The 72,089-nt window shown below is 33.3% G+C and overlaps 1 protein-coding gene across 1 annotated transcript; it reads left to right on the top strand.

The window, feature by feature from the left end:
• Positions 1-20,838: 20,838 nt before the first annotated feature.
• LOC129216413 (ovochymase-1-like) lies at positions 20,839-61,359 on the top strand. The gene is made up of 17 exons (XM_054850628.1): positions 20,839-20,949; positions 27,513-27,670; positions 30,518-30,749; positions 31,907-32,020; positions 32,959-33,172; positions 36,650-36,785; positions 37,973-38,138; positions 42,809-42,951; positions 44,714-44,888; positions 50,336-50,490; positions 50,824-51,055; positions 53,428-53,541; positions 54,784-54,997; positions 56,049-56,184; positions 58,301-58,445; positions 60,541-60,683; positions 61,158-61,359. Exons 1-17 carry the CDS (start codon positions 20,883-20,885, stop codon positions 61,350-61,352), a joined length of 2,739 nt encoding a protein of 912 aa, XP_054706603.1. The 5' UTR covers positions 20,839-20,882; the 3' UTR covers positions 61,353-61,359.
• The last annotated feature ends 10,730 nt before the right edge of the window (positions 61,360-72,089 follow it).

Raw genomic sequence — 72,089 nt, 5'->3', positions numbered from 1 at the left:
CAGGGGGGGGGGGGGGGTTAAATCATATACAGTAAATGCATATTGCATCGAAAGACAAAAAATTGCGCAAAATTTATAGAAATACAGCAATTTTCCGAAAGCGGGGGAGGGGGGCAATGTCTTTCCAGACCCTCTCAAATGGCGGAGCTGTTCCCCTCCATCCAAAGAAAAAGAAATAACAATAAGAAGAGTGTATAACTCTAGAAAACACACTTGTATTCCACATAAGTCTATGTTTTGCCGAATTTTAACCCGATTCACATGTAAAAACTATCGATATTCGTCAAATGATGTCTACAGGTGGCTTATATGTAACTTGAAACCACTAAAAAAATTATTTAAGCATTTAATTGGCAAGAAACCATCAATTAAACATCGCTCTAAACCTATTCGTACGAAGATCCTATAGCGCTTTCTTCCTTAGCAACGCGCATAGCAACGGCATGATTGGAAACTTCCCCGAGTTTCTGGACACCCCTGACGTCACCACTAAACGTGTCTATTTCTTTACTGTGGGATTTTCTTTAAATGTCTTCAATTGTTCACATATGTCTCTGTAGGGGGGGACGTGTGAGCAAGCCTGGGGCACATACGAATACAATTGAAAAATGCAGGACAAGCATCATATTTTAACCAAAAATTCATTAATATGAAACATATACGTATATACCAATTGCACTGAAGGGTTTGTAACCAGTATTGTGTCAGATTATTGTACACAAAAAGTGCCATTATGAAAATGTTTTTTCCAAACTATATAACTCTGCTCACTGTCAAATTTTAAAGTTTCGCAGCATCTTATGATAACTAGACAGACAAGAAAAAGACAACATATTACAAAAAAATTCTATTGCGTGTACATAATAATTATTGTAATATATTGCATTTTTGTTCATACAGAATATGATAATGATTTTTAAAATTATTTTAAACTCTTTGTCCTTTTGTTAAAGGAAGTATTATATAGCACTAAACTCTTAACCAACTATAAAGTCATAAATCAGTTTAAAAAAAAATATATAAATAAATACTTAATAATAATAACAATTATAAAGAAATTTACAAATTGCCTGCAGAAAAATGATAATAAATATTTACGCATTTTTTAACACTTAAATTCATATTACAGAGAGGATATAGGAACTGGTCACATGTGCCACTAGACACTGTGTTTGTTCACAAGTGCCTCATCTACTTTTGAATTCTTTTAAAGAATTCTTAATTATTTTTTTAAAAAATTAAGACATTCATAAATTAAGTAGAATGTTCATATAATGGTTTGCAATGATTAAATTTAGCTTATTAGTTAGCTTGAAATATGTTTTTACCCGAAGGAGACAGAGAAAAGTTATATCAGCATCTGCTAAAACAAAGAAGCTCAGCACAGGAACATAAACTGGCTCCTAGCTGTAAAAATTTCGCAAAGTAGGACCAATACTGCCATTGCTTGAGAAATTTAAAGATTTTTTTGCTTGACGTTATCCTAGTAAAACATACCATGTTCACATGAGCCCATCTTCCCCCAACCTACATCCAATGAGAAGATATACTATGGGAATGGGGGAAAAATATAATTTTGTCCTAGTATCTTCCGATATCCTGAATTACCAGACAAAATGTGCTGAATAAGAAATATTTTGAGAGGTTGCAGTAACCTCTCATTGGAGTGCCTCTGGTTGATACGATGTTTTCCTACTATAACACTGTTAAAACTCTATATTTACTATTAAAAAAAATCAAAAATATTTTATACTCTCAGGCCTGAGAGATACTGTCGCTCTTTTTCACTTATTTCATCATCAGACAAGTTGTACTATTTTTGCAGTTAGTGGTAGTCTGTAACAACTATGTATGTCGTGTAATTTAAAGCACTGTAATAGCATTGAAATCTTTATAACATCTAATATGTAGTACTTTCTCATATTTTGTGCAATATATTGAGTTATACGAGCATAAAAATGACTAAAGGGTATTATTTCATGTCAAACAAGGCTGAAATGAAGTTAAAAACATATTTTAAGTGGCATTAATAATGCTTTACCTCCAATTTGGGAAACTTTTGATTTATAAATCAAGAATTCTACTCTGCAGATATTCACTTATTGCGATAGAGTCTGGAATAAAGTAACCACGAGAAACGAATGTTGACTGAAGTAGATGTAGTTCAGATTAAAGAGGTTCTATTTTAATCAAAAAATGATTGTTAATGATTATTCCTGAAAGATAACATGTCATGCAGCCAACAATATTCCACTTCAAGAATTAGCATATAGGCATTAAGATCACCCAGAGCCTGTTCCACAAAATCATACATGTTAATCCCTTTAAGTAAGTTCTTAGAATTTTATCAGCTACATTATCATATGAAATTTATCATAAATAACAATTTTATAGCAAGAGCACGTAATAAATATTTCAAAATTTTAACAATTTGAAGCAATGAAAACATGTTTAAAAGCAATCAAATTCTTACATTCTGATGGAGACTTGTCATATTTCACAAAACTGGCTGATTTAACTTGGTTATAGAATAAATTAAACTTCTGATGAGAGTTCAAAAATGAACTACGACGGTTGAGAGCTGAGTCATCACCAATTTCATCTTTAGGGCAATCAACTGGAAGCATCAATGGAACTATTTTTTCATCTGTATTGAAATCAGGTAGCTCCTTAGCAAGCAAACCACTCTGTGGTCTCTGAAAAGATTTTTTTTTATTTTAAAATGAAATGAAGCTTTAAAATGCAAACAGTACTTCAAAACCATATTTAAAAACATTTAAACGGCAAAAAAAGTATGCACAATTCTGTCCTGGGAGAATATTGGGCAGGATTTATTTATTTTTTTTCCTTGTCATCTGTCGCTCTTTAGTCTTATTGTACAAGCTTGCTTATTTGGTTTCTGCTGAAAATGGAACTTTGAAAAAAAAATGCATATTCATCATTTAAAATTTTAACAATTTTTTTTTAATTTTTATTTTTTTAAATTACGCCCACCACATCGTTCTTTCAAACATAAGGTGTCTTGCTGTCCAGTATAACAATGAAGTGGCTTCAAAGGGTGTCAGGGCCTGGAAGTCATCACAATTATGAATATCATGAAGAGAGGAGCATAGATTCAGAACAACAACATAATTGATAAAAAACTTAAAAAAAGTATAGAGGACCTAAAAAATAGTTTTATTATAGCCACAGTTGATAAAGCGGCAAATAATTTTGCCATCATGTGCAAATTTTTTTTATAAACTTATGCTTCAGAAGGAATATACAAATATTAATACATACAAAAAAGTCACAGAAGCTGAGTCCAGTTTAAAGAAAAGAATCCTAGCCTTCGACAAAATTCTAAACACACGGCATCTCAATTTCAATTTTCCTTTCCTTTTTATAACGGTTAAGTTTTATAAAAATCCAATAAAGTTCAGATTCTTTACTACTGGAACATACTCCTACAATAATCAAGCAGGTTACATTTTTTCGAAAAATTTAAAAATATCTTGGCCAAAATTGCGGAAGAAAAAAGTGTTATAATTCTGAATAACCAGAAAGTTCTGGATTTCATTAACAGTGGTAAATACCATATTCATAGTATTAATACTTTTGACTTTGAAAATCTTTTCACTAACATTCCCCACAAACTCATAATCGATGTTTCAAATAGACTTTTCGACAGATATGAAAAACACATCAATTTAGAAAAACACTCTTGGATTAACCTTGTTAAATTTTGTATTTTTGAGAATTACTTATACAATGATTCCAATTTCTACAGACAGATCAATGGAATATCGATGGGCACTTCTTTTTCTAGTGCATTTGCAAACCTATTTTTGCATTTCATGAATCTATTTTTTTAATAAACAACAATACAGAAGCATTTAGATATATTGATGACATTATTTTTAATAACAATGATTTTCACAATTTACACAAAGAAATTTACCCAAATGAACCACTGCTGAAACAAACAAATAAGGATGAGTCAGTTAACTTCCTTGATCTCAATATTCAACTCAGTGGTTGGAAAAACTACATTTTATTTGTAGCGAACTACAACTACAACTACTTTATTACAAATGTAGTTAACTACAACTACTTTTTCCAAAATGTAGCAACTACAAACTACTTTTGAAAAGTAGTCGCTACTTCGCTACTTTTTAACTACTTTAAAAAAATTAATAGATAAAAAGCATACACCGTTTGAGGATTGAACAAAGATTCAAAAAATGATTTAGAATAATAAACTGAATCATTTGAACATGGAATATTAACAAGAATTATTTATTCTTTCCGTCCTTTGCTGAGCCAATTTGTCATTCCAAATATTTTTAACGATTTTTACGAATATTAGTCGCAAGAAAGGATTTAAAAGTTGAAGGAAATCAACCTTAAAAATTTTAATTATTTCCTGACATTGAATATTTCATTCAAGACAAGAAGTGCAACTCGGCTACTTGAAAGTGTAAATAGATGCAGTCAGGGGTGTGCACGGAGGGAGGAGAAGGGACGCCTGTTGTGTATGGCCCTTGCCCGAGTCTGAAACGGGCCCAATATTTTTAAAACCAGGGGTTTAAATAAATATAGGGATAAATATAGGGGTAAACAATATGGAGGGGGCCCTGGAAAAGTCATTTGTGACGGGCCCCAAAATTTCTGTGCAGGCCCCTGGATGCAGTCCATAATTTGTTTTAAATTTTATATAGTCATACATATATATATATATATAGTCATACATATATATATATATATATATATATATATATATATATATATATATATATATATATATATGTATATATATATATATATATATATATATATATATATATATATATATATATATATATATGTATATATATATATATATATATATATATATATATATATATATATATATATATATATATATATATATATAAATGATTTAGATCATGAAAAACATATTTTAAACAAAAGAGAAAAACTTTAGTTTTCATTATATCAGTTAATTTTATAGGAACTTTTTTTTTTTGAAGAAACTAATTAATTGATTTTGAGCTTCAAGCTAGAGGTCCGGAATAAAACAACATCTCCTTTTTTACGCCACTCATAAAATGAAATAAGAGCATTTTTTCAATTTCATTGAATAACCTCAAAAACTTAAATATTTAATAATCGACGTTTATCATGTTAATATATCAACATCCAATCCGTGAAAAAGAAAAAATAAACAAATGGGAAAGTACCCCAAACTGTACTAGTATTTATAATCAAATATTAATAAATATCTGAAATATGAAAGATAACTAAGAATGCTTACTTCAATGTGCAATTTTAAATTACAGTGGGTGCAATTTTAAATTACAGTGGACTCGCGCAACAGCGTGATTCGATTTACACGAAATGTCTATATAGCGAGCTTTACTCGAGTAATGAATTTTAGAGCTAACGCGAATTCTTCACCCTGTAGCACGAAAGTTTTTGTGGGAATCGCGGGGCTTAAGTATCACCTACTCTACTGGCTACTAAATATTAGTTTCGTGAATGGACTTTCCCTTTAGCATCACTGAAAGCGGAAGTTCTCCAACCGTACTAGTCGGAACATCGCTTTATTAATTTACAAATCGCCACTCCGCATCTTTTTCATTCTAAATATGAGTTTGATGAAACATAAGTTCACATAAGCAGCTGTTTATCTAAAGTTTGAAAATGGAAGAAAAAATACTAATCTTTCACAACTAAAGATTTTCAATATGCTTGAACAACTAAAAAGTGCGTCGAATATAATTACTGTATCTACTATACACTACTATTGTAGTGTGGCTTTTTTTTTTATAGCTACATACTATATGTACCGTTTCATTTTATGCCATTATCTCCCACTGATTTTGTGCATCCTAACAGTATTTTTATTCAATAACACAGCTTTTTTAAAAATACAGTGAAATTTCACTTCTCTATTCTCTATGTTTAAATTCGGTAATAGGAAGTTAAGAAATGGGTTAAAACAGTTTGAGGGACTTTTCAAATGTCTCAAAATGATTGGTATACTCATAAAAAATCGTATAGATACCCTTTTCCACGACGCGAAATTTCAACCTATGCTAGGACTCTTGGAACGCATCCCTCGCATTGAAATTTGACAGTAATATGCAGGTGACATTGATACCGTAAGCTTTTTGAAAAAGGAGCAAATTTGCAAGAAACGAAAAATTCTCGTGACCATATATTTCTATATTACTGTAACATTTGTTAGCCGGCCAAAAAAAAGGCAGTTCAATATCATCGTCTTCCATAACATTTACGTAGCTTCCATATTAGGGTGATATTGGCACAATAGTCTCATTGAAATCTAAAATGTTCATCCACAGGACACATTCTCAGCTGCCAGAAAACACAAACGCAGCATGGGCGCCCATATACAACGTTTTAGGGGGGAGGGGGGAGGGTTAGATATTTTTCTCATGGTTTAGTAGGATATTTTCACATGGAAACCGATTTCATTACAGATTAGAATTATCAAAAAAATTGATATTTTTAATAACTTATTCATTAATGGCAAGAGAAGAAATGTTTTTACATATTTGCAAAGAAAAAAGTATTAAAAGAAAGAGGTAAATTCTAAAGCAGAGGGGATGGGGCTTGAGCCAAAACGTGCCTTCCATATGGGCGCCCATGAAACGCGGGTACTACATTGGCAGTTATCTCTTATTCTTTTCTTTCTAAGCCATAAGGTGAATATTGAGGAAATGTGAAAATTTCGATGTTAATCAAACCAATGGCGTCAAACAGATAGAACGTATGGCGTCAATCTGAGGTCAGCTCGTAATTTTCATAGTCTTCCGAATCTGATTGGTGCAAAATTTACTCGTGTAAATTTGCACAAGTCAGATTCGTTTGAAACCTCCGTTTCTTTCTTCTTCTCTCTCTTTTTTTTTGAAACTTTATTTAAAAGTAGTTTTTAGAAATCGCTACAAACTACTTTTTTTGTATCGAACTACTCGCTACACTACTTTTTTTGAAAAGTAGTGCGCTACACTACAAACTACTAAAAAATGTAGCTACTACAGTAGCGTCGCTACTTCCAACCACTGATTCAACTGAATAATAAAGTTCCCAGTATAGCTTTGTATGATAAACATCAGGATTTTGATTTTAAAGTGTATTCTTTAATTCATTTTCACAGTTGTGTCAGTAGAAAAGTGTTCAAATGTAATCATTTCACAAATTATTAGATATAAAAAAATATGAGATAATAAAACAAATCTGAAAACAGCGATTCGAATTTTAACTGCTACCCTAACTGAAAACCAATATCCGGAGCATCTTACGAAGAATTTCATTTGCAAGCTTGTGGAGGACTAGCGATAGTCAATTGTCAGTTCCTTGAATTTTCTGTTCCATGAATTTGATGGTTGTACGTTCCTTCTTTTGATTTTGAGTTCAGGTATGAATTTTGTTTCTCTTGTGGTTTTAAATATTGTTCTATTTTCTTTATATAAATCTTGTAGCTTAAATATTGTTCTATTTTCTTTATATAAAAATTTGTATTTTTTGTTTGTAAAAGGTTCAATGTTTGTATTTCATGTCATGCTGATATGATTCATGGGACTTTCAGTGCCCCAATTGCTTGTTTTGTGAGATGTCGGGGACTAGTGCTGCTTTTTTAGACAATTTCGCCAGCAGCACTCACGAAACATCTCAGTGGTTTTTCCCTACCCTTGGGGATTACCGCCTGATGAGGCCCCAGGGTATTTTGTGATTTTTTCCTTCTTTTAAAAGAAATTTTCTTTCTTGTTCAATCCTTATATTGCTATCAAATGTGTTGTCTACCAGTATCATAGAGCAGCCTGTGGTGCCTATTGCACTGAGTAGTGTAGTTCATTTTTAGTGAAGTTCATTTTGGTTGACTTGTCCAGATATAAATACAATATATGATAGTGTTTCTTTATATATATATATATATATACACTGGTGTGCAAAAATTAAAGATGAGATGGTTTTTTCAATATAACTTTGTACAAAAGCTTTCCAAATCAACACATTTAATACCGTAAGATCCCCAATACGTAAGGACATGTGTAATGTAAGCAACACTTACTAAAAGAGAAATCAGAGGGATAAAAAGAAGCTTTATTGAAAAAGTAGCATGGAGCGCAATGCGACTGAAGGCCGAAACATCCCTGTGATGGGTGTCCAGCAAGAAACATCCGATCTTTAGTAGGGGATATGATCTCCCCTGACTGCTAGTTAGGTATCACAGCGTCTGCCCATGCTGAGAATGAGGGTGTCAATGAGTTGTTGAGGTATTGCTGCCCATTCGTCTTGCAGCACCAATCGAAGGACCCGAATCGTTACTAGTGGTAAGGTACGAGTTGCCAAGCGTCTGCCTAGAAAATCCCATACATGCTCGATGGGATTGAGATCCGGAGATCGTGTCGGTCAATCCATACGTTCAATATCCTCACTCTCTAAGAGCTGTTCGGCAGCTACTGTGCAATGACATGGTGCATTGTCGTCCATGAAAAGGAACTGCGGCCCCATAGCGCCTCTAAAAAGACGTACATATGGAAGAAGAATCTCATTACAATAACGGGTCCCGTTGACTGAACCTGCGTCGAAGATGTGAAGGTCTGTACGACTACCAAGCATGATGCCTCCCCAAATGAGAACACCCCGACCTCCATACCTGTCCCTTTCAATGATGTTCGAGGGATGATTGCCGCTTCCCCACTCTCTCCAGATGAGTATGCGATGAGAATCGCTATTCGGACTGAATCTGCTCTCATCTGTAAAGAGTACTCGTCCCCATTCATTGTCTCTCCAATTCTGGTGTTCCCGGCACCACAGAGAACGCCTTCTAAGATGGGCAGGCGTTAGAAGTACACACCGTATAGGGCGTCGTGCAAACAGAGCACCAGCGTGCAGTCTTCTGGCCACGGTAAAACGCGATATTGGTCGTCCAGTCGCCTGTGTCGTGTGTCTAGCGATTTCTCCCGCCTGTTTCTTCTGGCCTGTAAGACAATATACCGGTAATCTGCGGGTGTGGTTCCTCGTGGACGACCACTACTGAACCCCCGGATAGCTGTTCCTGTAGTTTGAAATTGTCTCCAAAGTCATGAAACAATGCAGTGAGCAATTCCAAACTCTGCAGCCACACTTGTCACACTGCGTCCTTCCTCCAACTTCCAATGATTCGACCTCGGGTAAAAGCATCCAGATGTCGTCTAACAGATTGATTATTCCCCATCTCTCGCTGAGGCAGCAACTCGGTGTGATTTTAACTGCTATACGGCGTTCAATCTCTTTGCCAGAAATACTGATCTTACACCGACAACATGCTTTATACTACTCAGACACTCTCCCATTATGTCTGCCTGCATATCTGCGCATGTGCTACCATACATCACCTTACTTAAACTCCTGATTGGTCTTTCTGTCCACTCTGCCTCTTCGTTCAGCTGATATGCTAATTTTTCGACTTCGTCCTTAATTTTTGCACACCATTGTATATATATATATAATAATAATAATAAAAGTGAAAAATATTGAAAAGATCCCACCAAGAGCCCATAGATGCGCAACGCAGCAAAACTAAAAAGCGAAGTAAATATAAAATTAAGCAAACAGAATTACAAATATTAAACAAATTATAAATAACAAAAGATGATAAAAAGGAAAAATGCAAACAGCTATTAAGTAGGAATAGATAAAGAGTGAATCCTGAGCTCATCAGCCGTGGAGGATTCATTAACGGCTGATGAGCTCTGGATTCACTCTTTATCTATTCCTACTTAATAGCTGTTTGCATTTTTCCTTTTTATCATCTTTTGTTATTTATAATTTGTTTAATATTTGTAATTCTGTTTGCTTAATTTTATATATACATATATATATATATATATATATATATATATATATATATATATATATATATATATATATTCATTAAAAAAGTAAGAAAAATTTTAAATGTACAATTTCAACAGTGTATACAGAGGTGTGAAATTTATTACACTTCAGGAGCGGAAAACAGGAAAAGTCAAGTGTTCCGGTTTAAAAATAGCCTCTAGATCCTTTCTAAAAGCATAATTATGTTTTACCAGAATGGTCAAAGTACTATACATTATCTTCCTGCAAAATTTCTCATTTTACTTCAATTTCTCCTCCCTGGCAACACTGTGTCTTATCTGATAACATTCACCATTATGTGTTGTTATTCTATCTAAAACTGTTTATGCAGAGCAATGAGTGGTGTGAAGTATTTTTTCGTGTGTTTTTGCACTAGGACAATAAAAATAACAATTTTGTAAGTGATTTTGTGTCGCACACTGGTTTCAGGGAACAGTTTCACATGGGCGGATTTATGGGGGGTCAGAGGGGGGCAATGCCCCTCCAGTTTTGGGAGGACTTTATGTAGTAACAACACATCTTCCAAAAATTAAAAAAAAAAAAAATCATTATTTTTTCGTTTTTGAATAGTTCAGAAGAGCATGGGTGGATTTATAGGGGGGGGGGGGGCAAAGGGGACAATGCTCCCCAGTTTTGGGAGGAGTTTATATAGTAACAACTTATCTTCCAAAATCTTTTAACAAAAGAAAATCATGATTTTTTCTTTTTTGAATAGGAAATTAAAGTTTATTTTTTCTTTTAAACTTAAAATAGCCGTTTCTTACAAAGTTTGAACAATACTGTACAAGTGTATAATCTACTACTCAATTTCAGAGGCTGAAAAGTGAAATTATTGATAGGTTCTAAAATCCCTGAAAAGAATTGGCGCAGTATAGCCTACAAGGGCTCTTGAACCAAAAACCCAATCTAACCAACCAAACCTTGAAAATAATTAGACAAGTCTTTGAAACTCCTAAGCAAAGTGTGCTTCAATTTTATTTCTTATCAAGTGTATAAATTAAGAATTGTTCAAATGGGTAGTATGTTACTCTCTTGATACCTATTCTCTAAATCTGTGCACCATTTCTTTTAAAGTATTAACTTGCATCACAAAGCACTTTTAAAGCGTAAAACTTAAAAAAAAAATTATTTGCCAATTATTTCCAATTAACCCTTATAAGATTTCAAAATGCAGAATTTTATATCCATTTCAGATAATTTCCTCCGGGGGAGTAGCCCCCGGGTCCCCTAAAACTGGAGATATTCTATATCCCACTTAAAAGGGAGCACTGCGTTATTCTCTTAATACCAGCCCCCTCTCTTTTAAGGTCAATTTAAAAAGGACAGCATGATTACACACATTAATGAAAACGACACATAGAAAAGTAAAGAATGGCCTTACGCATCACAGAAAACAGACAAAAACATGGGAGGGGGGAGGGCAATTAAAAATGTTTCTCCAAAAAAAAAAAAAAATCCTGCCCCCCCAGGAACTCAGTCCTAAATCCGCCTATGCAGTTTCATTGTTCGTTTTCACGTTTTTCCCTTCAAACATCAATTTTGGTGAATTTTGTGAAACGAGTCAGCTGCATGACCTCTCTTCATGAAAGAAATATCTGGTTATATGTATGTTTGACCAAAATATATTTTTACAAAGAGAAATTGAATAAAAACTTAATATTTCTCAAATAATCGTCAACAGAATCAATGTTTCTGTCAAGGAAAACATACCAGTTATCTCAAAGAAGCTGGGAAAATGTGGCAGAAAACAGAAAACGCGTCTCCTAGGATGGAAAAAAAACTTATTCGGATGGTCAAGGACAACAGAAGAGCAACTAGCAAGTACTTAGCAAACAGTTTAAAGCTTTATGGTGTGAAGGTGGATCCGTCATTGGAATGGCGACGATTCATCGCCAATGGGATACCTGCTTAAAGCCCAAGCAGGAAGGCGAAAATCACCCCAGCTTTGGAAAAGAATAAGATTTAGTGGGCCAAAGATGTTCAAGAGAACACTGAATCCTTTTGTTTGTCATAACTGGGGTGATTTTGGCCTTCATGCGTGGGTTTCGAACAGTCATCTCATTGGCAATGAATCGGTGCCAGAGCAATGATGGGTTATCCTCCACACCATAGCACTTCAGACTGTTACCAAGGTCCTTATAAGTTGCTCTTCCGCTATAAGTTTTCTTTAAATCCTTGGAGACCTGTTTTTTTCCATATTTTCCCAGCCTCTTTGAGACAACTGGTATGTTATTATGTATTTACAGAAGAATTGATTCTGCTGACATTGCTCTGAGAAATATTAGAGATATAAATATATAAATGTTTTTTCGCAATTTCTCTTTGTAAAAAGGTATTTTGGTCTAACATACACCTAACCAGTGCTTTCTTGTGTGGTAAGAGGTCACGCAGCTGACCCATTTCAAAACATTCACCAAAATTGATGTTCAAAGGGGAAAATGGAAAACAAACACTAAAACTGTTCCCTGAAACCAGTGTGCGACACAAATTGGTTATTTTGGTGGTCCTAGTACAAAAACACACAAAAAAGCTACACCACTCACAGCTCTGCAGAAACAGCTTTAGGAAGAACAGCAAAACATAATGGCAGGTGTTATCAGATAACACAGGGCTTACCGGGGAGGCAAAACTCAAGTAAAATGGGAAATTTTGCAGCAAAATAATGTATAGAACTTTGACCATTCTGGAAAAACATAATTGGGCTTTCAGAAAGGACCTAGAGGTTATTTTCAAACCGGAATACTCGATTTTCCTGTTTTCTGCACCTTGAGTCTAATAAATTTCACACCTCTGTACTATTTCAGGAATCACCTGAACACAATTGAAACTAACGAAAACTTTAAAAAAAAAACTAGAAAGAGCTTTTGACAAGATTTCATTTACAATTAGGACTCATTTTTTAATTATTCAGATCAAGCAAGGACAAATCTGGAGGGCTGCAATCTGTTTACTTGAAGAAACTCTTTAATTAAAATAATGTACTTATACAAAATGCTGCAAAAATTTTGATGCAAAATCAAACACTGTATTGTAGGTTATCTGAATACTTTCATAAAGAAATCTTTAGAGCCAGTCATGTTGTTTTTGTGCACATTTTTCAAGTTATAATTAAACTAGCATCAATTATACTAGCTATAACTAGCATCATTTATTAAAATTTGACATGCTACAAAAGCTTGGGAAAAACAAAGCACACTTAGAATCAATGTATTTCCATAAAAGATTTGTAAATAGATTATTTTTGAAACACTTAATACTTACACCAGCTAAATTATTCACAGAAGTCGACTGTTCAGTGATATTTTTTGTTCGAAAAGCGCTGTTTGCTCGTCGATGTTTCTGAAGTTCTTGCAACCAGAATAGACAAGTTTGTCTATTGTTTGCTTCAAGAAAATAATCTCTCCCAGGAACACTGTAAATAAACACTTTCTATAAAATGCTTTCTTTCAAGTTTAAAAACAAATTTACACATTTATACAATACTTAATTTATAAAGATGATATAAATTTAAGAAAGACCTTTTTGCAATCAAGAGTTACTGAATGTTTTATATCAGATTTCTTTTTACTCACAGAAAACTAAATGTTCAAAAATCAATCCAATGCACGTTAAATGTCTAAAATAGATTTAACACTTCAAAACATTTCTATTTCTCTCAAGTTATGTTACGTAACAGAAGAGGGGCAAGATTTATTTATTTATTCTTTTAAATCAGACATAAAAATTTGAAAATAACATTGTTTTACAAAAAAAAAAAAAAAAAAATTACCCCAGAAATTTATCTGAAAGGACACATCTGAAAAGCAAAACAAAAATTAACAAATGTGTTTTCAACAAATAGTTGCTGTTTAAAATAAATACCTTTTGTGGATAAAAACTTAAAAAAGAAATAACATCAAATAGCATAAATAGCAGATTATTGCAGCAATCTACAATTTGTGCAAATTGAAGTTGTTATTTCTTATATGCAGTAATCTACAATTTGTGCTATTTGACGTTGTTATTTCTTATGCAGTAATCTGTAATTTGTGCTTATTTAACATTATTTCTTATTTTACTCTTATTTTACATTCGCTGTTTAGCAGCTGTTCTGTCAAATAAAAAAAAAAAGTTCAAGAATAGATTTTCCTGCAATAATAAATAAGTTTACCTGATTTTAAATGACCCAGTCCTCTCTTTATTTGTGACATCAAAGGTGAATGTAGCTTGAGAAATGTCTATTTCACCCAGCGGTTCTTGATCCTGGGGAGAGCGATAATAATAAAGTTTACAGTTATTTTCAGAGAAAACAAACCATCTCCTTCTAAAGGTTTTCAAAATTTTGTTATTCCCCAATTTGTTTAGATATCCACATAGTCTTGAATAATGCCTCGTCCCAATGTCAGACGGCTTAGGTGAACTTTGTTCAGGTGATAATTCAGCAGACACTTGAGAAAGCAATTTAGGTTTTCTAAATTCAATATTTTCATAAATGTCTTCCTTACTCTCACTCTCTTCTGATTTCTCTGAAAAATCAATTAAATTTTCGACAAGCTTATCATCATCCACAGAAGTCATACTTAGTGGTGAATAACATTATTTATTTTACAAATACATGATCTTAAAATTTTTCCCATTAAAAATTTACTTTGAAATTAATGAAAATGTTCAAAATTAATATCTTCTTTTCCTTGAGTTCTGTTACATGATTCAAGAACACGATGAACAGACAGGAAGCAACAGGTGTTTCCCAATGTTTACAATAATTTAAACTCCACGCGATATGAAAACAACACCCAACATTCACTTCACGGTCAACGGTTAAGTTTGTAAACTGATGCGCATGAATATTGGGTATGTTAGCATACAGCAACCGGTTACAAACGCGATTGGGAATCACGTTAGGGGGAAGAAGTCGGGGGACTCTTCCGAAAATATCTCCATATTAAAATTCTAAAGACTTAATTTAAGACAATCTTCGTTAATGTTAATGAAAATGAGAATGGGATGTTTGGGGACTCTCCCACGGAATTTTTTTTTTTGAAATGGAACTTCTTAAAACGCAATTGCAGGCCAGCTTTGATGACTTTACAACAACGGATTAAATTGGGGACTCTGCCCAGAATTTTCGAAATTGAAGTTCCAAAATCACAATTTCAAGTGAATTTAGGTGACATTAAAGGGCAAGTTTTGGGGACTTTCTTCGTAAATTTTTCGAATTTGCAGTTTTAAAAATGCGATTGCAATCCATATTTAAATTGCCTTTTTGGAACTTCGATATCGAAAAATTAAGGGACAAAGTCTCAAACCCCCTCACCCTTCCCCTAACTTCATCGAAAGTGATCCACAAATCGTTTTAAGGATGTTATGGGAAAGCTGTTCAAAGATGAGACTTCGGGTGAATTATTTTGATATTTAAGTTTCCAAAACGCAATATTAGATGATCTTCGTTAATTTAAAAAAGAACGAGGGTTCGGAGGCTTCCCCGGACATTTTTCAAAATTGAACTCCTGAAACGCAATTGTGGGCCACCTTTAATTGCCTGACGAGAAAGGATGGGATTTCGGGGCTCTTCCGGCATTTTTTGAAAATTAAAATTTTAAAATCCCAAATTTGGGAAAAGATGAGGTTTGGAACTTTGCTCCAGAATTTTTCGAAATCGAAGTTCCAAAAAAGCAATTTGAAGCGATTTTGGAAATTATAGGGAGAAGGAGGTTTTTCAGACTCTCTCTTAGAATGTTTCCGAAATTGAAGTTTAAAAAAACAATAGTTTGTTTTTGGTGAAGTAAAAAAAAATATTTAGTTTTAGGATCCCTTCTTTCCCACCTTCTTAGCTAAGACCTTACCTTTTATTTATTTTGAAGAAGAAAGTAAGAAAACTTAGTTGGTAATATGTTAGCAATTGTTCTCAAAAAAAATTTAATCTTAAAACAAGTAGCTATTACATTTCATTTCTTTAAACTGGGAACTCAGGAGTTGGGGGCAATTCCCCCACCTAATGCCAGGGCCTGTTTACTGAATAGGTCATATAGACCGTGGCCTAGAGCCCCTGCAATTTGGGGCCTCTAAGTGGCAAAACAAAACTCAAAAATTTTCCTGCCCCTTCCGACTCCGGGCTCCACCGCGTTGCGGGGTCTTGCGGTACGTAGTTACGCCACTGGTGGGGAAGAATTAAACATTTTCTTGGCGAGGAAATTTTTACAACCGGGTTGTTTTTGCTGAGATTACAACTAACTGGATGCGTCGTTAACTCGTAACGACCTCATCTTGAAGTGCATTTTATGAGCCTGCAGAACTATTGCCTATGGTTTTGTTATTTTGTTGTGAAAATACACATACCCTAATTTAAAATGCAGGTATCCAGTTCTACACTGATCCTCAGTGCACTGAAATAAAAGCTGATAAAAACTGCACTTTTTAGCATTTTTCTATACAAAAACTGCCATTTTTTGGCAGCGCAGAGGGTGAGCCATGCAACAAATGAGAGTATTGAATAATTTATACATATTATTACACAAATTACGTACAAAAACCATGGTGGAGCCTCAGTGCATGAAACTAGGAGGCCTCAAACATGCCACATTTTTACTTTCTTCGGCACAGTTTAGCCACCCCTGCCAGGGTCCACTGATGAAGGTCAGCCATAAAATTTACGATACATTTCATTTGAGGTACTAAATATCATGTTGTAATCACAAAGATTACTTTTGCTGATGCTCAATGCACAGAGATAATTGAATATTAAAAAATGTCTATTTGAGAAAACCCTAAGTCGGGACCAACTTTCGGAATTTTTGTGGGTCACAAAAAATTTTTTTGGAAGGAAAAAAAAAACGTGTTTTCTAAAATAATTCGAAGAAACCACTGTAAAATTTTTAGCGAAATCAAAAATGGCATGTATCTGACCTGCCTGACTGGCTCTTAATAACGAATAATTTTATAAAAACTAAATTAAAACTAAGCAAGCAAACATTTAAGCAATAAGTTACCGCCACTAAACTAGTGCTAAAGAATTTGCGATATTGAATAAATAAAAATTAAACTTACTTCTCTAAAAGGAACCTAAATTAATTTATTTTAAAAAATTATGAACAAATCGCAGTAACAATGATTGCTTCTGGAATTAATTACTTTATTGGCATATAATTAAAACCATTAATAATGACCTATAATAAATAACAAGCACATTTTATATGCAATACACATATTTTTTGAAAGAAGGTTACTTTTGCGACTTATTAATTTTTTTCCTTACAGTGGCTTGCTCTCTGATTGGAACTGAATGGGGAAATTTACTTTTGTTTAGTTGCAAAAAAAACCTCGAATTATCCGGCATGCCGGAAAATTCGAATTTCCCAGCATGCCGGATAATGCGTGGTAATACGGTAATTTGGTGGGGTTTAAATCTTTACTAATAATAAAGTTAAAAGTCTCTCTGTCCGGATCTCTCTCTGTCCAGATCTCTGTCTGTCAGGATCTCTGTGACGCGCATAGCGCCTAGACCGTTCGACTGATTTTCATAAAATTTGGCACAAAGTTAGTTTGTAGCATGGGGGTGTGCACCTCGAAGCGATTTTTCAAAAATTCGATATGGTTCTTTTTCTATTCCAATTTTAAGAACAAAATTATCATAAGATGGACGAGTATATTACGAAATTATCATAACGGGGAACCGTAACATGGGCACAAGCCAATTGGCGAGAAAATTCACCATACATTATTTGTAAATATACAGGCGAACCAAAAGACCTTTTAATTTTCTATTACGGGCAAAGCCGTGCGGGTACCACTAGTAAAATAAATAAATAAATTAATAAATAAAAGGGTGTTTTAAATTATCTTAATTATATTTAAACAAAACATTTATTTGGACACACTGCGAAATATAAATAAAAAGAATGATATATGTAAATACATTAAGACCTGTCGTAAACTCTCAAAACTGCAGACAGTTTCATTCCGTATTTTTCATTATCCAAGCTCTCCCATCCAATGCTAAATCATTGCGGTCCAGCAAGTCAGTCTGCCCACGAACGATATGGAATCTGTAAACGTCCAGTTTAAGACGTGTCTGTCTGAATGTGGGGGGAAAAGTAAAATTTCAGTACCCGTGCTCTGTTAATTTCAATGTGACTCAGCTTAATTTAGACATTTTGAGGGTAACATACATCTGAAAAAGCTGCCATCCCGGAAAACTAATAGATGCGTTAGGGATGCGTCGTTCATGAACGAACGGGTCAAAAAGAACGAATCCTCTAAATGAACGGAATCCCTGAGTTCACTTTAAAAAATGAACGACCGTTAGGAAACTGTTAGGAATATTGTATTGATGCACTTGTGATAAAATATCGCTTTTTTTAAAAAAAATGTCTCATTCAATTAAACATTCAATCAATCACAAATTTCCTTTTTCTCAGTGCAGTACAAAATTTTCATTTCGAACTTTTTTACTTTCCGCTTTATTCATATTTTTTCTTCAATCGTTTCAGTTCATTTGCAATTTTACAATGTATCTATTAGTAATGTTTTGTGTAACTTTTTTAGGCTACTAACAAAATGTTTGGACATTCCACGTCCTGTCACACACACCTGCTAAAATCCTTCTCGCGCTTTTTCTGGCCAAAATTATTTCTGAAAATACCTTTTTTCACCTTTCTAGCAAACCTTTTCTTCAATAACATCCCCATCAACTAGCATATCTATTGATTTGGGGTTTTTTTTTACTGATTATTGCTGTCTATTTTTATCCCCGATTTGAAAAAAGTATTGCGGTTTTTTTTCTGTTCTCATAGTGGAATAATTTTGAAGTTCCCTAATGTTTTTAGTTTTTTCGTTATTCATTGTCTATCGGTAATACTATAACTGTACAGTACTGTATACAGTGCTGTATCTGGAAAAAAATTAATAACTTAATTTTTTGACATGCTGAAATGGAACCCGCGATTTTTGGAATGGAAAACATATCTTACCTTTCAGCAACTGAGAAATATCTTACAAAATGATTTTTAACCGCTTTATAGTACATCTAAACCTGAATATAAAAAAATTTTGATTCATTTTTCATAGGCATATTTTCTTACTTTTAGATCATTTTAGTTATTTTTCCTTCAAAAAATATTTCTGATCTAATGAAACACCTCGAATGAACGTGAGTATGTGGCGCAGAGAGACCACCTGCAACTTTTTTAAATGAACGAAGTTGTTAAAATGAACGAGTTGACTGACGGATCAAAAGAGTGAACGGTCCTCTGATGAACGGATTTTTAAAAAAGAGCAACATTGCCCACCTCTAAGATGCGTCCATTTCCGCCCATAATCCGGAATTATGCCATTCCATCTCATCGGTGGTCAGACTGTATGTCATCAATAATGCGTTTACACATTGTTCTACAATTTTCGATTTTGAGAAAAACTCTGCTTACACACAGATTACGTACTCATGTTTTATTAGGAAACTAGTAATACCCGCACGGCTTTGCCCGTAGTAGAAAATTAAAAGGTCTTTTGGTTCGCCTGTATATTTACAAATGATGTAAGGTGAATTTCTCACCAATTGGCTTGCCCATGTTACGGTTCCACGTTATGATAACTTGGTAATTTACTTGTCCATCTCATGATAATTTTGCTCGAGAAAATGTTCTTAAAATTCGAATAGAAAAGGAACAAAATTAAATTTTCGAAAAAAAAAATCGCTTCGAGGTGCACACCCCATGCTACAAACTAACTTTGTGCCAAATTTCATGAAAATCGGCCGAACGGTCTAGGCGTTATGCGTGTTACAGAGATCCAGGTATCCAGACAGACAGAGACTCTCAGCTTTATTATTAGTTAAGATAAAAATAAGCAATATCTTGAGGTATACATGATGCATAATCATGGGCGCCTCAAGCTCAAATTTTTGGGAGGGGAAGCATTCTGAATTTCACCGAATGGTAAAATACTAGCATGCACACATATACACAATAGATACGTGCACATAAGGCAAAAGAAGCATTTTTCAAAGCGATATTGGAAACTCTCTCCTAATTTTTGAACGGTCAGAAAAAAATTACCGAATAAGAACATTTTTTGGGAAGTCGCAGTGACCTCTCGCGACTTTCCATCGGGATGCTTCTCTGTGCCGAAAGGAAATTTGCAAAGTATACATTATTATAGTATTTCTTCAGCAATAATGTTGATGAAAAATCATAACGTAACGTTATGTCCATGCATTTTCATATAAGAACTTATTAATTTCATATTTGAAACTATGAAAACGAAATAGCTTTCATACCATTTTAATAATAATTTTAATTGCTTTAAGCAAGAATCTATAACTATCGTTTAGAATCAGAATGTTTTCCCTTTGCCTCCCAAGCAGTTTCAAAAACAATTTTTTTTTTAATTTTAGTACAAGAAAGTAAATTCAATCAGATTTTTTTTAATAGCTAGTTTAATTTTTAGCCTCCCCCTCCCCTCTCATTTCGATGGAATATGCTTTCCGCAATTAAAAATCGATGCATTAGGTAAAGTGCATCGAAAAGTTCTTTTGAATTCGAAACACGTGTAAGCAATAATTTTCAACTTTTGTGTTTCACTGAAGCACTGATGTATTCTTATTGCTTTATTTTTTCACACAAAAGCAGTGCTTTATTTCTTAGCAAAGATCTTGTTTACTTTTCATTTAACTTTAAACGAAACGCATCACTTTTCTTGGAGTGGCAATTTAATTGCAATACATTTATTTCTAAACAAGTTGCTCCGATTTTATTGTTTGAATATGTTCTTTTTTTTTTTATTTATCAGATACCACATGTAAAGCAATATTTTCCAGTGTTTTATCACTTGTTAACATCTATTCATTTGTCTTGTTCCTATCTCCTAATCGATAGGCGTCACAACTGATAAACTAAAATTTTTAGAAAACACCAAGATCAAATATCGTTAACAACTGCAGCAATACGTAATGAAGTATAATATTTTTGTTTTTTAATGGTTTCCTAGTTGATGAGGTGTTATTTGCATACTGTTGTGTTATGGATAGAATAACAGTTAAACTTGCGGCTTTGATTTTGATAGCATTTACAACTGCGAATGGAAAAGGTATGTCTCAGAACAAATTGTATTTTTGTCCAGTGTTGCGGAGTCGGAGGAAAAATAACCGAATCCGACTCCAATTCCGGAAATTTTAGAGTCTTCCACTCCGACTCCTTTTCTTCAAAATCAGTCCGACTTTGACTCCTACTGCGAACGCACTGTCCGCATTGCGTACTTAAAGCGAAAATGACCGACTCCGACTTTTTACCCCAAAATCAGTCCGACTAGGACTCTTTGACTCCGACTCCGAAGTCATGTTTTCGTCAACCGGTTGAGAGAATGGCTGAGGGATTTAACAATGCTTACGCTGGTCACGTGTTCAGTCAATTAAAAGACTTAACTGAAATATTAAATTTAGAAATATATATTATGTATTGCGAGTTATTTAATAAATGTAAAAGAATACGAAAACATTAATCATAAATTTATGTTCAAGTAAATTAGTATTTAAACATTCAGTATTTTATATTTTTGTTGAGCGATAGTAGTCCAGTCATATTACACAAAGGGGCCAAAATCGCAAAGCACGATGTAGTTTTGATTTTTTAATATGTTGTTTGCGTTAGTTAGGAAAGTGTAAATCTAAGTTTGCAGTTTTCAAAAACTTGTGCTCGCAGCGTAATTCACGAAAAACTGCGAAATTTTCGAACCTTTTTTTAGTTTTTCCTCTATAACACCTACGCTATGCATCTTTTAATACTAAATGTGAATACCCGTTCTAAAGAACATTAAATTTTGAACAATTTAAGCTCAAGTGGCGTTCTGCACGACCACAGAGGAGGAGGACACATTTTAGGAAACTCACAGTGTAGGATATATCGTACTTCAAAAATTGGCCATTTTTGGAGAAAAATTTAAAAATTATGCTTTGATCACATTCCACGCCATGAATTCCTACTCTAATTGAAAAAAAAACTTGATATACTATTACAGTAGTACACTTAATTGGCTTTCATTTAAGCCAAAAACGAAGTTTATAGATTCAATAGTTCTTTTACAATCCAAAAAAAAAAAAACAAATAATCGAAAAATTGGATTTTTGAAGAAATGAAACAAAACCTTTTCCTATTCTATAAAAGAGGGCAAAGAATGATACAATAAGACTCTAATGCATGTTTATATAAGTATGTGTGCTCGCAAAACCCGACCACTTTTGAAAAGTTAAATAGATCAATAATTGACAGCCCTATGCAAGTGACGCAAGCATTCCTTCCCCTACGTAGCTATGCCTCTAACATTGATGAATTTTCGGCCGTATTTCATTTTTCAACTGGAAACTTACCTACAGAGTTTTATTTTGAATGGAGAATAACTTTTCTTTTTCTATCAGACGAAGTTTTAATGAGATTTAATTGTACCAAGATGGACAAGCAGAGGAACAAAGAATAAATAAAAATGAAAGTTCACTCATTCTTTCTGCAAAAGCAAATGAAACTATCCAGGTTCATCATATCAAACGTAAAGCTTCAGTGGGAAACCTAGAAGGAAAAACGTACCCCCCTGTACACTTTAAGCGAATATTGTCGAATTTTTATACTTACTTTAAAAATCATTCGAGCAGAAATTATGTAAAATAGGGATGCACCTAGAAACAGTAACCAAAATGCTTCCACTTTTTCACTTAGCAGGTCTCAATTTCTACGCAAAAAATTCTCGCCTTTATTTACAAGAGATGTGAAAAACGGAATGAATTCAAAGAAGTTTTGTGCACACTGGAAGAAACTTCAAGGTTTTGCGAATCAATAAATTTTCGCCTAGTTTGTGAGCATACTTGTGTAATGAATGAACTGGTTTTAATGAAGCTAAAGGAGAGCCTGTGCAAGAACTAATCAATAGTTGTAATATAAAACAATTCAGCTGTGAGCTTTTTTGGTGGGTTTAATGAATTATGTTCGTGTTAAACTTTATTGGAGAACTGGAATGAATCAGGGATGTTTTTACTGTCTTCGGATACGTCTGAACGACTGCGCGCCAGCGCAATATGATTATATTTGACTTCTCAACATCAGAGTGCTCCTGAGGAAACGCTTTTCCAAATCGTGTAATAGTTAAACGACACCTCAATGACGAGTTGCTCCCTAGGTTCCGACTTGAGGGCATTGAAGATAAAAACAACTAGAGAAACTGATTGAAACATTATCCGAACCGCCGTCGAAAAAAATACATCCCAGCAGATCGTAATCAATAATGAAGAGGATGTGAATCTCCTTTTTTTTTTTTTCTTTTTTTTTTGCTGTTTTTGTCTCGCATTCAAAATATTTCTTTCCAGAAACTTGCAAAAGTCCAGTTATTTGTATTCAGTTTCAAACTTTTTTTTTTCAACCAAGGAAAAATAGAATAATTCTTTGATTCGTACTTTTTCTTCACGCAGTTAGTGGATGTGATACCACATCTTCCCATGCCGAGCTAAGAAAAACAAAACTGTACTGTGATTTTCGAACGAAGTGGTATAAGGTTGACCAGGTCACCATAGCTTTCCTTCTTGAAGTGAGTCCCGAAGCTTTAGCCGAAGCTGTCGAGATAGAGCTGGTTGCTCTGTATGGAAATTAGGCATCCCCCCGATATCCTGCGAAAGTATTCAGTTCCACCTGTTACTCAAACCAGCATGTGATGCAACTGAACCGTTTTAGTTAGTCTTCAGCGAAAATAGTAGCTTCATTCCATTCGTATCGCAGGTACCGAAAGTAAACAAATGGTTGGCAGAGGAGAAGGATGCCTCAGAGCAAAATTTACGTTGGTCGAAAACCAACGTAAATTTCGAGAATGGTTCTTCACCAATCACTACATTAAATGATCCTGCCCTCACCCGTCCTGTTCAGATTCTTCTCATTTGAGCTTTGTGCAATCTGTCACTTGAAAAGACTGCCCACAACATCTTTGCCATTCATATCGACAAAAATTTAAAAAAAAAAAAATAAATGAAAAAAAATCGACCTATCCTTTTTTTTTCAGTTCCGGAGTACTATTGTCCCTATCAAAGACACCCTGCAATCAAAACATTAAGTGTAGTTATTTTTAATATACGTTTTAATGATAAGACTAACATGTAAATAGTTTCACCCTATTGAAATCATTCTGTTTTTTTTTCTTTTGTCCATATCTCTCATATTCTAATGGGAAGTGTTTTGTACTGAAAATCTTTTGTTCAAAAATATTATCGATTCAAAACCAAACTCGGTAGATAACTTTCCAGTCGAAAAACGAAATACGGCCCAAAATTCATCAATGTGAAAGGCATAGATAAGTAGGGGAAGGAATGTTTGTGTTACCTGCATAGGACTGTCAAGTATTGACCGCTTTAATTTTTTTTATAACCGCCCTGGTTTGTCAGCCCACATAACTTAAATAAACACACATTAGAATCTTATTATAACATTCTTTGCCCCCCTTTTTTTTGGAATAGAATCTTCCATATTGTCTTGAAAATGAAGGCTTAAATGAAGGCTTATTAAATGTACTGTAACAGTCTATCCATTTTTTTTTTCAATTAGAGTGATAATTCATGTCCATATTTGGCGTAGAATGTAATCGAAACATAATTTTTTTATTTTCCGCCAAAAATGGTCAATTTTTGAGGTACGATATCTTTAAAACTATATTGGTCGTACAGAACGCCACTTGAGTTTAAATTGTTTAAAATTTAATGTGTTTTTAAAACGGTTTTTCACATTTAGTATCAAAAGTTGGATAGCTTAGGAGTTTTAAAGGAAAAGCTAGAAAAAGTCCGTAAATTTCGCAGTTTGTCGCGAATTACGCAGGGAGCACAGGTTTTTGAAAACTGCAAACTTAGATTTTTCACTACTCTAACTGACCCAAACAACATATAAAAAAATCAGAACTACATCGCACTTTGCGATTTTAATGTCTAATATGACTGGACTATAATGTGATTCCACTGTTACGTGTGAAACAATTTGGAATAAATTTTCCTCATAAATTTATAAATACAGATTAATAAGTGCAGTTACTTGACTCATGTGAATTGTTAAGCAAAAATGTTTTTTAATATTTTTTTAATTGTATTTTTCTTCCATAAGTTAGAGATAGAAGAAAGCAAAAATAAAACGAAAAAAAGCGTTTCTAAAATGCATTTAAGAAGACTTTGTACTGCACATATTTTTGAAAATATATCTGTAAGTGAAAAAGATTACTGAAATGTTTTGAAAAAACAAAACAAGAGAAAAAAGGCAATTCTTTTACATACGGAATTTTTCACTTTGTTATTCTTGCATTTTTTACACCAATTTTTATTTGTAATCATTCCTTTTTTCACGTTATCGATTTTTTTTAAAAAAAAATTGTTGGTTTCTATGAGTTCTGGAAAGTAATCTTTTTTTTTTCTTGAAAAATCTTTGCTTTCGTAATTGTTATAACTGGATAGAAAAAAATATTCTGAAGCAGTTTTAAGTAGGAGAAATGAAGTGGGTATAATGCATGGTTTCGTTTTCTTTTTTACTTTTTGGGTAACTCTGAAGTAAAGAAATTGCTTCGATATCCCCCCCCCCCCGGTAATTCTTCATTAGTTACACCAAACCGACATTCGAAATAATAAAACGTTGACAAATAACTGAAAAAAAGATTGATAGACAAAAATATTATATTGCTTAAAAATCAAAGCAAAAAAAAAAAAAAAACACGTAAAGATCTTAAACGTTTAAAAGCAAAGTAATAGAAGAATAGAAATATAAGACTATCAGAAAAGTATTTATGTAAAAAAATGAAGGTGGTAAACATTTTATCATTAAGTAAATAAATAAACAAATGATTGAAATAATTAGTTAAAAAAATAGACACGCATTTTTTTGTACAATTTGGCTGTCATAAAGAAGATTCATGTGAGCAATTAATTGTTCACTGGAAAGCAAGACCCATAAACGTACATAAGTTTTATGCTTATGTGAGTTTTACACCAAGAAAAACTCATCAGTTGTTTTATGGCATGCTTTTTATAGCATTATTCTGTTATTTTATAGCAGTTTTGAGCAAAATTGAGTTCTTCCCGTTCTTCTTTTTCCTGCAAATATTGACTCACTGAACATAGTTTCCTTTTAGCTTGGACAACATGACATGATATACAGAACTGAAAAACAAGTACAATTTTATTTCAGCATAACTTTTATTATCTCCGATAAAATTTCATTTTTATTAGGTAAGCATTGAATGCGTGGATATTATTCAATCCGTTACCTTAATTGAAACCCACTCGATGAGAAAACAGAAAATAAATAAACAATGCAAATAAATATATAAATAAAAATGCAATAAACTAATATGCAACTAAACAAATCAACTAATATGTATCGAAAAGGAGGGGGGATCTTATGTTTCTCTTTTCAAATGCAATAGGAGCAGGTGGTTTTAATCAAAATTACATTATATAAAGACATTAAGTAAAAATCATCAAAAACATTAATAATATACGTTATGACGAAACTAAAAATAAAAATCGTTGTTTTTTTTAACTCCAAGAATTTTCTTATAGGTACAATATTTTGGGAAAAAACATTGGTTGGTTTTCAGGTTTAAAAAAAAAATGTAAAAGTATGTTGCATTCAATTGCTTTAGAAAAGTATTTTCTAAAATTGTTGTTAGGTTTTAAAACTGGTAACTATCTTATATAATTAAAAACTGAGCGTATCTATAAATGTACCTATGTATCTATGTCCGAGCTACTTCTCCCGAAAACCAGTGAACTGATCATCGATCCAGGTATCGATAGATTCGTAATTTTCCCGTCTTTATGTTCGGCTATTTAACATAATCCTCCGATAATAATTAATAGAGATATCAATTAAAAACTATTAATTATGACACTTAGATATCGACACAAAATCCATATTTTTTTAATGCTTTCCTCCATTCAAATTATTATTCAGTGCTTCATCTCAACTTTCCGTAACAATGCTTTTATCAAAATGTGTAGCGTGAAGAAAATCATTGAACATGGCCCCACTTAATACTTATAAAAGCGTAATGGAAATTCAGTGGGGCCCTGCATTGAGAAGAAAGATCTGTTGTCATTTTTTCCCGAATATGAACAAATAAAATTCTTGCTCTTGTTTTAAAGGTTTTTCCCGTAATCGGGGATTTAAAATGTTTCTTTTTTGGTTATTTTTCCGCAATCTACTGCAAAATTTTACTGTTTTTTTTTTTTTTTGCTCAAGCCTGATTGTAAAATACGTGCCTCTTGACATTCCTTTTATTTTCGCGGTAGACCGTTGAAAACCGGGCGACGCAGCTAGTTATTTATGAAGCTGTTATTGTGAGGGACAACTTGAAAGCAAAAATTGTCCTATGAATGTTAACATGAATTACTGCTTAGCAAAAATAAAGGTTTATGAGATAATTCATTTGAAAGGCCAATGAATGAGGCATTGCAGTTGGAATTTAATTCTTAAAAAAATAATGTAATTTTCCTTGTATGGGAATGATTGTTCGAGCGTGATAACAACTTTCTTCCTCCAAATGGTGATTCAGTCACTTTAGGGTTCACACAAAATAAAATTAGTTTCATATTAATTTCTCACTCATTAGTTGGCCTAATTCCATGCTCGTTAATTTCTCCATAGAAATAACTTCAGTAGACAGTGATGCTGCTTGTGGAGTGTCTCAGCCTCTCAGAGTAACTCAATCTTTGGGATTTTTGACTTCTCCAAAATTTGATAATTTCCATTATTATCCAGCCAATCAAAACTGCTCATGGACCCTGAAAGTACCGGAAGGAAAGGTAAAATAAATTTAAAAACTTTTATTCCACTTAATAAAAAATAAAAAACCCGCCCTTCATCATTAAAAAAAAAAAAGAAAAAGATGAAACAATAAACGTTTCATCAGCTTTTTTATTGTAGGGGAACATGGGGCGAAGTGAAATGGTGAAATATTTACTCTGCTTTTAGCTCCACCTATCTGGTATTATTTTAACTATATAGTACCATATGTAGTCTATTCCAGTCAGGAAAAAAATACCGTCGAAGATTAATGCATTTGGTAATATAGGCAATTTTAAATAATTAGTACTCATATTGTAATATTTTGTCATAAGTCAAAAATTATTTCTGTTGCTACAAAATAATAAAGTTATTGTTATTAACATTTTAAATATTAATTGAGTCCTCCTAATGTCCAATGCAGTATTAATTTAGTTAATATTAAATTTATTTGTATTTTAAATAAATTGCACAATTAGTCAAGTACATGCGGAGCAAAATGAAATACATGTAGTTTGTTTCATTTACTTACTCAATCATTTAATATAAATCACTTTCGTTTTCATTTATTAATTCATTCATTTACATTCCTTCTTTTAGTTATTTACTTATTTGTTTATTCATTCACTTATTTTCTTTTTCATTCATTCTTTTACTTGCTCATTTGTTTTTCTTCATATATTAATTGATATATTCATTTAATTATTCGTTTATTGTTTCTTTATCTTTTCATTTATTCATTCAAACTTTTACTTAGTGATATTTTAAATCAAAAATACTTTTTACAATCGAATAGAAAATATTTCATTAGAAAAATATTGCATTTTTCACTTTGTCCCATAAAAAAAAGGTGAAAATTTTCCACTTTTTTTTTTTTTTTTTTTTTTTTTTTTTGACGACTCAAATTAGCCGCGAAAAATAAAAATATACTGTTTCAACGCAAGTTTTATTATAAAGTACAATGTTCTTTTTTTGTGTTCTCTAACTTTCAAAACGAATTTCCGATTTGTTCATTTTGAAAAATCTCAGTCATCTTAATCATTTCACTTTGCTCCACATTCCCCTTCTATATATCTCATAAAAAACATAAAAAAATCAAATGCCATGTTGTATGCGAATAATTTTGTTTACGGCAATTACCAACTCTGCGCACAAGCCCGTCGTTTCAAATTTTCTCGAGGGGTGGGGGCAAAGTGTATAAACTCAATTCCAATTTTATCAAAAAACAAAAATTATGTCTACTTGCATAAAAATGCATTGGTTTCCTAAAGCTAGAGGGGGGGGGGAGCGCAATTTCCCTCTCCTGACCACGTTAAATGAAGGACCTGTCTGAGTATAAATCATCTTCCGAGGGGTAGTTTAAGCCAGTGACTAACATGTGGTCCACGGACCACTAGTGTCCCACGAAGTTTTATGTGGTTCACGAAAAAATTGTTGTACTGAAATTAGCTAACGAAAATTTATGAATTCATCTCATTTTACCTAATAAAATTGTTGTGAAAATATTTCAATTGCATGTGGTCAGCTTAAAATTTGGATGGGTGGGGGAATGTAGGGCAAAGTAATTTTACTTTTCGGGACAAAATGAAGTGGTGAAGTTATTACTCAGCTTAAAGCACCACATTATATGGTAATATTTTAACTGCGGAGTAACACACGTTCTTTTAATTTATTCATTCATTTTTCTATTTACCCATTCATTTGATAAAAAAATAGAAAAAAATTGAATAAAAAATATTTCACGAGAAAAATATTTTATTTTTCGCTTTGCCATACGAAAAAAAGTGAAAAAAAAATCCACTTTTTTTTAATGATACAAATTTACTGCCAAAAAAAAAAAAAATGTGTCAATGTAAGTTTTATTAAAAAATACATTGTTCTTTCTGTATCTACTGTGATTTTCAAAACAAATTCCCAATTCGTTCATTTTGAGAAAAATAGTGATCTTAACTATTTCACTCTGTCCCACATTCCCCAACAAAGTGATTCTAAGGGGAGAAATGACCACTTCCCTGGATTTGAAATGCATAATGTAATTATGCATTTTGCGTGTATTTTATGTTTTTCCTATATAAATGCATTGAGTATACGCAAAATGCACAATTACATTATGTTTTTAAAATTCAGGGAGGGGGTCATTTCCCCTCTTATGAGTATACACTCTTTACCCCTCCCCCTCATCCTATATAATTTTGAAATGACGTGCCTGGTCTAAGCCATGCATTGTGTCGCTGCAACTTGGCAGTCAAATACAATAGCTGTTGCAGAAGTTCAACTTCTTAAAGGCATTGGTTACCTCTCTCCCAATGGAGCACTTTATTTATTTATTTATTTTTTATTTTTAAGTATTTTTTTTTGCTGATGATCTCCAGATGAAATTATGGGTTTTAAAGTTAAATTCTATAACATATCACCCCGATGATGCTAGTTGAAAATACGTAATCCCGTTAAAATAATGCAAAACTGGTTTATGCAGAGTGAAATAGTACCTAGAACATAAAAAAGACGAACACTTACCATGCTTGTGTTTTATTTTTAGGTGATATTTTTGAAAAAAATGTATTTTGGTTTGAATCAAGAGTGTGAGTTTGATGCACTTCAACTTCTTAAAGGCATTGGTTACCTCTCTCCCAATGGAGCACTTTATTTATTTATTTATTTTTTATTTTTAAGTATTTTTTTTTTGCTGATGATCTCCAGATGAAATTATGGGTTTTAAAGTTAAATTTTATAACATATCACCCCGATGATGCTAGTTGAAAATACGTAATCCCGTTAAAATAATGCAAAACTGGTTTATGCAGAGTGAAATAGTACCTAGAACATAAAAAAGACGAACACTTACCATGCTTGTGTTTTATTTTTAGGTGATATTTTTGAAAAAAATGTATTTTGGTTTGAATCAAGAGTGTGAGTTTGATGCACTTACATTATACGAAGGAGAGCCGCCAAATCACAAGAGGATAGGAAAATATTGTGGATACTGGATACCTGTAACACATAGAACAAAAACAAATATTCTTCACATCAATTTTATTAGTGGCAGAGTACCACGAAACGTAGGCTTCCAGTTCTTTTTTAAAGAAGAATATCCCACCGGTTGGTAAATAAATTCTTTAATTATATGTAAAAGCAAATATTTATTCAAAATGTATAATCATTGGAAACTTATATTTTATGATGAAAGAACATTTACCATTATCTTACTATGTATGCTTTTGTGCTTACACAGTAAAACCCCGATTTTACTTTTCTTAAGAAACTGGGTTGAAAAACGTAAAATACGGGAAATACATAGAAAAAAAAATCAAATAGCAAAAAACTAAACATAATAAAGAAAACTCTTTTAAAATGTATAATATCTATTTTTTACGAAAGGAACATTATTGTACATACTATTTTAGATCATTTTAACGTATTTAGTTGCAAAACCGGGCGTTTCGGTAAAAAATAGTCCGTAATAGTGGATTGTTTTTAGTCATTGAGTTCCAAGTAAATGCAGCATCTTACAGGATTGTAATACTTTGCAAGTTTTTTTACAGGTCTTAATGAAAGTAGTATTTTACTATCTGTAAGGTCTTTAATGCAACATTGAAAGAAGGAATCGGCTGTGCTTCTGGTTCTTGTTCATCTTCATTGGCGGATGATAAGTCCAAAGGAAGGCTAACTTTCCATTCGGGTAAAATTAATATTATTAGTACAACGGAAAACTGGGACCTGATGAAATAAAACGTGAAATGCAGGGGAAAACGTAAAGGGTTTTACTGTAACTAGCTTATTTGATTAGTTATTTATTTTCTTTTTCTTGGCGCATAATTTCTTAAGATTTTGTCAATTTTGAAGTTGTTTTCAATAAGAATAATTAAAGAAGAACACGTATTTCATAAACACTAACCTAAAATAAAGGTGGGTAGTTATTTTTTGCTTTAGTTTTCTTGAGTCATTCGTGGAGTTTCAATTTTCTAAAAAAGGTTTTTTTTTTTTTTTTTGAATTATTTTAAAATTTTTTGTCTACAGAAAACTGAGGAAAAAAATACAAAGCATTTCATTGTTTTTATAGGAAATTTATTTTACAACCACACTACTAGATCATTCGTAGTTACCCGTGGTCAAAGATTTCAATGAAAGATTAAAGAACATATGTTTAAAAAAAAAAAATCTTTAATATAGCTATTGGAACGTAAAATTGTTACATATTCTGAAAGAAAAAACAAACTATTGTTTATTCATCAAACCTATTTTTTTTTCATAACAAGTGAAATGCAAGGAAGGCGAAATTTCTTGTCGACATAGAACAAGATGCGTTTCTTCAACAAAACGGTGTGATGGTGTGGATGACTGTGGTGATGGTACAGATGAAGAAGCATGTGGTATGCTACTGCTTTTATTTGTATTTTTGTAAATCTATGCTCATGAAAACTTTAAGTAAACAATGTCACTGAAGATATGAAAATTTCACCTCTCTGCGTCACATTATCTATGATACTTTCTTTTATCGAAACTAAAGTTGCCATCATTATTTTCTGTTCCATTCGTAATGAATTTGCATTACGAAAAAGAAATATTATGGAGGTCAGAAATTGAATTGTTGCAAAAGATTCCCTAAAAAAATTATTTATGTTACGAGCTGATTTATTAGCAGATTTTCAAAAATGGTTCTTTTTATGTTTTTGTGCAAAAACACACAGTATTAAATACCTGTTCTTAGCATTATCAATACATATATATACACCTGAGTTTATACATAATTTTTTTTCGATGCTATCTGCAAGAATTCCAGCTAGAAGTATAAATTTATTTATTAGAAAATGCATTTAATTTGATTTTATGTTTTAAACATAAAATCGAATTAAACATATTCTGCCATAAATAAAATTATTTCAGAAACTTCAAACACATGTTAAAAGTTCGTTAGTGATAAATATTAAAGAGAATCATTGAATGATCTATTTTAACCTATTGTTTTGTGCTGTTTTTCAAAGAAGAAAAAAATATGGTGATAATAGAAAAATGTCTGTCAGAATTCATGTTACTGAATGGTATTAAATCTTGATTTAAAAGATGAATGAAAAACTAAAATTATATGAAAACAGTAGAGTTCCGAAAACTCAGCCTAAAAGTGCAGGAGTAAGTGATAATGCCAGGTTATAAGGATTGCGCGCACACATCTTATTTTTCGCGCGGAACTTTTTCAACTTGCCAGAATGTGGCAGGGTTTTGTGAGTTCAGGGGCCGAGGTTTCGGGACTCTACTATGTTACATTCTTACTTCCCCCTGAACCTATGAGAATATAATTTGTTTTTCCTAGGTTCTATTTATAAAGACAGAACAGAGTGTGGAATCCCCAAAGTGCAACCTATTCTCGAAAGTAATCGAATCGTTGGTGGAAGAGACGCCATCCCTGGGAGTTGGCCATGGCAAGCCTCTTTGCGTCTGGTAGATTATGAGCCATACAGTCACAACTGTGGTGGAGTGCTTATAAGCAATCAGTGGCTGTTGACAGCAGCACATTGTTTTAAGAAGTAAGCAATTATCCCATTTTCTTATTTAGAGCTTATGTCTCATTTTCGATAACACTGCAAAAAAGATTTAAAATTATCACCCGTTATTATGCATACACATTTATACCCAAAATAACTATTACCGACCGTCCTTGAACTTTTTGAGAAAAAATTTTAAATCTTTAAGTTTTTACCTTTTTATTTAACCATTTTTTTTGCCATGAATATATCTTTTTCTTTTGAAAGTGTGCAAAATTTAAAACAATCTACATATCATCGCCTCAGAGCAACAGTAGGATATCTTAGTGTTTTTCCTGGGATTTCATGTCTTACTCTTGCTCTGAGGCGACGATATGGTTTTCATCGATATTTGATTAAAAAGAGGGAGAGAGAGAGAGAGAGAGAAGACGACTAAGGTTTGAAATCGTTTAATTAAATGTTACAATTGTTTAATTAAATGAACTATAAAAATGTAAAACATATACAATGGTAGCGAAAATTGTGGGGCATCCTTTTGCCTATATTTTTTCAAATTTGTATGCTTACAGAAAATGTTATTCTTACGAGTTAGTACTGCAAAATACTAACTCGTATACAGGGTGTATCGCTACAGCGTTTACAGATTTTCAGGGCAGATAGAGTACACCTAGACGATGGGAAATCACATAGCAATTCATGGTCGGAAACGCTTTCCTGACGCGATAGTGACGATACAAAGCACAAGAAACACGGGACACAAATAAGAGGAGAAAACATGTTTATTATTTTTAATGCAACAAAAATACTGGTAAGTTTTTGTCCGGTGTACATGATAGATGTTGCTGCGTAAACTGATGCATCAGATGACGGTGCATGCGCACAAGCGGTTTTTGTTACACCGAGGAGTCCGGGAGACGCCCGGTATTTTCGTTCACGTTCGGTCTTCATTGCGCCGGAGATGTGAGGCATGCATCACGGCCCGGGGTTGTAATTTCAAACACCTCCTTTGTTGACGATTGTTGGCTCCTTCATGTTGTTCTTCCTTAGTTTTTTTGCTGTACTAACAAGGAGAGGTTACGGTCTCGGAAATTCAGATCGGGATGTGATTTGGTAGATTAGTAGTATCCTTTAAGGGTACTCTCAGGGTAAAGTAATAAAGCGCACTAGCCATAAAATTCCGAGAAAACAGCCTTTAAAGATTTACGCGTAACTTATAAATTAGTAGAGATTGTTCGTAAACAAGTGCCCGGTGGTCATGTTGGCAGCGCTCTGGGGTTCCATGCGGCCGATCCGTGTTCAAATCCACTGCAAGTTTCTTTTTTGTTCATTTATAAAGTAACTGTGACAGCTTTGTGCAATTTGAATTGAAAATAATGCGAAATTTTTGAACACGCAAAGCACTTTAATAGAGAGAATGGAGGAAAATTAAATCGATACAAGTTAAAATTTAATTACAACGGCTACAAAATCACTGTAGAGCTTAATTTACAGATGATTTTTAACAATATATTTGTTATTCATATACATATACCAGAAAGATATTTATCATAAAAACATGGAAAACAAAAACTGTTTTGACATCTGGCACAATTTATAAAGGAAGATTGCTTACATTAGCAACTTTTTTGTAAAAGAGTCGTTGGAAAACATACTTCATTTACATTCAGGAAAATTTCTCTTTTGTCAGAAAGTTTAGAAGTATACCAGGCATATCGAATCATTTTATCAAAAATTGGCGATGACAGTTGATGATGGACAATTGATTGTATTTTATGCAGTCTTCACGGGTATTTATTTCTCTATTATTTTCAACGAGATACGCGCAATTTTGTGTACGTTTTATTAAATTCTTTTCCTGTCTATATGAATGGACGCGAGAAATTGAACTTAATATGATTCTGATGCAATCAAATGATTTTCAGTAAGCAAGCTCTCGTAATAAACGACAGCATCTTTTAATCTCTGCTTCAACATTTCATTGTGCAATGAATTTTTATCCATTTTGTTAACAGATTTTATTCGTTTCAGGGTTACTTCAATAACCGACCATTTCTATTCACAATATTTTAAAAACTGAAATCCTTTTTCACGGTATAGAATTTTCCAGTCTAATATACAGCACAGACGATAAATAAATTTAATGATGAAAACAAACATGAACATTGAAGACGATAATAAATGGAAAATAAAGAGTTGAATATTCAATGTAAAATACAGCAGACGACAAATTTACAAATAACAGAATCAAGGAGCAAAACAATTGCTCGATAAGTGCGGTTAGGGTTTTTAAAATTTGACTACCTGCTTATATGCAATAAAACAACATTCTTCTTACTCATCCACAAAGAAACTGATTATGTATTTATTGCAAAAATCATTTACTTCGTCAAAATTTATAATATCTAAAAATGTGTAATCACTTGTTTGTGAGAATAGTAAATCGAGTTTTAATGTACTATCACACATTAAAAATACATCATATTTTTTAAATTAAGTATTACCTTCAATTCAAACTGCAAAAATCGGTAATACTCACTTTATAAATGAACAAAAAAGAAACTTACAGTGGATCTGAACTCGAATCGGCCGCATGGAACCCCAGAGCGCTGCCCACATGACCACCGGGCACTTGTTTACGAACAATCTCTACTAGTTTAAAAGTTGCGCGTAAATCTTTAAAGACTGTTTTCTCGGAATTGTATGGCTAGTGCGCTTTATTACTTTACCCAGAGAGTACCCTTAAAGGATACTACTAATCTACCAAATCTCATCCCGATCTGAATTTCCGAGACCGTAACCTCTCCTTGTAAGAATAATAAACACGTTTTCTTCTCTAATTCCTGTCTTGTCTTTTTGGTGATTTGTGTCGTCACTACCGCGCCAGGAAAGCGTTTCCGACCATGCATTGCTATGTGGTTTTCCATTGTCTAGGTGTACTCTATCTACCCTGAAAGTCTGTAAAAGCTGTACTGATACACCCTGTATATCACTTTAAAGAGGATTGAATACAAAACTCAGTGTAAAAATCAAATACTTTAACAAACGCATTTATAGAGTGGTTTGTAATACCTAACTTTCCCGGTTAATCACTGTTAATCACCAATCAAATGTTATTAACTGCCAGCAGCATCTAACTTTACAATTGGAGCAAGTCATTATGCTTTGTTTTTTCTAAGGAAAACTGCTTTTAAACGTAATTGAAATACAACTATCGCCTCTTAACTTACTTTGTCTCATATATATTTGAATTTTGTCTATGTGCTGAATTCAGTTTTAAATTTTTTTCAAAATTAAATATACGAGTTAGTATTTTGAGAAACGCGGTATTTTCTGTGAGCACACAATGCTTAAAGATTTACGAAAATTTCCAAAACTTTGGCCACCACTATGTATTTCATTGTAAGATTTTCAAAGCTTCATTGTTGAACTATGAACAAATATATGTAGTTTTTAAAACTGTATCGAGTCAAAATTTTTAGCACTATAACGATGATGCTTAATTATTGTTAAAACTTTTAGCAACAGACTAGGTACAGAGAATTGGAATGTTTTGTTTGGAAAACATTTTCGTCTAGTACCGGATGATACTGAGGAACTTCGATACATGGATTCCATTTATATTCACCCTGGTTATAAAGGCCTTGAAGAATCGAGGGTAAGTAGACACATACATATCAAAACACAATGTACACATGAAATACACCTCCAACTCAGTCATTCCAGCCGAGAACTGCTGTTTCATGCTTATTAACACTCATCAGCTCGGCATAGGAAGTGACTGAGCAGGAGGTGGAAAACTTCTTAAGGAAGCCAAGAGTGCCAAGCAAACTAGGTAACTGATATAGAATTAGCACTGACCAGACGAGTGACCAGAAGCAATGGTTCGGTTCAACTCATTCTGAATGAAGATGTTGTTTTGCAAGATTGCAGAACCTAGTTTTCTATTTGTAATATTAGGTATGGCAAAGGTTATCATACGACGAGTCGTAGGTTGGACACCACTCGATAAGGATGCTCCAGATCAAGTCGCTTTTCAAACATTACCAGACGTTCGCATGGATCAGGTGAAAGGGCCTCACATGACTCGCGGACCGTAGGTAGGGAAAAACTGGTTAAGGAAACTTTTGTACAAGCCACTTATCCAAAAATTAAGATATTAATCGGTTCATCCGTTTAGGAACTGCGATCCCGCCACAGACAAATACACACAAACGCGCGTTAAACTTATATAACTCCCTCACATTTTGTGTCAAGGCTTAAACATAAGTAATGAAAACAAGGAGACAAACATGGAACTATTTCGAAAGGTCAAGGGCTCAGCAAGATTGGCAGAAAAAAAAGAAATATGTACAAAAAAGTCGCTAGTTAAAGTGTACAAAAATAATGACAAGATAACAGATAAAATATTTATTTCTAGAGATAGCAAAATATTTTTCTCATTTGTTTCATTCATCATGAGTGATAAAAATTGTCTAATTTTGGCAGGGGGGGGGGTGTATAAGTAAAAAAGAAAACAGGGGGGGGGGGACTTGCTTACTAAAGGAAAACAATTGAACTTTTTTTTTCTGTCAGTGGTGCATACATGCTTAGGGAATGAAGATAGTAATATTTTAGCGACTATTTCCTGCACACAGCTTTAAGTAATTGTGAGCCCTTGATTTTATTTATTTATTTTATTTATTTATTGTTTTTTTTAAGAGTGCTGGTGTGTACTCGTAACTGCTCCAACTAGCTCCAGTAATGTAATATTGCTTTTAAGAGAGGGAACTGCTCTAACATTAACAATACTAGATTTAGTAAAAGTTTTAAATGATAATTGTCTTTATTTCTATTTATATTCAGCTTTCTATACCATGGATTATAAGAAAACAGCATGACATTGCTCTGGTGAAGCTAAATGCCCCAGTCACCATTAACGATTATGTGTCTCCAGTTTGCTTACCTCAAACGAATCATTCATTAAAATCAGGAATCATGTGCTACGTGACAGGATGGGGGGAAACGTATGGTAAGTACAATAATTCCCTGCACACAATTGTTAATTTAACAAAAGTTATTTATGCCAACGTTTTGTGTCAATATTAAACGTTTTATGAAATAAGAATCAAATGATAATAGAAGCAATGCCGCATGGGCGTTGTAGCCCCCATTTTTTTTTTTTTTTTTTGCTCTTACTAATTGGATATCTTATTAAATGGAGAAAAACATTTTAATCCCAACTCATTGTACTTTATAGGAGCGAAATAAAAGAATGAAGAGTTTAGTACCTCTCCGTCTTAGGCTTATAGATAGAAAATATTGTTTTAGGGTACCTGCTGCAAACCGTCTGAACGTCGTAGTACTGGCTGCAATCGAACTGCAACTGCAACGATAAACTTTTTGTTCAAATAATAATTATTTTGTTATGGCTACGTTCTTAAATAAATTCTAGAACATTTTACTTTGTTTTCGCAAAGAAATATTGGAAGATTTTTCAGTAAATGCAGTAAATTTGGCACCTCTCAGTATGAACAGTATGATGTTTTACAAGTAGGGGAATGTAAGGCAAAGTAAAATAGTTTAAGATACCTTATTTTTTTCAAAATGAACAAATAGGAAATTTGTTCTGAAAATTACAGTACACAAAAGAAGACAATATATTTTATCATAAAATTTGCATTGAAGCAAATTTTGGCAGTAAATTTGTACCTCCAAAAAAAGGTAGAACATCTTCACTTCTTTTTTCACGGGACAAAGTGAAAAATAAAATACTTTTCTAATGAAATATTTTCTATTAGATTATTAAATATATTAAATCAAATAAAGGAGTAAATGAAAGAAGGATTGAATAAATGAAAATTAAATAAAACAATAAACGAATAACTAAATAAATTAATTAATGTACGAGAAAAATTAAATGAGCGAACAAAATAGTGAATGAATAAGAAAATAAGTTTAAAAAATTATAAATAAGGGCAGTTTTGAATGAAGGATCGTTAAAAATAATAATTAATAATTGAATACATAAGCGATTTGATAAAATATTGAATAAGTAAATTAAATATACTTTTTCACTTTGCCCCATCCACTTTGTCCCGCATGTACTTGACTAACTGTAAAAAGCATTTAAAATGCAAATAAGCTTAATATTAAACAAATAAACACTGCAATGAATATAAGTAGGTCTCAATTAATATTTAAAATGATCCTAACAAGAACGTTATCACTCAATAATAGCAAAAATATTTTTTGAGTTACAACAACATATTACAATCATTGAGAAGGAATAAATGGAGAGAGTGCAACCCTACTATCCCGATACGGCAACAGTACCATGTGACCTGGGGAGCAATTTCGCGTTGACCGTAACCGCTGAAAAAGTTTTCATTAGCTGAAGCCATGCATGATAACAACCTTTTACTGTAGAAGGGAAAAATTAGATTTATAGTAATAGTGCAGTATTCTAGCATTGTAAACTGTGAGGAAAAAGCCACACCAGGAGGTGCAGTAACTTTTCCCTAGCATGTGCGAATGTTTTTTACTTCTAAATAAAGAAAAAATAACATTTATATGCATTCAACGAGTACATGTTCCACAGTTGCCTATAATTTTAAAATTTTTGTACGTATTTTACCTATAAAAGTTATAAAACATTGTATATCTTGAGTGCAAATAACATTTTAGTTCCATAAAAACAATTTTTTTCTAAACTAGTAATTATTTTAACGACTCTTAAACATTTTGTGTACATTTGCTTTGTTGGCGAGTATCTTCTCGCCAAGCTCCTGTGAACCGCAGATGCACAAGAATAAAGATTTGCTATTTTTATGCTTCAATTTAAATACTAATATGCCTGCGTATGAAATCATTTCAAAACATTGATTACAATACATATGAATCCATAAATTTTCAGTCAATAACAGAACACTTTAAACTATTTGTACAAGACCGTCATTTTAAGGAATAAACATCAAAATACATGAAAAATGTAATTACATTATGTTTTAAAATCCGGAAAAAAGTCGGGAGAGGGAATTTGAATTATATACCTGTATTTGTAACCGTTATTTATTTATTTATTTATTTATTTATTTATTATGCGGTAAAGGAGTTGGAGCCAGAGCTGCTCTGATTTGTAACCCCGACTTCATAATAAGCGCCGTCTGAAAAATATTTAATGCCAAAAGAGCGATTGCGTGCCAAAACGTGACTACTTCCCAACCAAACAAGTCACCTGACCTGGGAAATATTGGGTCCCAAGCTTATTTCACTGAGACATTTGCTATGGCTCCCTCCATTAGTATTCCTTCTCAATGATTACAATATGAGTATCAATTTTTGAAAATTGCTTGTATTATCACATTCTTCTATTTTCAGAGGTAATTTTTTCTTGACTACTTGTAGTTTCATGCGTTACAACATAGTTAAAACATTACTAGATAGGTGGTGCTAAAAGCAGAGTAAATATTTCACCATTTTACTTTGCCCCACATTCCCCTATTTATTGTCCTTGGCCGAAAATTAAGTAATGCTTGCTATTAAACGGGATGTTTTCCGTTGTAACATCAGTTTGAATTGTTTTACATTTTTTAAAGAATAATTATAATAGTACTGAAATAGTAAAAATCAGGAGCGGATCCAGTCAGAATTCTCGCAGGGGACCATTCGGAAAAATACGATGCTTTGGAAAAAGTTTTAAGTTTTACAAGTATCAATATGGACCAACTTTAACTAGAGCATTTTTAAGGAATTTTCTCTATTCGACGCAAGTTTAATACAAAGACTGTAACCTTCCAATAATTGTCCTCTTTTCTTAACAAACGTGTGAATATCGTCGCCTCAAAGTGGTATTCCTGTAATTAGTACTGTGTTCTGAGGTGACTGTATAGGACTTCTAATTCAAAGGGAAACCGATATGAAGCAACCGTAAGTATAATATTAAGTCCGAAGTAAAGGGGACCCGGGGGATTCTCCCCCGGAAAATTTTTGAGTTTGTAGTCTTAAAAACGCATTTTGAACGATATTTGGTGATGTTAGATGAGAAGGGGTTCGATAGCGCTGACCTGCCTATTTTTCGAAATAGTTGCTCTAAGAATGCAGTTTTAAACGATCTTTGATGATCTTAGAGGGAGGAGAAATTTGAGGGCCCATCTGAGGAAATTTTTCTCATTTGTAATCTTTGAAATGCATTTAACTGTCTTTCGTAATATTAAGGGCTCAGGTATGATCTCCCCCCCCCCCCCGCTCATTTTTCGAAATTGAAACCTTAAAAACGCAAACATTATCTCCAATTATGTTAAGAAGAAGGAAGTTCGGGGTTTTTCTTGCGGATTTTTTTTTGCCATTGTGAAGCCAAAAACTCAGTTTAATATGATCTTTACGTGATGATACGTGGAGGAGAAATTCGAGGACCCATACGAAGAAAATTTTCTAATTTGCAGTCTTAAAGATGCATTCTAATTATCTTTGGTAATGGTAGGGGAGAAGAGGTTTGGAGCGCTTCTCCGAAATTGTAGCTCTAAAAAGGCTGTTTAGACGACTTTTGATGTTAAGGGGAGTAGGGATTAAAAGGCCCATCCCAGGAAATTTTAGTAATTTATAGACGTAAAAACGCATTCTAGACTATCTTTGGTAAGGTTGGGGGTTGAAGAGATTCTGAGATTTACTGCCAAAAATTTTTCAAAATTGAACTCTTTAAATTGCAAATGTAGGCAATGCATAATTTATGAGTAACTTTTAGAGGACCGGCAATTTTTCGAAATGGAAGCTCCAGAAACGTACCTAATTCATGAAGACTTTCAATGATGTTAGACAGGGAGGAGTTCTCACCCGGAAACATTTTGAAACTCAAGCGCTTAAAACCAAATTTAGGTCGATCTTGCACGATGTTGGCGAAAATGAGATGAGAGGGACCTTCCATTGGAAACTTTTACAAATTACTTTTCAAAACGTGGTTTGTAGACGATCAAATGATAACAAGAGGAAAAGGAGTGGTTTGGAAAATCCCACATTATAAAAAGAATGAAGAATACTAAGAGAGCACTCCATAAAGCCAGGTTGAAACTTAAATCTAACTTTAACTTAATGCGCAATCATCATTAAATGTACAACTTTTTATCGGACACTTACTAACACATATCCCTTTTCTTTCTCAAATGGGGGAAGTAAACACATCAAAAAAGAAGAGCCCATTATGCTAAATGAAACAAATATTTGGTATAAACTTGATATTTTTGAAATTTTCGTGGGGTGGCCATGCTGGCATTGTTTCTATTCTTGTTAGACTTCACATGAATTACAATGATTTTTTTTTCCAATTTAAGCTATGAAAGAGGGTTTAAAAAACTATGCTTGAAACTTCCTCAGTGTGGGTTTATGGATCCCCGGCGCTGTTTTTATATTCTTGTTAGACTTCGAGGAATAGAAAGAAATTTTTTTTATATTTAGCTCTAAAAAATGTTTTAAACTGTTTTTGAAACTTTCTCAGGGTGGCCATGTCCGTACTCTTTGTTTTCCTCTCTGTTAGACTTTTTATGTGTTATAAGGGAAATTTTTTGCATTTTTGCTTAAAAAAGGGAGATTGTAACTGTTCTTGAAATTTTCTCGGGGGGGGGGGGGGCATGGCCCCCATGGCCCCCTCCCTGTATCCGCCCGTGGTAAAAATATAGGTGAAATTTTACTTTGCTTGTTTTCTTGCAGGAACAGGATTTGAATTGGAGCTTAAACAAGCTATGGTCCCAATTGTGTCTTTAGAAACTTGTAACGAGTGGCATCGGTTTTTTGACATAGCTCCAACAATGCTCTGTGCGGGGCACAAAGACGGAGGACATGATTCATGTCAAGTATGAGTTTTCATCAAATTTTTTCTTCTTAGATTTTTTTTTTTTTAAATATATGTGTGTGTCGGCTTTTTAACTGTACTCCATCAAACCTGATTTATTCTATTTCAAGAAAATCTATTGAAATTCAGGTTTTATCAACATGCGGAATCAATGTTTTCAACAGAATTTAAAAAATATATATTTTTTATTTTTAAAAAAAAATCTCATTGTTTCAGCTTTAGTGTTTATTTTCTTGTAAGGCTGTAGTTTCTTATTACATGGATGTTACACGCAAGTATGGAAAAAAAAATAACAGTTTAAAAAGCTAAGAACAGTACGCTTTTATAACAATATGACCTGAAAATCCCATAGCACCTACAGCCTACAGCCTTGAAGTTTGGTTAAAAATTACTTCAAGCCCCGGGGGTTTGCACCTGAGGTTTTGTTTCTTAAATTTCGAATTTGCTTTTTTTAAATTACTTCTTTCAGTTAAAATTTCACATAAATTACCTATTAAAGTGGTAAAAATTTTTCCGCATCCCTTAAGAGTCTATGCCATTCGAAATATTTTTTTTTCCTGCAACAGATTGAGCTTGTTCCAATTTTCTCAATTAGATAGATCGTCAAGGTTTCTAACTTAGTGACAGTCTTTGGCTCAACTAAATTCAAGCCCGGAGCTAAACAGCAAAATATAACTAGAGACCACGAATTTGAAAGCGAATTTTCGAATGTACAAAACGGCCGTTTTACTATGGTAATGTACAACGGCCCTCAAGCTGTGAAATTTGGTACAAGTCAGTCTGACTCTAAGGTACTCTTTGAAGCGGTTTTAAAAAATAATTTTGTTATTTACTTATTTTTATCAAGTTCTTTTTGTGTCTTCGGGTTGGAGTGGAGTTTTAATATTTTCTCTAATTTAATGAGCTTTTTACTGAAACTGCTTTCTACGGGAAAGGGAGCACGATTTTTATTTTATTCTAATAGTGATGTGTATTTTAATCTGGTTCTTCTTAACAGGCGCTTTAAATTTTCACAAGCCAAATGAGATTGCGAAGCAATCTTCATTGGTTGGTGAGCGTTAACGAGCAGGGGACGGAACCTTCTAGTCGTCTTAAAGCAAAACAAGATCTAAAGTTACTTTAAAACCTACCGAACTCGTGCTCATTCCTTCCCACAGAACATGTGCAGCACATGTGCAGAAAAGACACTCGAGAGCACATGATGTGCTCTCGAGTGTTTTTCGTCGGAATTAGAAAATGTGGTATATCTTCTATCAGAATAAACGTATTTTACGCTGTGTCAGAAACATGGCGAGTTTCCGGCGGAGCTATGGCAACGTGGTCGCTTTACGTGAATGGGTATATAAACAATAAGTTCGAGGATTGTTTTACATTTTAATGAAACTTTTTATGTTATTTATGGGCTATTTTAGACGGTATATGGAACGCTAAATGTTTCTTCGTGATATACTTAATTCATCTGGCGGAATTTTTACATTTTAATTGAACTTCTAGAATGATTTTATGTCGAAAAACGGCCCAATTCCGGTTGAATTTTTACATAAAAATTAAGATCGTGTAATATTTTTTGTACTAGACAGTCAAGACAACTAGAAAGGGTTACGTGACTTTTAACTGCCAATCCTGAGAGACTTCAGGTTTTCCTGAGAGTGACATCAATTAGCAATTTTCTTGGTTGCTCAACAAATTACAGCATTAATAACGGAATGGTAGTAAACAAAGAATTTAAAAATTACTTATAATATAATAACGTTTTCTTTCAGGGTGACAGTGGCGGCCCCTTAGTCTATTTGGAAAATGAGACATGGACATTGGCAGGAATCGTTTCTACAGGTGGCTCGATTTGTGCAGCAGAGAAACAGCCTGGAATCTATACTCTTGTTTCTTATTACATAAGCTGGATAGAAAATGTCACTTCCATTGACTTTGGTTTAAAACAAAATTTTTAAGTGTGTAGAAAAACAATCGTCATGTTATATAATGTCTTCTAATAATTCACTGTTCATGATTCATTATAACTTATTGTCATAATGTGTATGAATAAAAGAGAATATTTTTGTATGTATGTATGTGTGTGTGTTTCCTATACAAATCCACAGTTTACGTTGGATCTCGACCAAATTTGGCAAAAGATACTTAAGCACCCAAGAAGGAACGTAGGAGGATTTTGGAACACCAAACGTTCGAATTTTTATTTTAGGATCCAAAAATGGAATGAAATTGCTTTTTCTACTCGTAATATTTATCCAATTTTCTTGATTTCAGTCTCATTCGAAAGCCCGCAAAAAATACCACACCGAATTGGATTTACTTTCTTCTGATTTCAAAATCACCAAGGCTGTAAAATCACAAAGAGAAATGTTATACTCATTTTTAAGTAAAGCAACATCAATATTAAATCGGAAATTTATCGTCTGCCGCGAGCTCAGTTCTAATTAGCGTGAATAAAATCATTGAGAAGAAAGATCTGCTTTACCTAATTATTATTAATGAGGTAATTAATATTACGTGGGCGTTTGATAAACCTGACAGTGTCTTGGTGGGTTTTCAGTAGTTCAAAGCAAAGGATTTCTTTGGCTAAGTAGGGGAACATGGGGCAAAGTGAAATAGCGGGGCAAAGTGAAATGGTGAAATATTTACTCGGCTTTTAACTCCATTCATCTGGTATTATCTCAACTATATAGTACCATATGAGGCAGTGAGAAGTAAAGGGATGTAAGTGGCAAAATTAAAAATTTGGAGATAACCAGTACACATGGGAGGTGAACCTCTCCGCTGTCTCGGGGCAAGAGATTGTACTAGTAGCCCTGGTAGGTGCTGCTGTACAGCATGATTTAGAAAAAATTTTCAATGAAAGCCTACCTAGGATCCAATCTTTAAACGCGTTTTACTCGAAACTTAAAATAGTCCACTTGCATCCCTTTGCTTCTCACTGCCTCATATGTAGTCTATTCCAGTGAGGAAAAAAATACCGCAGAAGATTAACGCATTTGGTAATGCAGGCATTTTTTAAAATTGATACTCATATTGTAATATTTTGGTGTAAGTCAAAAACTATTTTTGTTACTATAAAACAGCGTTTCTTAATTTCTTTGATTAGTGGAACCCTTTTTCAATGTTCACTTTTTTCGTGGAACCCTTGGTGTTTCAATAGTTTGCAGTGGCGTTGCCAGTGTTCTGTTTCGGTGAGTGCCCAGGTTCTTGCCTCAAAGAGACTATCACACTAACTATTTGTCAATAAATCGCTAATTAAATGTACATAATTATAGATCATTTAATTATTGGTAATTGCTAATTATTATTTCTTTTTGTAAAATACAGTCGGACCCCGATTTAACGAATTAATCGGGACCGAAACTTTTATACGTTAAATCGGGGTTATTCGTAATATTAGGGTGTGAAAAAAAATTGCAATTACTTTACCTATAAGCCCTATAAGCAATTGAGCATAAATATCCAAAAGAAGAAAGTATACACTTTTTGTTCAATATTCTACGAGTTATTACTCACTCGTTAATTCGAAATTTTAAAGTACTGAGCAATAGATTTTTTGACAATTTCTTTGACACCTTGACAGGAAATAATGCTCTTTCGACTTTATGGAGCGAAGGAAATATTGTCTGATTTACAGCCTGCTGCATGAGATATGTTTTTACAGTTTCCAGGCCATCTAAAGCGTTTGAAAAAGCAAGTTTTAATGGGAGTTTCATTATCGCGTTCTGCGTCAGAATCACTATTCATTGGCTGCCCCCTCATCATCCGCCAAAAATTGCAGATTCTAATAAAAGAGTTTTTCTCCTTCGGGCAATGTGGATGTGTCATTTGGATAACAATCCAATATTTCCTAACTCAAACTGACAAAAAAAAATGTTTTTTTGGCTGTTGAAATGTTTCGTTAATTTGGGGTTTATTATTCGTTAAATAGAGGTTTTTGCTTTCATTTAAGTAGGGAGAAAAATAAAAATTCGCTAAATCGCGAAATTCATTAAATAGAGGTTCGTTAAATTGGGGTCACACTGTACCAGTACGTTCCTATTTGTGATTCTGAGAAATACTCTCAATTTTATAAAGGATAAATAACCTAAGAATTTATGCATGAGTTATATGATTAAAATATCTTCTTAGTTAGGAAAAGAAATACTGATGTGTTTTACCTACAAAAATGTTAATAATTCAATTAAATTTACGCAGAAAAAGTTTTTAATCCTTAAAGTTAAAACATTTAAAATATCTCTTATTTTTTAATTTTTTTTATTTATTTACAAATAAGAGTTTTTGATGTCAATGTGTGTTCCAGAGACAAAACTAGAATTGCTGTATATATAGGGGTCTTAGACAGAACTAAACCATTTAGACCCTCGTGACCAGTACTTCTTAAATTGGTCCTCACTCGTTAAATGCTGAAATTGTCCTTTCAATAACGCAATTCATCAACGCAATTTTATGCTATCTTTGGAGACATTAGGTGAAAAATAGACGTTTTGGAGTTGATCTTGAAAAAATATCGAAGTTAAAACCTTAAAGGCATCATTTCATTCTATTTTTGATAGCTGAAAATTTGCATTATTTTTGGCGAGAAATAAAATTGTTCCCATAACATAGTGGCTAACCCAGATGGGTAATAGTGCTTAGATTAGATGCGAAAGTGGCAGTAAATGTATTTTTGAAAAGGAGTTATTTTTGTCGATTTTTTAAGTGACAAATTTGAAAGGTGTGAAAAGAAAATATCATGGAACCCCTGAGAGAGCTCCGTGGAACCCTGGGGTTCCGCAGAACACAATTTAAGAAACGCTGCTATAAAATGATAATGTTCTTGTTATTAACATTTTATGTATTTATTGAGACCTCCCAATATTCAATGCAGTATTAATTTAATTAATATTAAGCTTATTCGTATTTTAAATAAATTGCACAATTAGTCAAGTACATACAGGGCAAAGTGAAATATTTTGTTCAAAGCATGTAAAAAAGTTTAAGTGTCAATCATTAGTAAGTGCACAGTAGAAATCTTATTTGGACGTTTAAAAATATGATGTATTAATTCAAGCTCCTTGACGATTCTTCATTGAACTGTTTTGAGACAAAAGAAAACACTAAGACTGATTTCGTACCTGAGAAAACTCTGGTGGGGAAAATATCTTCAAAGTCCAGTCACGGAACCAGTTCATTGACGGCAACCTTCCCCTATCTATCTATCTATCTGTAATATATATATATATATATATATATATATATATATATATATATATATGAATAAATAACAAAGTGGTTTAATAATTGAAGGAATAAGTAAACGGAATGAACGATTTCACTTTGTCCCGTTCATTTTGCCGCGCGTGCACTTGACAAGTTGTGTTAAATATTTAAAATCAAAACACGTCTACAATTGACTAAATTAGTACTGCACTGGACATCAGTAGATTTCAATTAATAATAAAATGTTAATTTCAAAATTATTACCATTTTATAATAATAAAAACGCTTTTTGAAAAACCACAAAATATTACGATAAGTTTATGAAACTTTGAAAATGACTTGTATTATATATACTTTGATCTTTAGAGCTGTTTATTTTTTGACTGAAACCAACTATATGTGTTTAAGAATTTAGTTAAAATGATGCTACACTATTAAAAATTCAGGAAACTTTTACGGTAAATATTACTGTAAATTGCAGTGAATTGCACCGAAAAAAAAACCGATTGCAGCGCAATCGTTACACCACGTGACTTACAGTGCGAAGCATATAACAGCGACAGTGCCCTCACTCGCTGTGCCCCAACTGGTATGGTAGTCAACAAAGCCGCCTGCCGATAAGAAGGTCCCGAGTTCAAACCTGCTCCTTGCATGTTGCGTTTTTCAGCTCTCGCTTATTCTACTTTAAAATTGTACAGTGAAATTGGATTTTACGGTAAAAGCTACTGGTAACATGTATGCCAGTAACTTTTACCGTAAAAATTCAGGATTTTTTAAAACAGTGTAGATAGGTGACGTTTCAAAATTTAAATACGTTACTATTTCTTTCTACCCCACATCCCTCTATTTATATTTGTGATAACAGAGAAATTATTGTAATGAGCACTAAATTCAAGTCCCATTTTCGCTTCATTATTATAGATTTAGGGAAAATAGTCGTTCAAAAAGATGGAAAAAAGATAACGTAATCTGTGCTTTTCATTTCATTGATTCAAGTTTAGTAAACATATACACGGCAGCTATTGCATTTCATTATCGACAAAACAATGCTTTATCTTTTATAATAAAAAAACAGGCGTTTCGGAAGATAAAGCTATTTCTGATCATTGATCAATCTCGGGAGTTTGAATAGTAATCGAAATATTTAACTATCACCTGGTAGTATTCAACAATGTCGAAAATTAGTTTTGATCTTGTGAATGAGAGAATGCTTGCTTCATATTCGATTCTGAAGATATTCGCAGTCTTCTTTTCTATCACCTTTTGCCAAGCCAAAAGTAAGTCTAAATCGAAATGTTTGTTTTACGAGCATTCTTAGTGCACCAGATTAGATGTAATTTCATTAAACATAGTCATTTAGCGTATCTTTGAGCCACGTGGGTTAACTTTGATCCCCTTCAAACTTTTTGGTATGTTTGAAAATAAAATAGGGAAGTGTCGATTATGAACGAGCGGGTCTAAAAGACACTCACTAAAATGAACGATGGGGTCCCCTATAAAATGTATGGACATTTTTTTGAACTGTCTTAATTAATCTCTTAATTATTTCTTTTTTTATATCTTTTGAAATTACTTTCATTTTGCACATTCAAAATCCTGATTTCCCTTTTCCCCCCCTTGAAAATGTTTTTTATGCCGGCATTTGGTGGTTATTTATTTATTTATTTATTTTCACGATCAACTCTGCAATTTTTTCGACGTCATGTCAGTTCTATTTATTTTGTTGTAAAATACAATTTAACTATTTGATTTTCATCTAAACCCAGATAAAATATTTCTTGACTGAATTTTAATTGGTACATTTTGTAAGTATTAGGTAGTTATAGTCACTTTCCTTAAAAGAATATAACGAAATCAATGGAGAATTTTCAATGCAAGTAGTCTCGTAGAGATATCACTTGCAAGACGAAATCGTTCAAATGAACGAGTTCAATGCATGGGACAAAAATATGGACGAACCTCCGATGAGCGGATCATTAATATCTTCCACTTCTTGGGAAAAAAAAAACCTGAAAGAAAATCAGATTTTTTAAAAAAAATTATTTGAGTGTGTTTTTGGTTATCGGAAAATTTTACTTGCAAAACCTTTCTTTAGTATGTCTCAATTAAATTTTATAAAATTTTTGGGAGCATATGATATTTTCCTGCTTAATTGCTGTGTTGTTAATCGTATATATTTGTGTTTACAGCGATACCATTCGGCAACACGACAATCGCGTGTGGATTAGAGAGACCACTTGTTTTGAAAAATGAATATGGTTTCATCAGTTCTCCAGGGTTTAATTTCCAGACATATCAAGAGAAGAAAAATTGTTCATGGACTATAATTGCTCCTGAACATAAGGTGAGATTTATGTACGTTATGACAGAAGATGAAGTGAGAATTATTTAAATTTCTATTATCTTTCTAAATCAGGAAATATTTTTCACTTTTATAGGAAGCACACATATATCACAAATATATTTCAGGAATATATTTCAAGTTTATAGTAAAAATAAAAGCATCAAGTTTTTATAATTTAATCGAATTTGACAACACTACTGAAACTATGTTTTGAACCATGTAATTTGTTTTTAACAGAAATTTGAAATATTTACAACTGATTTTTAAAGTGCTGCATTTCAAAATAATGATGTCTGCAAAGCTTTAATCTTTGTTTCTTTTTCGTTTCAACAGCAAGTTTTTTTGAAGAAGTTTTACTTCAACATCAATCGTGAGTGCGAGTTGGATTCCTTAACCCTCTATGAAGGGGCGCCACCGAAACACACCAGAATTGGTCAATACTGTGGCATGTGGATGCCTCTGTCTTACAAATCGAAAACTAATGTCCTTCATTTGTCCTTTATCAACAGCCGAACTTCTCGAAACACTGGTTTCCAGCTTTTCTATAAACAAGTATTGCCTACTGGTAAGTTTAGTATCCATTTCTGCAATCAAGATTTATAGTTCCAACATTCCAATTCAACTGGATAGCGGTTTAATTTGACAGAATTGCTTTCATCCGTTTTGGGCGTTTAAGAAATCATTTGACATCAGCTAGAACCAGGGTTGCCAAATTTAAGAACAGTAAATACGGAACAGGCTTCCAGGAGTAAAAAAAAGGGGGGGAGGAGTTGAGACTTCTATTTATGGCGATTGACGATGCACTCGCAGAAATATATTTCCAGCATTATTAGTCAATGATCAAAGAAGCAACCATTCGGCTTCTCATGATCTGCCGCCAAAACAAAAACATACAAACCAAATCAAAACGAATACAATTTTTGTGTTTGCTGCCACATGATTTTCTTAGTGGTCTTTATGTCGCATTTTTTGTTTACTTTATTTTTTCTCCTCAAAATAATGTCTCATTCTGTAAAATATTGTTATCAGCTAGAATACGGGACTTTAGGCTTCCCGTATTGAAGTTCCTCGGGATGCGAGACAATTTTTTAAAATACGGGACTGTCCCTTGAAATTCGAAAAGTCTGGCAACACTGGCTAGAATAGTTGGAAGACTGAGATAAATTGAAATTACTAGGATCTATACTTAAAATAATTTTACTCTAAAACACATGTTTGAATGCTTCTGGTTAATTAATAATTTTGTCAAATAACTAGGGTAAGGTCACCAGTAACAGATGAGGGTCCAGTAACAGACAGTCACAAGTTTGGATTTTAATAACAAGCCTTTTAGGCGGGTAAAACTGATGTTGCTGTAGCCCATGAATACGGTGCAACCATCTAGTGTTATTAGAGTGAATTTTTTGAGCCTGTTGGTATTTACAAGGCAGTGGTGGAAGGTTATGAACAGCCTACACCAGATCAGCTGGTGTTTCATGTTCATTTGAATTTAATAACGTTTTAGTTCTAAAATTATGAACTTTTGCACATTCTGAAGAGAAAAAGGGAATTTTGTCTACCTCACTCATCCTTTCCTCATCCTGAATGTTGCTGGGTATCATCAGATTCGTCGGTGTCTTACTAGGGGTTGGACCTTTTTTCGAAATTAAACAAATAAAAATGGAATTAACTACTTCAGTCAAACGATATATGAGCTTCCGTTACATGAGAGAAAAATAGTTTAAAAAGTCTAAATACATTAAATGGCTCAGAAAGTTGAGTTAACCTGAGAGCGATGTCTGAAGCATGTCTGTGACTGGTGCCGTTATCCTATATTTAAATATGGAAAATCACAACTTTGTAATAGTTATTATTAATATAGGGGATTTTCTGCCTTTATCTTTTCACTTAGCACACATAAAGTTTAAACGTTTCTTAAACGCTACAAAATAGTCGTCACAACGTTAACAACCGTTTTGCAACTTTTATAAAACAAAATGTGATACCTGGGCATTTTGTTACGAAATTCGAATTAAATTTTGTGTTTTTATCAAACGAAATATAAGATAGCAATACAAATGAAGAAACTTTTTATCCGAATCAAACTTTAGTTAAACTGCTTCTTAGAATATTTTATGTAATTATTGTGTCGGAAAGGAAAGTTAAATTCGACATTTTCTTGAAGTTTTTGTGCAGCTAACGCCGAAGAAGTTGTTGAGTAAGAATTGGAAACAGTTTTGTCACTTTCATACTTCTAACTTAGGTTTTGAAACATCCTTATTTCTTACGAAATGGAAAGAACGATGAAAGTAATTCGTATGTATCAGGAGTTTTTTTTTTTTTTTTCAACAGCAAGGCAGAAAACTGGATAATGATCAGATATATTTTTGACTGCTCAGCAGGCGTATTTTATGCATTGAAAACAGGAAATGTGACTCAAAATTTAGCCAGGAGTATGTTTATGCTTTGTTTTTAACTGAAAATTTAGCTATGTTCAAAATGAGGGTAAAAATCGAATATTTCACTCCCCTAAGATGAGTTTCACTCCTTTAAGATATGTCAAGGAGTATTTTTACACCTTGAAAAAAAAATCAAACAGTATCTTTGCGGTACACATAGAAGTTTTGTTTTTTTCATACTAGAGTTATACACAGAAGTATAATCAAAGGGCGCGGAGAAGAACTATGATCACATTCTATGATTATTATTGATTTGTAAGTAACAAAAAATGGTGTTTGAGTATTAAAGAATTAAAAACTGAAAAAAATAGATGAAATATGATTTAAAGAATTACAGCTTTCAGTATATGTGTATGCATTAAAGTCTCACTACAAGTTATGTATATGCATGTCTTTCTTACATCATTTCATACTAAACCTTTTGATATGCTTGTACATAGGATTTTCACCTTCCAGTGATTGTTTTTACGATTGATTATTTTTGTTCATGTTTCTACAGTAAAATGTGACTCAGATGAACTTACTTGCCGACACCGCACCAAGTGTGTACCGTTAAACAAAGCATGCGATGGTGTTGATGATTGTGAAGATGGCAGTGATGAAGAAAAATGTGGTATGCGGTTTTTAATTAGTTATTTACTATCATACTGTGTATTTTTCGGTAAAACTTTATATTTAATGTAAACCTTAAAAGCAGAAGAGTTCATCAAAGTTTAAGACTTCATATCTGGTAAAGATCCAGTAATTATACTCATCTATTTTTTTTTTAACCCGCTGATGAGTAAAACTTTTACTGAACTATTTTCCTATGAATGAAACGCTTAAACACAAAAGTTATGGTTACGAAAAATAAGATAATTTCGATGAATTTTAAGTAGTGAAATTTCGTGTGGGTAACTCTATTGTAGAGTTCCTTTTTTTTTTTCCGCCACGCCATGACCCACCACTAAGGTATTTTTATCACTAGGACAGTCACGTGGCCTAGCTTTACTGCACTGAATTTTGCCTTTAAAATATCTTTCAAACAGCATGTTAGAATAAAAATGAACGTTGGTAATGTAAAAGAGGAAATTCCTGAAAGTTAAAACATTTAATAACTAATGAGGTCGCTGGCGAAATTTTAAAAGTATTTTTTTCTGAAGGAGCATGCTTAAAAACATAGGATCTGACCATTTAAAAAATAATTTGACAAAGTTTAGTATTTTTAACAATTATTTTAGTCGGTGCTCATATTTAAAATCATTTTTTACGCTTCTGCACATGGCATCATAAGTGATGAAATGCCATTCACTGATGCCATTAGCGTATAGCTCAATATCTAATTCGCTTCTTTACTCACATGTGCTGGCAACGACATGGTTGGTGGCAAGCGTGGAGCGCAATATTTAATTCGCTTCCGAATTATCATAATCTGGAAACGCGGTAGACAGCAAGCGTAAGCATTGAGCGCGCTAGTGAATTAGCGCGCCTAAGTGCATTCTTTGTGACGTCATTAAGACCACGGCTTGTTTGAAAAATCAGACATAAAAATTGTAATAATAATAATAATTAAATGTTTTGAAAATAAAAGTTTTTACTCGCTCCATGTTTTTTTTTTCTCATTTTATCAACTTTAGTGACTAAACGTAGTACTTTTGATTCATAGAAGCAATTCATTCTTAAATTCACCACTTGAAATAAACAAAATTAATCTCAACGACGTACGGCAGGGAGCATTGATCTTCAGCAACATATTTTTATGCTGTCTTACTTGCAGAAAAAAAAAATATTTAGAGTTTCTTTTCCCATGTATAATTTCATAAAATGTTTGTAGAATGGATTGTTTGAAAGTTTGTTTTCAAATTTTTTAAATTAGAAATTGCTGACGAAAGTAGTGCACTCTGCGGCTTGCCGAAGATAGCACCGTTTCTTGGTAGTAATAAAATTGTCGGAGGCAGAGATGCAAGACCCGGTAGCTGGCCATGGCAAGCTTCATTAAGGCTGGTTGCAGACGAACCCTACAGCCATACGTGTGGCGGGATTTTAATTGGAAAGCAATGGATTTTGACTGCAGCTCATTGTTTCAGAGAGTAAAAAGTTATTTTCACTTATTTAACAAATTTTCAATTTCCTTAAAGCTATGGTATTTGTTTTAAACTGCACATCTCTTTGCTTAATTCATTAATTATACAGTAAAGTGACTCGTTACTCGAAATTAAAACTTAGAACATGAGAAATGTTTTTATTACACCTTTGTTAACGAACTAATGCAGAAGGTTCTTATTTGACAAGAACAACTAGTTTTCTTTTACAAATTACTTAAATAAATAATTTCCAGTTTGTATTGTAGTGTAAGTTTTTCTCAAAAAACTAAAAGTTAAATAAATGAAAAAATAAAATAAAATACATAAAATAAAAGAGGAAATTTAATTCTGAAAGAGCATTCCTTGTCATTTTTAGCTAATTATTTACTAACTGCGTTACAATGCTCAATTTTCATTACTTTTTTTTTTTTTTTTTTGGAAATATACAGGCTGATTATAAAGTCTTTCTCTGACTATAAGTACTTATTATCCGAAAACTGATATGCTTAGGCGTATTCTTGTTTCAATATATTGCAATGATGTTCACAAAGTTTTTAATAAAACTAATTACGACAACAGATTTCCGTGCGAGCACTCTTGGTTGTCCAAAGACTTCCAAAGTGAAATTCATATTTTCGCGACACAATGCTCAACGTTTGTGTTGTCCCGCCAGACACATTATCTGGATTCTTGACTTTCAGTGCTCTACATCTCAAAACTGGTGTAGTAGTTACTCTGTTCTTTATGCACCATAAAAAGAAAAAAACTTTGAGGAGCAGTATCAGGTGAGAAACAGCTAGAATGTTGAAAAATACAGGGCAAGAATTGGAATTTACTGATGTAAGTAATTTTAGTAACAATATCATAAATACCTTTACATTTTGTTGAAGCAAGCACACGTAGTGCACCCAAGTCGGGGAAGTGCACTTGGGCGCACTACGTGTGTTGTTGGTGGCTCTTTGTGTATATTCTTTCGTTATATGATTTCGAATAAAAAAATAACTAAATTCCTTACAATTCAATTAATATTTTGTTGAAAACATCATTGTTCTTATAGTGGCAATCTGGATCTTCGTCGCTGGAACGTCTTATTTGGAAAACATTTCAAGCTTGTTCCAGAAGATACAGAGCAACTACGATACATGGAAACTGTAGTTATACATCCAGAATACAAAGGTCTTGATGATACAATGGTAATCAAAATAGTTACGAAACATAAAAAAAAATATTTAATTATTTCATACTAATAAAAATTGTTTAAAGCGAAAAACATAACAAGCAACTATTGCTACAGAAAAAAAAGTGAAATAAATAAAATACATAATTAGAAAGAACAATATGAACTAGAACAAATATATTTGTAACTGTTATACTTTTAAGCAGAGAATTTGAATGCATAATTTTATGAATTTAGAATATTCCAACTCAAGATAATTTTATTAATAGGAACAAGCGATTCTGAAATTAAATCCTTGCTCTGTCCTAAGAAATTCAAAAACTAAAAAAAAAACTTAAGCAGTATTCGGTTCTAGTACGAAGAGGCTCAATAGTGAGTTCACTCGGTGTAAGTATATTTTAGCCAAGAATTTTACAGATTGTTTACAAATTTTCTGTAGAATTTATAACAGTTACTGTTAATGCTTTCCTGCTTTGTTTAAAAATTTTAATTAACTTTTGTCCTATATTTGTTATTTTCTTACGCATCAAGACCGTCGTCGATAGTTGCAGTTGTCATACTGCATTGAAGGATTGTATCTGATGACTCTGAAGCATGAAACCATCGAAATATCAGCCACCAGGGCTGCTGGATAGTCGTAGGCTAGTTTGCCTACGATTGCCGCACTGTGTAGCATTTTCACCAGAAATCCACCAAACTAGCACGTTTCGAGAGCGCATGCTTGCACACTTGACTGCATTTACGCTCAAAATACGGCAACATTCCTCATATTTTTGGTATTGGTGCAACAATTGCGAATTTCTTAAATTGCATATTTCAATCCGGCAGGGATCAGAATGGACCCAAGTCACGATTTCAAGAACGAAAAAGTGTGACCAAAAAAAGCCAGTTTCAGGGAAAATAGTCGAAAAAGTTGCTATTGTAGCACCGATATCAAAAAAGTGAAGAGGTTTGCAGCATTTCGTGCGGAGGTAGAGGATGCTATCTAAAATCGGGCTAGTTTGGTGGATTTTTAAACCAAATGATATACGTTTTCACTTTTTACACCAGGGTCCCTCGTATCTACCTTTATTCGACGTTTAACCAGTTGTTGGGACCTTGAAGACAGTTCTGATTTTTTGATCCAGAACAGAATCCCTGGTCCAGCACTTCCAGAAGTATAGTTTCACTTGGGGGACTTTGTGATCACAAGCAGATTTCACATCCCCCAGTCACCATTAATAAAGACGATTGATCTTCGACCGACGCTAGGATCGAACCCAGGACCCTCCGGTCACGAGTGCAATGCCTTACCGATCAGTCCACCACGGCCCTTACCAAATGCTATAATATGTTTCGGCAACCAGGGGGTTGTTCCTCTACACTCTTCTCCCCTTGTAGGTACGCCACTGCAATGACTATCCGTAATAACCATCGATGCAGATAAATGATTTTTACTCTTTGGCAGGATGTTCTCTTACTTTCAAGTGGATATTGTTATTTGTGGACGTTATCGTTCGAGAGTTATAACATGCTTTGCTACGTTGTTGAAATTCTGAAACTCTCTGCTTCTCATTGTACTAATATACTCATTGCAAATTTTAGATATTTAATGAGAAGTGCCTTCAAATTGTTTTTCTTGTAAATTATTTATTTAATGAGGGTGTTTTACCCGTGACATTTCGTAGAGACGGAATTTATTCCGCATGCGGCATTGGTTCCACGTAATTTAACTACTCACCTTCTTGTCCTGTTGCCGACTGCTTACTTATTAGGGATCATCATCAAAAAGTACTGTCACTCTGAGGAACAAGATTTGTTTACTACGTTATGACGTAACATAGCAAAGATAAAACTTCGCTTTCCTAGAAACAGTCAACTGCAACTGATGGATTTAATTGGCCTCACAACCGCTGACATCTGAAAATAAAACTCACGAAAAGTTTTGTTTTGACGCATTTCATCATTAATTTTGCATGACAAATTTGTCACGTTTGAAATTTTCATGGCTTCAATTCATCATGGTATGAATTCATCAAAGTTTTCTAACTTAAAAAAATAATAATAATAAAAGATATTATTAATTGATGGCAAATATATTCTATCATTTTCATAAAATGTTGGCATTAATACTTGTAATTTGTTTTCAATAGCAAAAGCAGCATGACATTGCATTAGTGAAACTAAATGCTGCTGTTACAATCACCGATTTCGTCACTCCAGTTTGCTTACCCCAACGAAATAAAACAGTCACACCGGGGACAACGTGCTATGTGACTGGTTGGGGAGAAACTTACAGTAAGTACAACTCGACTTTTTTCCGCACTTTTCGAACAGTCAGCCGTTTACTGTAAATAGAGCTTTCTATTAACGGGTGGATAATGTATATTTGTATTAGAATGTGTCAGCATCTATTTCTTTATTGTTTCGTTAAAACAGTTGAACTAAAATCGGGGCGACAAAAGGAAAAGTCAATCGTAAGCGTCGCATCAGCAGAAAGCTGCACTTCCAAAAATTTAACTTTTAAACTCGTAAACGCCGCGGGGTTTCTTCCAGGCACTAAAAGTTCTTTATAAAAGACATTCTTATGAAATCTACTTTCAGTAGATTTCATAAGAAATTTCTTTAAGTTCTAGTGAACGTTTTAAAAGACTACACACGCTTTATGAGTCTTGTAAAAATAAAAAACACTGTTACAGCCTGTATATATTGTGACTCTGTCAAATTAAGCTACGACCTTCACAATGTTAACTACTTTTTAGGGAGTTCAGTAACGAAGGGCCGCGTTATTAGTGCGGATTTCAGTTGAAATACTTTGGCAAATCAATGATGAAAGTGACCCAACTCAACTCCCTCAAAAAGTTGTCAAGGTCATGGCTCAACTTATCAGAAACAGCGGAATGAATGTCTGCAGCAGGAGTGAATAATCTTTTTGCACCGAACCTTTTCTGTTAGGCAAAAAGCGGCACTAGTTAACTCTTTTGAGGATTAGTGTTTTGCATTTTTTTACAATGCTTTTCAATTGACGTGCCGAAAAAGCAAAAAATGTAAATACTCCTATTTATTATGTAAAACTAATGACATTAAATAACCGAAGCCACAATTATGCTTTATGATCCCCTGTAAGTAATTGAAATGATTAATAGAAAGTACAAATAATGACTAAGGTAACTTTAAGACTCAAAACATCAGCAATTGTAACCCTACTAGTCTATTGATAAAAAATTCGTATAAAAAGAAACTTTTTTTTCAAAGGTCATTTAAAACTAGTTAACTAAATATTTTACATAATGTTACTATCATGTAAACGGTAACATAGGTTAAATCTTTTAAAAGGTTATTTAAAAAAAAAAAATCTGATGGTAACTTGTCGAAAGCTAATCCATCTTGTGATGTAAAACATTAAAAATTTAGCACAGGAAAGCCTTTAATGTCTCTTTCAGTCTCTTGAATACCTTTTTGGTTGTGCTCATTTCAGTTTTTCATTACTTATTATCCTTCATTTTCGATCTTTGATATTTTGCAATAACCAACTTCGTTAATCGTTATAGTTATTAATGAACTCCTCTTTGAGTCTGTTTCTGCATTCTGGGCAATCAGTCGCTGTAATGCTTTGGAATTGAAGTCCTAAAAACGTAAGTGGTCCTAAAAATGTAAACATCTTTGCTGACGTTGGGGGAAAGAATGCTAATTGAAACTCCCACATAAAAACGTTTCCAAACTGAAGTTTAATTTTTAAAAAAAGGTTCAGATGAACTTTGGGGATGATTAAAGGAGAGCAAGTTTGGTGGCCTTGCTTCGGACATTTTTAAAAATTTATGTTGCTAAGACTCGTTTTTCAGATAGAGTAAGAGTAAGAGATGGGGTTTAAGGACCTTCCTCCGATAGTTTTTCGAATCTGGAAATACAAAATTTTTCGACGAGATGATGTTAGGCGGAGAGCTTTTGAAAGCTTTCCGAAAAATCATTACGAATTTGAAGTTCTAAAAATTCAGTTTCTTAATACCTTTGGTAACAGAAAAGTGAAGGAATATATTAAACATAAGTTCCGGGATCTCCCGCTCCTTCGCTAACTTTCTATATTTTAGTTGTTTTAAGTAAATATGATGTAGCCGCCTCTCTTAAGCTTGAGTAAATCTGATACGTAATAAGAGATAAGTAAAAGAAAAGAAAAAAAAAAGAAAAACCATCTCCCCTTCTTGAAAATGTTCTCTGTTTTAGTGCTAAACATAGATTACAAAATGATTCGATATGTAAGTTGGTGTAGATTTCATCACTTAAATGAACACATATTTTACCAAAATATGAATGACATTTGCATGATAACTAAATACTCGGAATTAAAGACTAACGTTGCAAATAATTTCTCAAAAACTACACGTTTTCTTTGCAGGCACAGGGTTTGAATTAGAACTGAAGCAGGCCGAAGTACCCATTGTACCATTCGAAACGTGCAAATCTCAGTATAAAGGTTTTGAGGTACACCCGAGTATGATATGTGCTGGGCATGAAGAGGGTGGCCATGATTCTTGTGAGGTAAATATTTTATTGTAGATAAATTTTAAATTTTTGTTTAAAAGAAAACAACTTGGAGTTGAGCAAAATGGATTTGATAAATAAAAAAATTTAAACTCCTATTATCTTTTTAAATTTCCAATTATCTTTCCTTTGCTCTTCCAATATGAATTCAAACAAATTTCTTTAAAAAAAGAAATGTAATATACAATGGCTGAAATGGTTTATGGAAATGGTGTTTATAAAAACAAAACTCCTATTTAATTTTTTTTTTTTTTTTAATGAGATTACACGAACACTTTTGCTTATTTTACATTGCTTAAATGTGATGCAAAATAAATCTAATAACCCCTTTAGCTTCTTAATCTAATGATAGCTTCTATAATCTAATGAGCTATTTAAATGTTTCGAAAATTCATCAGAAAGTGATAATGTAAAAAATATGGAAAAAAAATATTTGAAGGTAAAATAGTAAACAAATGATTTTTTTTCCAGGGAGATAGTGGTGGTCCTTTGGTATATTCAGAAGATAGAAAGAATTGGCAATTAGTAGGCATTGTATCAACAGGTGGAGCATTTTGTGCGAGCAAGCAGCAGCCTGGTGTATATACATTAGTGTCACATTACGTTGATTGGATTCAAAATGTTACTGCTATTGATTTTTACAGTAAAAAACGCGACGTACTCTAAAACTAATAAAATCTTTAGGTGATTTTTTTTAAAAATCATTTATGGTGATTAAAAATTAATTCCATCTTACAACCAAACTTCGGGTTATTTTTTTTTTTTCAATACTTGATAATCAGGTAACACGAAGGGCCGAGGATAGGATAGACCAGGGGAATGCAGCGACCTTAAGGAACTTTAATTTTTATGACCATCAAAATTCGTATTTATGAGCTAGATCAATATTTTGGATTATTGTACGCCATCTTAAGAATGTACACAAAATTTGTTATTAGTAAATCTATAAGAGAAGTAGTGAAAAAGCATCAATTTGTTAACCTCTGCACTGTGGCGGTATTACCCAGGGAACTGGGATAATCCCGCCACGGACCTGTGGTAATCCCGCCAGAGACCTGGGGTAATCTCGCCACTAGCCAATATGGCAAAGACTAAGAACAAAATTTATTGAAAATCCTGTATGCAATTAGCATTACAATATAGAAATTGAAAATAAAAAGAAATGACATTTTTAGTTTATAACGGGAGAAAAAACAGTATTTTGAATTCGTCTGATTTTCCTAAAATTTACAGAAATCACAAATGGAGTTTTCAGCTGTTTCAGCATCGCTACACTCTGAATGCACCCACTTGCGACAGTAAGTGCATCTGGATCACAGTTCTTTCGTTTCATATTCATTGCATATAGCAATGTTGAATGTTTGGATCGCTTGGATCAAAAAGGTCATCATTTTCGTCGTCGTCATAAAACTTTTTGTCGTCGATGTCCTCCTCATCTGACGAGTTTTCAAAACTAAAAAGTCGCTTGCCCCTTTTCTTGACAGATTTATTCATTTTTCTTATGCCGTGTTGTCACTGTTTTATCTTTCCTTGTCTTGGATTCAGTTTTGATGGGCATTCCCAAATCCTTTCTGCAGATTTTCTTTTGGCCTGTTTCAATGTCTTTTTCAGCTACTGTTTCTTCCAAAACTACCTTCATTGGGATTCCCGTTAGATATGATGAGTGGCTTTTTCTTTTAGAACTTTCCTCTACCCTTTCTGCTGCCAATTTTGATATTGGTGAAAACTTTTCTGGCGGTTGAAGAAATGTTTTTGAGGCACTTTTTGAACGGTCTTTGATGAGCAAGGTGCTACATCCAGTAACTCATCTTCAGACGTATTGTTCGCTTTTACAAGATTATTTTGCTCACCAGATTCTTTTGTTAAGACTAACTTCTGTTAACTAACTCTGTTTTTACTAAGCACAGTTTACAAGAAAGCATTTTCGTTCCTTTAAAAAATTGCTTTTGACCTATACAGTGGAAAGATGCTTTTGGGGGTAATGCCGCCACTATGGTGGCATCGACTCCAGAGAGGAGGTGTCATAACCCCGATCCGACAAGATGGAAGAAATGTAGATTTAAAGATATGTGAAAACAAATGGAAGTGACCAATAGTGTTGATTAAAATAAAGGCTAAAATATCTAGTTAAAGGTTATTCATAGCAAATGCAGCCATTGTAGCATCTAAAGGTACATACTTCAGCTTATTCAAATTGGAAAAATAAAATCAAACTTCTTCAAAACAACTTTCGTCACTATAAGAACAAAACAACACGCACAATGGATGCCATCGACTTGGGGCATTGGTCGCTATAGATCAGGGGTAATCAGACCGGCTATCCGATATTTTTAAATAGCAATATCCTTTATTTCACTACAGTTTACTATTATAATGTTTAGCTGAAAAACAATTTTTTTATTTATATTAGCTAGATCTTTTTTTTTTTTTCAATTTGCACTTTTTAAAAGTGGTTAATATCTAAACGTAATTAATTGAGAATAATAAAGAAGAAAAATGTCCACTTTGTTACAACTCATCATCTTTATTTTTTTTTCCTTCTTAATTTTTAGTAAAATTTTTGATCCATTTATACATACACTACATGGCAGTTGATAAGTGTTACTAAATCTGCATATATGTAAAAATGGCTGTCTATGGCTGGGTGTTTGCGTGTATGTTCGTAATACAAAATCATAGTTTTCGTCGGATATTTGTCAAATTTGACACAGAGGTCCTTTGATGCTCTAGAACTCAGATAGGGGTTTTATCGCCCCTAAAACTTTCTAGTCGTAACAGCATAATCCAGAGGGAAAATTGAAAATCCTTCTAATAGCCAAAAAACTAAAATCATTCTCAAGTATTTTATTTGCTCCCTAACAGAAATTGGCACAATAAATTGAATAAATAAATAAGATAAATCAATGAGCTTTCTTTTCTTGTCGGTCAACAATAGCATCGTTACCAATCGCATGACTAAAATCTTAGATTGTATATAAAATCTGCTAAAAAAAGGTTATAGAACCCTAGTTCCGTATTGCTGTGTGCAGGTAAAGGGCAGTAACTGCATTTTTTTTATCATCTTTTGTACGTTATCTTTATTGTACAAGCTCGCTTATTTGGTTTCCGTTGAAAAAAAGGCACGAAAAAAAACCGTCTAATTCCAACATTTTCCTATAGTTAGTATTAGAGGTGCGACATCGATGGCAAAACATGGATGTTTCAAAACATCGATGTTAGAAATTAAAACATCGATGGTACTGATACATCGACCAAAAAACATCGATCTTTTTATCAATGTATAACATACATTTTTGAATATACTACACTAATTTAAGCAATACAAAAGAATATATTGAAAATACTGAACCTCAAATCAGGAATATAATTTGATAAGAATAATTTCGCAACATCTTGGTATTATAGTAAGACAAAAATTGATAATAAGACAAGCACCGATTAATACAAACTAGTTATAGTAATAAAAAAATATTTTCAAACTTAATGAAACTAAAAGTAAATTTACATCAAAGAAGAATCTAAGAAAAAATGTAGCATAGCACTTACCGTCAGTTGAATGATGAGAAAAAGTTGTGCTAATTGCTTTAAAAATACAAAATTAGTTCTAGCAATTATTTTTAAGAGCAAGAAATGTGTGTTGTACTGTTAGTTAATAATTAAACACAAACTGTAAGTAATAGAGGGACGACTTGTTGGGGGAAGTCGATTAGTAATCCCGACTATTGGTGTTGACAGTTTGGAGAAAAAGAAGTTTGTTTACTTTGTACCCCCAGAAGCAGTGGCGGCGCGACAGCAAAAGTAGACGTCTGCGATGCAATTTTGCGAGGCCCTATTAAACATAGCATATTCTCAGACAAATAATTGAATTCATATAATTCATTTTTATACTAACTATTGGCACTTAGAATTACCGATTCATTTCTTAATTGCTGTAACAAAAACATTTCGTGACTAGTAGCGCAATCAAAAAGAAGTGTTTTTGGTGGTAGCGGGAGGGAGCGGTACATCGAAGGTGAAAAAATGACCCAATAGAAAGGGGGGGGGGGTTCGGGGGCTCTCCCCCGGAAATTTTTTGAAATTTGTAGTTTAAAAACGCCATTTTAGGCTATTTTTGCTGATGTTAGGGGAAAAAAGGTACAGGGGTCTCAGCGGAAATTTCTAGAAATTGAAGCCTTAAAAACACATTTATAGGCCATATTTATTGACTCTAGGGCCAGAAACTGTCCTCAATCTATTCCTTTTTTTAAAAAAATAGGTCGAAATCAATTCCTTCTCTCCCATGCAAGTTCTCAAAATTGAAGTTTCAAAAACAGAATTTCAGACAAACTTTCAAGATTTTGCGGAAAGGAGGTTCTGGGAGCCTTTCCCTGGAAAAAATGTTGAAAATTATGGTCCTAAAAACTTAAGCAATATTTTATATTCAGGAGCCATTCCACTTAAATTTTTTGTTAGTGTAGTTTAAAAAACCTAATTGCTTATGATTTAAAAAAAAAAAAAAGGCGGTATGGGGACCTTTGCCCGAATATTTTCTGAAAGTCAAGCCTTAAAAATGCGATTACAAGGCCATATTTTGTAACATTAGGCTCAGTAATTTTTGAAATTAAAGCTCCAAAAACGCAATTTTAAGCGATTTTCGATGTTGTTGAGTATTTAGGGGCTTTCAGCTAGAAATATCGCGAAACTGAGGATCTGGATGCGAAACTTCAGATGCTTCATAATGCTTTCGGTGGGTATGTGTGTGTTTGGGGAGACGGGGAGGGGGAGTTCGGAGGAGCAGCATTTTGAATATTTTCTTATTCTTAGACGAACTGGGAAAAAAAGAAAAGAAATAGGACGGGGCTGGGGTATTAGTAGAGCTAGCTGATCAATAAGCTATAACTATTGAATACTTTTAATTATATATATATATATACAAAAGAAATTTCACTCATTAATTTCTTTCAAAAAAATAAAATAAATAAAACGTTATGTAGAAACTTGAAGGAAGTCGGATATTGCAACAGTTTCAAATCTTTGCGCGCGTTGAGAAAATCGAAGATCAGGCACTGCTCAAATTTGTACAATCATTTTGTATAAGGTCCCGACAGAATTCTCCAATCGGGCCCCGCATTTGCTAAGGCTGGCTCAAAGCAGTCTCCCCTTCACGTACTATTTTGATTACATTTGTGTCTTTTGTATTCAATAAGAGCTTCAAATGAAAACATAAAAAATTCTTATAACTTCTGAGAATTTTGCGAGGCCCTATCTGCGCGAGGCCGTCGGCAGTCGCCGACATCGCCGACGCCTCGCGCCGCCACTGCCCAGAAGCACATTTCTTTTTTCGCAGACTATCCCATCAGTCAGAGAAACATCTCTTTCCGATGGAACAGAAGTTGCCATCACTATCAAATACTTTAAAGCAACTTTTACCAGCTCTAAATTTTTAAAGTTATAATTTTCACCGTAGTAACGTATTGGATTTCCCTTTACTTTAAGAACTGGAGCTTTGAAATAGACTGCAAGTTCTGGCACTAGACTTCTAGTGTCAGGTTCTTCCAATAGCTTTGACCTCTTCCTCACTCTCTAGTTAATCTACTATCATTTAGTGATCTTTCCAAAAATCATCCTCTACACAGAAAAATTGATCTTATAAAATGGGTGTAAAAAAATTTTTTTTTTTTTTGGCAACTCCCCAACTTAACTACCTAGTGAGAAAATTGGAGCAAATTTTATGATAATTTTCAAATAAAATGCAAAAACATCAACATCGAAACCAAAACATAGAAAGTAAAACATCGATGTTAAAAGCATCGATGTTTCCAAAACATCGACATCGATGTCGCACCCCAGTTAGTATTGAATCCACCACACATCTCTTCAAATATCTCGAAAACTCATTTCTGCAGATACAGCCGATTACCTGCACACGGCAGTATATATGTTGGAAGTTCCAACAGATGCAAAAGAAAAAAAAAATCGATTTTTCGATTGATGCTAATGTTTTTATTGAGCGAATAAGTTTTCCCTCCAACTGGTTTTTAGTTAATATCTTTGGTAATTTAGGTCCTATAAAATCAGACTTGGCCAAAAAACACTTTCGATCAAATCTCCTTTCGAATAAAAAAGGAATCATGAAAATTGGTTCATCCGTTTAGGAGCTACAGTACCACAGACAGATACTCAAATACACAGATACACGCACGCGTCGAAGTTAGAACCCCTTCTTTGCTGCGTCGGGGGTTAAAAAGAGCTATAAAAGTGAGATTACAGTCGGACCTCCATATATCAAAGTAGCAAATTTCCGGAAAAAAATTCGAATTATAGAAATTTCGATACATAGAAACAATTTTATTTTATCTCTTAAAACACTAAAATTAAAGCTAATTTTCGTGTATAAAAACCAATTTCTAATTTATACGAGCATCGGATTAAATGAAAGTTGAAAAATAAAAAATTAACAGAAATTACATTTTTGCGCCGTCATACTTCTTCATTTTTCGGCGATTAACTTGATTCGCAACATTAGGGGGGTTTCGTTTTGACAGTGTAATCGAGAGAAAAGTAAAAAATCACAATCTACTTAACTTGAATGATTTTTACTGAAGCTAAAAAGACTAGGAATGATAATCAACAGACAAAAGGGATAACTTGAAACTGATTTTACAGTGTTACTGGTTACAACTTAGATTTGAAATAAACTTGAGGGAATTTAAGAACTCCAGAACGGAACAACGACCTATCTACACAGCCCTCAACCCAGATTCCTTATGAGTTTCGTAGCAACCTTTAGTAAACATAATTTTCTCCCCTAATTTTCATTTTCCATGAGACAAGCAGTCTGAAGTGGAAAAAAATCTACGAATGTCTCCAAAAAAATTTCGATATATAGAAACAATTTTTGTATGTAATAAACGTAGAAATTTCCTGAGATTCCGATATATATAGAAAATTTCGATATGTGGAAGTTCGATATATGGAGGTTCGACTGTATAGAAATGTAGTCGTAGTAATCGAAAAGAAAAAAAAAAGGAAAGAAAATCAGTAATTATTTTTTTAACAGCTCGTTTTTGTTTTATTTATTTTTCGATTTTTACTTTGTTTCGACAAGAGCAGTGGTGCCCTATCTGCGGCCCGCGGCCATTTCCGGCCCGCAAAACTGATCCTTATGTCCCGTTGGTTTGTTCAATGTCAGAAATTGAAAAACACGATTAGTGACAATGTCACAAATTTGTAGTCAAATATTCAGAAACTGGTTTCTGAAAAACATGCGTTTAATAAATTAAGCATCAAGTTCTGGTTACAAGAATTATTGGTTTGTAATTTTCTTTCCTTTTCCAATCTTTCCATATTATTTAGAAAAAAAAGAGAACAATTTTGAAATTTTATATGTATTCTGGTCCACGAGAATGACTTTAATATGAGGTGCGGCCCTCGGGCAGAAAAGAATCGACACCACTAAACTAGAGGGACAGCCAAATTTACTATAAGTCACTAACAGTTATACGAATACGTATTTCTTGACTCCTGTTAATGTTTTCAGATTTTGAAATTAATGAAATCATATCTTAAAATTTTACACTTTTTAACAAATAATTTTTAGTTAAAATTGCAATAGCAAAAAAAAAAAAAAAAAGAAGAAGAACAATATTGAGGTCAAGGGACAGCAAACATTTTTCTAGAATGATTGATATCCAATAAACTCTGAAAAAACAACAACAACAACAAAAGGAATAAGAGCAACAAGCCCAGAGCTATTCGTATCTCTATTTGTAGTTTACTGTTGTTTTTAGGGACTGCATTATATTCTTTTTTTTTAGGGGGGGGGGGTGTGTGGAGATAAGGCTTTTTCTTTCTTTTTGGGGCCCAAAGCAGATTTTGTGAAGCAGAAATCACTTGGTCAAAGTTCAATTCATTTACGAAAAAGACAGATATTTCCGGTTTCTGAGTGACTAAAAACAATGCATTATATTCCATTTAAACTTAGATGGTCATTTTTCACAATTCGTTCCGAACTTTTGTCCCAAACGCGTTCCTCCATTCTATTTAACAACCACTATTACATATCGTTTAATGGCAACAATTGCAATGTGACGTCACCAGATGGAACGAACGGTACGGCCGTATGATTTATAGCGGGAATTTCTCGTTTTCATTTAAGGGGTCTAAGGACCTTTAAACTTCAAAATTTTCGATTTTTTGGAAAAAATATATGTTATGCACAGTTTAATTCTGAACAATTTGATACCTTATTTATTACCATACACCAAAAACTTTTCGAGATATTGTAAAAATGCGTAAACTTTCCCCATAGAGATTTATGTTAACAGCAGCTGTTTAAGCCTCTTTTTCTCAGGTGCCGGTTTCTTCGGTTTTCTCGTTTTGTGCGCATGATATCTCAGAAAGTTTCTTATATATGTCCGTAAAACTTTTAATGTATGTTTATCTGGTTTATATTTATGACCTGAACCTAAATTTATTTCTTTTTTTAAAATTATTTATTTATTTTTTTGAAATTTGGTAAGTTAGTATCGAAAATTTCCAAAATTTTGGGTAAAAAAATATTTATTTTTAAATATTAACTTTAGTTTTTTAGTTGAAATTTAGGTTCAGATGGTTAAGATGTATCAGTCAAACATGCATGAAAAGTTTTACGGAAATATATAAGAAACTTTCTGAAATATCATGCGCGCAAAACCAGAAAACTGAAGAAACCGGCACCTGAGAAAAAGAGGCTTAAACAGCTGCTGTTAACATAAATCTCTACGGGGAAAGTTTACGCATTTTTACAATAACTCGAAAAGTTTTTGGCGTATGGTAATAAATAAGGTATCAAATTGTTCAGAATAAAACTATGCATAACATATATTTTTTCCAGAAAATCGAAAATTCCGAAGATTAAAGGTCCTTAGACCCCTTAATAACCCAGCTCATTATCCGGCATCGTTTCGTCACACGTCTCAAAAGAAGACGTTTGCGTTCGTTTTTTCTCATTCAGGAACGGATATTCTATGTGGGTGGTCTATTCTGGTCAATTTTCCGATGACCCTGAGGTGCGAAATATATCACGCAACTGTTACACTTCTGTCCATTGGTGTTTATCATGGCGCTTTTGGAAGAATGATATGAAAATAAAATCCGTAGCTAAATTGATGGTGGTAATTTTCCGCCAAGATAGTCTTCGAATAAAACTCGACCATGGGCGGTGGTAAACGGTGAAAAACTGAGGTTTTACATACCTCCATAAGGGTACCATTGTATTTAAAAATATTGTTCCATGTGGATGCCTCAATTGCCAAATCAATTAACTCCACTTTTTTAAAAAAATCCTCATTTCTGCTTTAATAGTATTTTAGCATGTAAATTTATATTAAAGTTTTGGTTCAGAAAATTTATTTCTAACCATGTGATCAAAAGAAAATGTAACACGATGACCTATTCACTCCTATTGATAACACTATCTTCTCCATCAGTTTTCTCGACTTTTGTTTTATGGAATTAATCGATTTCGCGAGTCAGGCATCCATATCTAAGATACAGTTATTCAGTTCAACTTTGAGCCCCTGTTTCTCTATTTCAAACTGTCCCTCTCTTATTTTAAAAGATTTGCATTTTGAGGGATAAAAAGGATGAAGTACTATAAAACTATAGTAAACTTTTGTATAACTGTATAGTTATACAAAATCCAGAAATTATGATTATTAAATCCTTTTAAGATAACTTATTAGCCTGGTTCAAAATTATCCGGCCGCTTAGGGTAACTTTAAGATGTGTCCGAAATAGGATACAAAAATATTTTTTTTTTTTTTTAATAAATGTACTGCAACTTCAATGCAGCAAAATAAAGTATTCAAAATGTTTGAAAAAACTTTACTTTTGTACTCCACATCATCAAAAGATTTCTATCATTTACAATAATACGTAGTTGTGTAATCTTCAATGAGGAGCAAGAATCTTCGTATTCTGAGCCACAGGTTATGGGCTCGGTACCCGCTGGTATCTTGGGTGTTATTTCCTTCTCTGGTGTTGTACGTCTATACTGTGTGTGCCCAGAGGCAAGGGGCTTCTTCGTAGTCCTCTATGTATGTGAGATGAGTATTCCAATATTCTTATATAATCCAATATTCTTCTTCTCCAATGTATAAATAAATAAAAAAAAATATTGAGTAGAATGTTTTCAACAACTTCAAAAATAGCTTCCACACATTCTTTTTTTAAAGGCAAACTCGAAGAAAACTAGTATGTTGTGGCCATCACGAAACTTTCTTCTATATTTTTCCTTTTTCTGATCCCTCCCCATGCTTGACGAGGAAGCAATATTCCCAACAAAAACAAAATTACACATGCAAAAACTTGACGACCATCCCAATGTCTGAGTTATTGCAAAAGCAAAGCAAAGAGCGAAAATTGAAAGTTATTTTAAAAGCCTTGCTTGAATTAATTACAAATATTTTATTTGTTAACAAACATAAGTTGGCAACAGTTAAAAATTTTAAATCATTGAGATAATATTTCCGATCATTTCCATACAATTAAAATCACGAGAAATACGCAGACGACAATCTATTACGATTTATCTTTCTTATTGTTGCATTAATAAAGTATTTTTATTCGCTAAAAAAATAATGATAATAAAAATAAATCAGCACCTCTTGGCGCGATTGGCGCCAAAGTTGAACCAAAGCCTGTTTACATATGGATTCACATATATTCCAAATTTCAACCAGAACGTAGCATTACTTCTTGAGATAGGGCACTCACAATGGAAAAAAAGAACGGGCGATTGCGCTACCCCCCTTTTTAGTTGTTGACACCAAAATAAAATCAGCTTTTATACCCACTAAGGGCTACTTGCCGATAAATTTTTCTTTCATTCCGTTCATTATTTCTTGAGATACAGCAGTCACAATTGACGACAAAAAACGTTCTATAGCTCAACCCCCGTTTGAGTTATTGACACCAAAATTGAATCAGCACCTGTACCTGTTACTGGCAACATATGGACCAAATTTTGTTTGATTCCGCCAGTTACTTCCTGAGGAATAGCAATCACGCGTAACTCGAAAAACGTCCCATTGCTCCACCCCCCTTTTATGAATTCGCGCCAAAAACCAATAGGCACAAGTTCACATAGGGGCACATATGTGTACCAAATTTCGTTCGATTTCATGCGGTAGTTTTTGCTGTAGACCGGCCCCAAAAAACTGGTCACACACAGACGTGACACACATACACACACATACACACACACATACACACATACACACAGACAGACAGACATTTTCCAAAAATAGTCGAAATGGACTCACACACCTCAAAACGTTCGAATCCGTCAAAATTCGAAATTCGAAAATTTGCACGAATCCAATACTTTCTTCTATATATTAGATATAGAAGAAAGTAAAAAGAAAAAAATATCTAAACACA

This window comes from Uloborus diversus, chromosome 2 (genome assembly GCF_026930045.1).
Source record: "Uloborus diversus isolate 005 chromosome 2, Udiv.v.3.1, whole genome shotgun sequence".
In the NCBI taxonomy this organism is placed as follows: Eukaryota; Metazoa; Arthropoda; class Arachnida; order Araneae; family Uloboridae; genus Uloborus; species Uloborus diversus.
The sequence above is the reverse complement of the archived record's forward strand: the minus strand, read 5'-3'. Positions and strand labels throughout refer to the sequence as shown.

Bases quoted from the DNA above. Each gene is read 5' to 3' on its own strand.
- LOC129216413 (XM_054850628.1), top strand. From the start codon at position 20,883: ATGGATAGAATAACAGTTAAACTTGCGGCTTTGATTTTGATAGCATTT. The intron at 32,021-32,958 runs GTATGCTACTGC...TGTTTTTCCTAG, and splicing joins TACAGATGAAGAAGCATGTG to GTTCTATTTATAAAGACAGA. The intron at 36,786-37,972 runs GTAAGTAGACAC...ATTTATATTCAG, and splicing joins AAGGCCTTGAAGAATCGAGG to CTTTCTATACCATGGATTAT.